This window comes from Rhopilema esculentum, chromosome 9, assembly GCF_057945365.1.
Source record: "Rhopilema esculentum isolate cy_ngs chromosome 9, ASM5794536v1, whole genome shotgun sequence".
Taxonomy (NCBI): domain Eukaryota; kingdom Metazoa; phylum Cnidaria; class Scyphozoa; order Rhizostomeae; family Rhizostomatidae; genus Rhopilema; species Rhopilema esculentum.
This window is the reverse complement of record NC_142823.1, coordinates 10038581-10110669: the sequence shown is the minus strand read 5'-3', so window position 1 is coordinate 10110669 and position 72089 is coordinate 10038581. Positions and strand designations below refer to the sequence as shown.

General features: G+C 30.6%; 1 protein-coding gene and 1 long non-coding RNA gene across 2 annotated transcripts; one reads left to right on the top strand and one right to left on the bottom strand.

The window, feature by feature from the left end:
• Window positions 1–23239: 23239 nt before the first annotated feature.
• On the bottom strand, window positions 23240–33911 carry LOC148959597 (uncharacterized). The gene is made up of 3 exons (XR_016144096.1): window positions 33863–33911; window positions 29178–29224; window positions 23240–23312 (listed from the first exon to the last, which is right to left on the bottom strand). It is a non-coding gene; the product is annotated as an uncharacterized LOC148959597 (long non-coding RNA).
• A 10516-nt stretch (window positions 33912–44427) lies between these two features.
• LOC135693565 (uncharacterized) lies at window positions 44428–47421 on the top strand. Its single transcript, XM_065212096.2, has one exon. The coding sequence runs from the start codon at window positions 44428–44430 to the stop codon at window positions 47419–47421; it is 2994 nt and encodes a 997-aa protein (XP_065068168.2).
• The last annotated feature ends 24668 nt before the right edge of the window (window positions 47422–72089 follow it).

Sequence of the window (72089 nt, the reverse complement as noted above, 5' to 3'; positions counted from 1 at the left end):
AGGCTCTTATTTTGAAAATAAGGTTCTAACCATTTTATAAAAAGTTCATGACACCGGACCTGCAAAAAAGTTCAAAAAATTTGAAATTTTTCAAAAAACTTTTTATACTTAAAACAACCAAGAAAGTCCTAATACACGTTCCGAACAACATTTCAGGGAGTTTATGTGAATTTTAGGCTCTTATTTTGAAAATAAGGACTTAGCAATTTTTTGAAAAGGTTTATGACCCCGGACCTCCAAAGAAGTTCAAAGAATTTGAAATTTCTCAAAAAACTTTTTTTACCTAAAAAAACCAGGAAAGTCTCAATACACGTTCCGAACAAAATTCGGGGAGTTTCGCTGAATTTTAGGCTCTTATTTCGAAAAAAAGGACTTAGCAATTTTTGAAAAAGTTCATGACCTAAAACCTGCGAGAAAGTTCAAAAAAATTTTGACTTTTCTAAAAACTTTTTTTACTTAAAACAACCATAAAAGTCTTAATTACACGTTCCGAACAACATTTCAGGAAATTTTGGTGAATTTGAGGTTCTTATTTTGAAAATAAGGTATTAACCATTTTTGAAAAATTTCATGACCCCGGGCCTGCAAAAAAGTTCAAAAAATTTGAAATTTTTAAAAAAACTTTTTTACTCAAAACAACCAAGAAAGTCCTAACACACGTTGCGAAGAACATTTCAGGGAGTTTCTGTGAATTTTAGGCTCTTTTCTGAAAATAAGTTATCAACAATTTTTGAAAAAGTTCATGACCCCGGACCTTCAAAGAAGTTCAAAGAATTTGAAATTTCTCAAAAAACTTTTTTTACTCAAAACAACCAAGAAAGTCTTGGTACACGTTTCTGACAACATTTCCTGTAGGTTCGGTAAATTTTAGGCTCTTATTTTGAAAAAAAGGACTTAGCAATTTTTTAAATTAGTTCATGACCACGGACCTGCAAAAAAGTTCAAAAAATTTCAAATTTTTCAAAAAACTTTTTATACTCAAAACAACCAAGAAAGTCTTAATTACACGTTCCGAACAACATTTCAGGGAGTTTATGTGAATTTTAGGCTCTTATTTTGAAAATATGGACTCAGCAATTTTTGAAAAAGTTCATGACCCTGGACCTTCAGAAAGGTTCAAAAAATTTGAAATTTTTCAAAAAACTTTTTACTCAAAACAATCAAGAAAGTCTCAATACACGTTCCAAACAACATTTCAGGGAGTTTTGCTGAATTTTAGGCTTTTATTTTGAAAATAAGGACTCAGCAATTTTTGAAAAAGTTCATGACCCTGGACCTTCAGAAAGGTTCAAAAAATTTGAAATTTTTAAAAAAACTTTTTTACTCAAAACAACCAAGAAAGTCCTAATACACGTTGCGAAGAACATTTCAGGGAGTTTCTGTGAATTTTAGGCTCTTATTTTGAAAATAAGGACTTAGCAATTTTTTGAAAAGGTTTATGACCCCGGACCTCCAAAGAAGTTCAAAGAATTTGAAATTTCTCAAAAAACTTTTTTTACTTAAAAAAACCAGGAAAGTCTCAATACACGTTCCGAACAAAATTCGGGGAGTTTCGCTGAATTTTAGGCTCTTATTTCGAAAAAAAGGACTTAGCAATTTTTGAAAAAGTTCATGACCTAAAACCTGCGAGAAAGTTCAAAAAAATTTTGACTTTTCCAAAAACTTTTTTTACTTAAAACAACCATAAAAGTCTTAATTACACGTTCCGAACAACATTTCAGGAAATTTTGGTGAATTTGAGGTTCTTATTTTGAAAATAAGGTATTAACCATTTTTGAAAAATTTCATGACCCCGGGCCTGCAAAAAAGTTCAAAAAATTTGAAATTTTTAAAAAAACTTTTTTACTCAAAACAACCAAGAAAGTCCTAACACACGTTGCGAAGAACATTTCAGGGAGTTTCTGTGAATTTTAGGCTCTTTTCTGAAAATAAGTTATCAACAATTTTTGAAAAAGTTCATGACCCCGGACCTTCAAAGAAGTTCAAAGAATTTGAAATTTCTCAAAAAACTTTTTTTACTCAAAACAACCAAGAAAGTCTTGGTACACGTTTCTGACAACATTTCCTGTAGGTTCGGTAAATTTTAGGCTCTTATTTTGAAAAAAAGGACTTAGCAATTTTTTAAATTAGTTCATGACCACGGACCTGCAAAAAAGTTCAAAAAATTTCAAATTTTTCAAAAAACTTTTTATACTCAAAACAACCAAGAAAGTCTTAATTACACGTTCCGAACAACATTTCAGGGAGTTTATGTGAATTTTAGGCTCTTATTTTGAAAATATGGACTCAGCAATTTTTGAAAAAGTTCATGACCCTGGACCTTCAGAAAGGTTCAAAAAATTTGAAATTTTTCAAAAAACTTTTTACTCAAAACAATCAAGAAAGTCTCAATACACGTTCCAAACAACATTTCAGGGAGTTTTGCTGAATTTTAGGCTTTTATTTTGAAAATAAGGACTCAGCAATTTTTGAAAAAGTTCATGACCCTGGACCTTCAGAAAGGTTCAAAAAATTTGAAATTTTTAAAAAAACTTTTTTACTCAAAACAACCAAGAAAGTCCTAATACACGTTGCGAAGAACATTTCAGGGAGTTTCTGTGAATTTTAGGCTCTTATTTTGAAAATAAGGACTTAGCAATTTTTTGAAAAGGTTTATGACCCCGGACCTCCAAAGAAGTTCAAAGAATTTGAAATTTCTCAAAAAACTTTTTTTACTTAAAAAAACCAGGAAAGTCTCAATACACGTTCCGAACAAAATTCGGGGAGTTTCGCTGAATTTTAGGCTCTTATTTCGAAAAAAAGGACTTAGCAATTTTTGAAAAAGTTCATGACCTAAAACCTGCGAGAAAGTTCAAAAAAATTTTGACTTTTCCAAAAACTTTTTTTACTTAAAACAACCATAAAAGTCTTAATTACACGTTCCGAACAACATTTCAGGAAATTTTGGTGAATTTGAGGTTCTTATTTTGAAAATAAGGTATTAACCATTTTTGAAAAATTTCATGACCCCGGGCCTGCAAAAAAGTTCAAAAAATTTGAAATTTTTAAAAAAACTTTTTTACTCAAAACAACCAAGAAAGTCCTAACACACGTTGCGAAGAACATTTCAGGGAGTTTCTGTGAATTTTAGGCTCTTTTCTGAAAATAAGTTATCAACAATTTTTGAAAAAGTTCATGACCCCGGACCTTCAAAGAAGTTCAAAGAATTTGAAATTTCTCAAAAAACTTTTTTTACTCAAAACAACCAAGAAAGTCTTGGTACACGTTTCTGACAACATTTCCTGTAGGTTCGGTAAATTTTAGGCTCTTATTTTGAAAAAAAGGACTTAGCAATTTTTTAAATTAGTTCATGACCACGGACCTGCAAAAAAGTTCAAAAAATTTCAAATTTTTCAAAAAACTTTTTATACTCAAAACAACCAAGAAAGTCTTAATTACACGTTCCGAACAACATTTCAGGGAGTTTATGTGAATTTTAGGCTCTTATTTTGGAAATATGGACTCAGCAATTTTTGAAAAAGTTCATGACCCTGGACCTTCAGAAAGGTTCAAAAAATTTGAAATTTTTCAAAAAACTTTTTACTCAAAACAATCAAGAAAGTCTCAATACACGTTCCAAACAACATTTCAGGGAGTTTTGCTGAATTTTAGGCTTTTATTTTGAAAATAAGGACTCAGCAATTTTTGAAAAAGTTCATGACCCTGGACCCTCAGAAAGGTTCAAAAAATTTGAAATTTTTAAAAAAACTTTTTTACTCAAAACAACCAAGAAAGTCCTAATACACGTTCCGAAGAACATTTCAGGGAGTTTCTGTGAATTTTAGGCTCTTTTCTGAAAATAAGTTATCAACAATTTTTGAAAAGTTCATGACCCCGGACCTTCAAAGAAGTTCAAAGAATTTGAAATTTCTCAAAAAACTTTTTTTACTCAAAACAACCAAGAAAGTCTTGGTACACGTTTCTGACAACATTTCCTGTAGGTTCGGTAAATTTTAGGCTTTTATTTTGAAAAAAAGGACTTAGCAATTTTTTAAATTAGTTCATGACCACGGACCTGCAAAAAAGTTCAAAAAATTTCAAATTTTTCAAGAAACTTTTTATACTCAAAACAACCAAGAAAGTCCTAATACACGTTCCGAACAACATTTCAGGGAGTTTATGTGAATTTTAGGCTCTTATTTTGAAAATATGGACTCAGCAATTTTTGAAAAAGTTCATGACCCTGGACCTTCAGAAAGGTTCAAAAAATTTGAAATTTTTCAAAAAACTTTTTACTCAAAACAATCAAGAAAGTCTCAATACACGTTCCAAACAACATTTCAGCGAGTTTTGCTGAATTTTAGGCTTTTATTTTGAAAATAAGGACTTAGCAATTTTTTGAAAAGGTTTATGACCCCGGACCTCCAAAGAAGTTCAAAGAATTTGAAATTTCTCAAAAAACTTTTTTTACTTAAAAAAACCAGGAAAGTCTCAATACACGTTCCGAACAAAATTCGGGGAGTTTCGCTGAATTTTAGGCTCTTATTTCGAAAAAAAGGACTTAGCAATTTTTGAAAAAGTTCATGCCCTAAAACCTGCGAGAAAGTTCAAAAAAATTTTGACTTTTCCAAAAACTTTTTTTACTTAAAACAACCATAAAAGTCTTAATTACACGTTCCGAGCAACATTTCAGGAAATTTTGGTGAATTTGAGGCTCTTATTTCGAAAATAAGGACTTAGCAATTTTTGAAAAAGTTCATGACCCCGGACCTGCAAAAAAGTTCAAAAAATTTCAAATTTTTCAAAAAACTTTTTCTACTCAAAACAACCAAGAAAGTCCTAATACACGTTCCGAACAACATTTCAGGGAGTTTATGTGAATTTTAGGCTCTTATTTTGAAAATATGGACTCAGCAATTTTTGAAAAAGTTCATGACCCTGGACCTTCAGAAAGGTTCAAAAAATTTGAAATTTTTCAAAAAACTTTTTACTCAAAACAATCAAGAAAGTCTCAATACACGTTTCAAAGAACATTTCAGGGAGTTTTGCTGAATTTTAGGCTTTTATTTTGAAAATAAGGACTTAGCAATTTTTTGAAAAGGTTTATGACCCCGGACCTCCAAAGAAGTTCAAAGAATTTGAAATTTCTCAAAAAACTTTTTTTACTTAAAAAAACCAGGAAAGTCTCAATACACGTTCCGAACATAATTCAGGGAGTTTCGCTGAATTTTAGGCTCTTATTTCGAAAAAAAAGACTTAGCAATTTTTGAAAAAGTTCATGACCTAAAACCTGCGAAAAAGTTCAAAAAAATTTTGACTTTTCCAAAAACTTTTTTTACTTAAAACAACCATAAAAGTCTTAATTACACGTTCCGAACAACATTTCAGGAAATTTTGGTGAATTTGAGGCTCTTATTTCGAAAATAAGGACTTAGCAATTTTTGAAAATGTTCATGACCCCGGACCTGCAAAAAAGTTAAAAAAATTTGAAATTTTTAAAAAAACTTTTTTACTCAAAACAACCAAGAAAGTCCTAATACACGTTCCGAAGAACATTTCAGGGAGTTTCTGTGAATTTTAGGCTCTTTTCTGAAAATAAGTTATCAACAATTTTTGAAAAAGTTCATCACCCCACCCCGGACCTTCAAAGAAGTTCAAAGAATTTGAAATTTCTCAAAAAACTTTGTTTACTCAAAACAACCAAGAAAGTCTTGGTACACGTTTCTGACAACATTTCCTGTAGGTTCGGTAAATGTTAGGCTCTTATTTTGAAAAAAAGGACTTAGCAATTTTTTAAATTAGTTCATGACCACGGACCTGCAAAAAAGTTCAAAAAATTTCAAATTTTTCAAAAAACTTTTTATACTCAAAACAACCAAGAAAGTCCCATTACACGTTCCAAATAACACTTCAGGGAGTTTTGGTGAATTCTAGGCTCTTATTTTGAAAATAAGGTTCTAACCATTTTATAAAAAGTTCATGACACCGGACCTGCAAAAAAGTTCAAAAAATTTGAAATTTTTCAAAAAACTTTTTATACTTAAAACAACCAAGAAAGTCCTAATACACGTTCCGAACAACATTTCAGGGAGTTTATGTGAATTTTAGGCTCTTATTTTGAAAATAAGGACTTAGCAATTTTTTGAAAAGGTTTATGACCCCGGACCTCCAAAGAAGTTCAAAGAATTTGAAATTTCTAAAAAAACTTTTTTTACTTAAAAAAACCAGGAAAGTCTCAATACACGTTCCGAACAAAATTCGGGGAGTTTCGCTGAATTTTAGGCTCTTATTTCGAAAAAAAGGACTTAGCAATTTTTGAAAAAGTTCATGACCTAAAACCTGCGAGAAAGTTCAAAAAAATTTTGACTTTTCCAAAAACTTTTTTTACTTAAAACAACCATAAAAGTCTTAATTACACGTTCCGAACAACATTTCAGGAAATTTTGGTGAATTTGAGGTTCTTATTTTGAAAATAAGGTATTAACCATTTTTGAAAAATTTCATGACCCCGGGCCTGCAAAAAAGTTGAAAAAATTTGAAATTTTTAAAAAAACTTTTTTACTCAAAACAACCAAGAAAGTCCTAACACACGTTCCGAAGAACATTTCAGGGAGTTTCTGTGAATTTTAGGCTCTTTTCTGAAAATAAGTTATCAACAATTTTTGAAAAAGTTCATGACCCCGGACCTTCAAAGAAGTTCAAAGAATTTGAAATTTCTCAAAAAACTTTGTTTACTCAAAACAACCAAGAAAGTCTTGGTACACGTTTCTGACAACATTTCCTGTAGGTTCGGTAAATTTTAGGCTCTTATTTTGAAAAAAAGGACTTAGCAATTTTTTAAATTAGTTCATGACCACGGACCTGCAAAAAAGTTCAAAAAATTTCAAATTTTTCAAAAAACTTTTTATACTCAAAACAACCAAGAAAGTCTTAATTACACGTTCCGAACAACATTTCAGGGAGTTTATGTGAATTTTAGGCTCTTATTTTGAAAATATGGACTCAGCAATTTTTGAAAAAGTTCATGACCCTGGACCTTCAGAAAGGTTGAAAAAATTTGAAATTTTTCAAAAAACTTTTTACTCAAAACAATCAAGAAAGTCTCAATACACGTTCCAAACAACATTTCAGGGAGTTTTGCTGAATTTTAGGCTCTTATTTTGAAAATAAGGACTTAGCAATTTTTTGAAAAGGTTTATGACCCCGGACCTCCAAAGAAGTTCAAAGAATTTGAAATTTCTAAAAAAACTTTTTTTACTTAAAAAAACCAGGAAAGTCTCAATACACGTTCCGAACAAAATTCGGGGAGTTTCGCTGAATTTTAGGCTCTTATTTCGAAAAAAAGGACTTAGCAATTTTTGAAAAAGTTCATGACCTAAAACCTGCGAGAAAGTTCAAAAAAATTTTGACTTTTCCAAAAACTTTTTTTACTTAAAACAACCATAAAAGTCTTAATTACACGTTCCGAACAACATTTCAGGAAATTTTGGTGAATTTGAGGTTCTTATTTTGAAAATAAGGTATTAACCATTTTTGAAAAATTTCATGACCCCGGGCCTGCAAAAAAGTTGAAAAAATTTGAAATTTTTAAAAAAACTTTTTTACTCAAAACAACCAAGAAAGTCCTAACACACGTTCCGAAGAACATTTCAGGGAGTTTCTGTGAATTTTAGGCTCTTTTCTGAAAATAAGTTATCAACAATTTTTGAAAAAGTTCATGACCCCGGACCTTCAAAGAAGTTCAAAGAATTTGAAATTTCTCAAAAAACTTTGTTTACTCAAAACAACCAAGAAAGTCTTGGTACACGTTTCTGACAACATTTCCTGTAGGTTCGGTAAATTTTAGGCTCTTATTTTGAAAAAAAGGACTTAGCAATTTTTTAAATTAGTTCATGACCACGGACCTGCAAAAAAGTTCAAAAAATTTCAAATTTTTCAAAAAACTTTTTATACTCAAAACAACCAAGAAAGTCTTAATTACACGTTCCGAACAACATTTCAGGGAGTTTATGTGAATTTTAGGCTCTTATTTTGAAAATATGGACTCAGCAATTTTTGAAAAAGTTCATGACCCTGGACCTTCAGAAAGGTTGAAAAAATTTGAAATTTTTCAAAAAACTTTTTACTCAAAACAATCAAGAAAGTCTCAATACACGTTCCAAACAACATTTCAGGGAGTTTTGCTGAATTTTAGGCTTTTATTTTGAAAATAAGGACTTAGCAATTTTTTGAAAAGGTTTATGACCCCGGACCTCCAAAGAAGTTCAAAGAATTTGAAATTTCTCAAAAAACTTTTTTTACTTAAAAAAACCAGGAAAGTCTCAATACACGTTCCGAACATAATTCAGGGAGTTTTGCTGAATTTTAGGCTCTTATTTCGAAAAAAAAGACTTAGCAATTTTTGAAAAAGTTCATGACCTAAAACCTGCGAAAAAGTTCAAAAAAATTTTGACTTTTCCAAAAACTTTTTTTACTTAAAACAACCATAAAAGTCTTAATTACACGTTCCGAACAACATTTCAGGAAATTTTGGTGAATTTGAGGCTCTTTTTTCGAAAATAAGGACTTAGCAATTTTTGAAAATGTTCATGACCCCGGACCTGCAAAAAAGTTAAAAAAATTTGAAATTTTTAAAAAAACTTTTTTACTCAAAACATCCAAGAAAGTCCTAATACACGTTCCGAAGAACATTTCAGGGAGTTTCTGTGAATTTTAGGCTCTTTTCTGAAAATAAGTTATCAACAATTTTTGAAAAAGTTCATGACCCCGGACCTTCAAAGAAGTTCAAAGAATTTGAAATTTCTCAAAAAACTTTTTTTACTCAAAACAACCAAAAAAGTCTCAATACACATTCCGAACAAAATTCGGGGAGTTTCGCTGAATTTTAGGCTCTTATTTCGAAAAAAAGGACTTAGCAATTTTTGAAAAAGTTCATGACCCCGGACCTGGAGAAAAGTTCAAAAAATTTGAAATTTTTCAAAAAACGTTTTTTACTCAAAACAACCAAGAAAGTCCCATTACACGTTCCAAATAACACTTCAGGGAGTTTTGGTGAATTCTAGGCTCTTATTTGGAAAATAAGGTTCTAACCATTTTATAAAAAGTTCATGACAACGGACCTGCAAAAAAGTTCAAAAAATTTGAAATTTTTAAAAAAACTTTTTTACTCAAAACAACCAAGAAAGTCCTAATACACGTTCCGAAGAACATTTCAGGGAGTTTCTGTGAATTTTAGGCTCTTTTCTGAAAATAAGTTATCAACAATTTTTGAAAAGTTCATGACCCCGGACCTTCAAAGAAGTTCAAAGAATTTGAAATTTCTCAAAAAACTTTTTTTACTCAAAACAACCAAGAAAGTCTTGGTACACGTTTCTGACAACATTTCCTGTAGGTTCGGTAAATTTTAGGCTCTTATTTTGAAAAAAAGGACTTAGCAATTTTTTAAATTAGTTCATGACCACAGACCTGCAAAAAAGTTCAAAAAATTTCAAATTTTTCAAAAAACTTTTTATACTCAAAACAACCAAGAAAGTCCTAATACACGTTCCGAACAACATTTCAGGGAGTTTATGTGAATTTTAGGCTCTTATTTTGAAAATATGGACTCAGCAATTTTTGAAAAAGTTCATGACCCTGGACCTTCAGAAAGGTTCAAAAAATTTGAAATTTTTCAAAAAACTTTTTACTCAAAACAATCAAGAAAGTCTCAATACACGTTCCAAACAACATTTCAGCGAGTTTTGCTGAATTTTAGGCTTTTATTTTGAAAATAAGGACTTAGCAATTTTTTGAAAAGGTTTATGACCCCGGACCTCCAAAGAAGTTCAAAGAATTTGAAATTTCTCAAAAAACTTTTTTTACTTAAAAAAACCAGGAAAGTCTCAATACACGTTCCGAACAAAATTCGGGGAGTTTCGCTGAATTTTAGGCTCTTATTTCGAAAAAAAGGACTTAGCAATTTTTGAAAAAGTTCATGCCCTAAAACCTGCGAGAAAGTTCAAAAAAATTTTGACTTTTCCAAAAACTTTTTTTACTTAAAACAACCATAAAAGTCTTAATTACACGTTCCGAACAACATTTCAGGAAATTTTGGTGAATTTGAGGCTCTTATTTCGAAAATAAGGACTTAGCAATTTTTGAAAAAGTTCATGACCCCGGACCTGCAAAAAAGTTCAAAAAATTTCAAATTTTTCAAAAAACTTTTTATACTCAAAACAACCAAGAAAGTCCTAATAAACGTTCCGAACAACATTTCAGGGAGTTTATGTGAATTTTAGGCTCTTATTTTGAAAATATGGACTCAGCAATTTTTGAAAAAGTTCATGACCCTGGACCTTCAGAAAGGTTCAAAAAATTTGAAATTTTTCAAAAAACTTTTTACTCAAAACAATCAAGAAAGTCTCAATACACGTTCCAAACAACATTTCAGGGAGTTTTGCTGAATTTTAGGCTTTTATTTTGAAAATAAGGACTTAGCAATTTTTTGAAAAGGTTTATGACCCCGGACCTCCAAAGAAGATCAAAGAATTTGAAATTTCTCAAAAAACTTTTTTTACTTAAAAAAACCAGGAAAGTTTCAATACACGTTCCGAACATAATTCAGGGAGTTTCGCTGAATTTTAGGCTCTTATTTCGAAAAAAAAGACTTAGCAATTTTTGAAAAAGTTCATGACCTAAAACCTGCGAAAAAGTTCAAAAAAATTTTGACTTTTCCAAAAACTTTTTTTACTTAAAACAACCATAAAAGTCTTAATTACACGTTCCGAACAACATTTCAGGAAATTTTGGTGAATTTGAGGCTCTTATTTCGAAAATAAGGACTTAGCAATTTTTGAAAATGTTCATGACCCTGGACCTGCAAAAAAGTTAAAAAAATTTGAAATTTTTAAAAAAACTTTTTTACTCAAAACAACCAAGAAAGTCCTAATACACGTTCCGAAGAACATTTCAGGGAGTTTCTGTGAATTTTAGGCTCTTTTCTGAAAATAAGTTATCAACAATTTTTGAAAAAGTTCATCACCCCACCCCGGACCTACAAAGAAGTTCAAAGAATTTGAAATTTCTCAAAAAACTTTTTTTACTCAAAACAACCAAAAAAGTCTCAATACACGTTCCGAACAACATTTCAGGGAGTTTATGTGAATTTTAGGCTCTTATTTTGAAAATATGGACTCAGCAATTTTTGAAAAAGTTCATGACCCTGGACCTTCAGAAAGGTTCAAAAAATTTGAAATTTTTCAAAAAACTTTTTACTCAAAACAATCAAGAAAGTCTCAATACACGTTCCAAACAACATTTCAGCGAGTTTTGCTGAATTTTAGGCTTTTATTTTGAAAATAAGGACTTAGCAATTTTTTGAAAAGGTTTATGACCCCGGACCTCCAAAGAAGTTCAAAGAATTTGAAATTTCTCAAAAAACTTTTTTTACTTAAAAAAACCAGGAAAGTCTCAATACACGTTCCGAACAAAATTCGGGGAGTTTCGCTGAATTTTAGGCTCTTATTTCGAAAAAAAGGACTTAGCAATTTTTGAAAAAGTTCATGACCTAAAACCTGCGAGAAAGTTCAAAAAAATTTTGACTTTACCAAAAACTTTTTTTACTTAAAACAACCATAAAAGTCTTAATTACACGTTCCGAACAACATTTCAGGAAATTTTGGTGAATTTGAGGTTCTTATTTTGAAAATAAGGTATTAACCATTTTTGAAAAATTTCATGACCCCGGGCCTGCAAAAAAGTTCAAAAAATTTGAAATTTTTAAAAAAACTTTTTTACTCAAAACAACCAAGAAAGTCCTAACACACGTTCCGAAGAACATTTCAGGGAGTTTCTGTGAATTTTAGGCTCTTTTCTGAAAATAAGTTATCAACAATTTTTTAAAAAGTTCATGACCCCGGACCTTCAAAGAAGTTCAAAGAATTTGAAATTTCTCAAAAAACTTTTTTTACTCAAAACAACCAAGAAAGTCTTGGTACACGTTTCTGACAACATTTCCTGTAGGTTCGGTAAATTTTAGGCTCTTATTTTGAAAAAAAGGACTTAGCAATTTTTGAAAAAGTTCATGCCCTAAAACCTGCGAGAAAGTTCAAAAAAATTTTGACTTTTCCAAAAACTTTTTTTACTTAAAACAACCATAAAAGTCTTAATTACACGTTCCGAACAACATTTCAGGAAATTTTGGTGAATTTGAGGCTCTTATTTCGAAAATAAGGACTTAGCAATTTTTGAAAAAGTTCATGACCCCGGACCTGCAAAAAAGTTCAAAAAATTTCAAATTTTTCAAAAAACTTTTTATACTCAAAACAACCAAGAAAGTCCTAATACACGTTCCGAACAACATTTCAGGGAGTTTATGTGAATTTTAGGCTCTTATTTTGAAAATATGGACTCAGCAATTTTTGAAAAAGTTCATGACCCTGGACCTTCAGAAAGGTTCAAAAAATTTGAAATTTTTAAAAAAACTTTTTTACTCAAAACAACCAAGAAAGTCCTAATACACGTTCCGAAGAACATTTCAGGGAGTTTCTGTGAATTTTAGGCTCTTTTCTGAAAATAAGTTATCAACAATTTTTGAAAAAGTTCATCACCCCACCCCGGACCTTCAAAGAAGTTCAAAGAATTTGAAATTTCTCAAAAAACTTTTTTTACTCAAAACAACCAAAAAAGTCTCGATACACATTCCGAACAAAATTCGGGGAGTTTCGCTGAATTTTAGGCTCTTATTTCGAAAAAAAGGACTCAGCAATTTTTGAAAAAGTTCATGACCCTGGACCTTCAGAAAGGTTCAAAAAATTTGAAATTTTTCAAAAAACTTTTTACTCAAAACAATCAAGAAAGTCTCAATACACGTTCCAAACAACATTTCAGGGAGTTTTGCTGAATTTTAGGCTTTTATTTTGAAAATAAGGACTCAGCAATTTTTGAAAAAGTTCATGACCCTGGACCTTCAGAAAGGTTCAAAAAATTTGAAATTTTTAAAAAAACTTTTTTACTCAAAACAACCAAGAAAGTCCTAATACACGTTGCGAAGAACATTTCAGGGAGTTTCTGTGAATTTTAGGCTCTTATTTTGAAAATAAGGACTTAGCAATTTTTTGAAAAGGTTTATGACCCCGGACCTCCAAAGAAGTTCAAAGAATTTGAAATTTCTCAAAAAACTTTTTTTACTTAAAAAAACCAGGAAAGTCTCAATACACGTTCCGAACAAAATTCGGGGAGTTTCGCTGAATTTTAGGCTCTTATTTCGAAAAAAAGGACTTAGCAATTTTTGAAAAAGTTCATGACCTAAAACCTGCGAGAAAGTTCAAAAAAATTTTGACTTTTCCAAAAACTTTTTTTACTTAAAACAACCATAAAAGTCTTAATTACACGTTCCGAACAACATTTCAGGAAATTTTGGTGAATTTGAGGTTCTTATTTTGAAAATAAGGTATTAACCATTTTTGAAAAATTTCATGACCCCGGGCCTGCAAAAAAGTTCAAAAAATTTGAAATTTTTAAAAAAACTTTTTTACTCAAAACAACCAAGAAAGTCCTAACACACGTTGCGAAGAACATTTCAGGGAGTTTCTGTGAATTTTAGGCTCTTTTCTGAAAATAAGTTATCAACAATTTTTGAAAAAGTTCATGACCCCGGACCTTCAAAGAAGTTCAAAGAATTTGAAATTTCTCAAAAAACTTTTTTTACTCAAAACAACCAAGAAAGTCTTGGTACACGTTTCTGACAACATTTCCTGTAGGTTCGGTAAATTTTAGGCTCTTATTTTGAAAAAAAGGACTTAGCAATTTTTTAAATTAGTTCATGACCACGGACCTGCAAAAAAGTTCAAAAAATTTCAAATTTTTCAAAAAACTTTTTATACTCAAAACAACCAAGAAAGTCTTAATTACACGTTCCGAACAACATTTCAGGGAGTTTATGTGAATTTTAGGCTCTTATTTTGAAAATATGGACTCAGCAATTTTTGAAAAAGTTCATGACCCTGGACCTTCAGAAAGGTTCAAAAAATTTGAAATTTTTCAAAAAACTTTTTACTCAAAACAATCAAGAAAGTCTCAATACACGTTCCAAACAACATTTCAGGGAGTTTTGCTGAATTTTAGGCTTTTATTTTGAAAATAAGGACTCAGCAATTTTTGAAAAAGTTCATGACCCTGGACCTTCAGAAAGGTTCAAAAAATTTGAAATTTTTAAAAAAACTTTTTTACTCAAAACAACCAAGAAAGTCCTAATACACGTTGCGAAGAACATTTCAGGGAGTTTCTGTGAATTTTAGGCTCTTTTCTGAAAATAAGTTATCAACAATTTTTGAAAAAGTTCATCACCCCACCCCGGACCTTCAAAGAAGTTCAAAGAATTTGAAATTTCTCAAAAAACTTTTTTTACTCAAAACAACCAAAAAAGTCTTAATACACATTCCGAACAAAATTCGGGGAGTTTCGCTGAATTTTAGGCTCTTATTTCGAAAAAAAGGACTTAGCAATTTTTGAAAAAGTTCATGACCCCGGACCTGGAGAAAAGTTCAAAAAATTTAAAATTTTTCAAAAAACGTTTTTTACTCAAAACAACCAAGAAAGTCCCATTACACGTTCCAAATAACACTTCAGGGAGTTTTGGTGAATTCTAGGCTCTTATTTTGAAAATAAGGTTCTAACCATTTTATAAAAAGTTCATGACACCGGACCTGCAAAAAAGTTCAAAAAATTTGAAATTTTTCAAAAAACTTTTTATACTTAAAACAACCAAGAAAGTCCTAATACACGTTCCGAACAACATTTCAGGGAGTTTATGTGAATTTTAGGCTCTTATTTTGAAAATAAGGACTTAGCAATTTTTTGAAAAGGTTTATGACCCCGGACCTCCAAAGAAGTTCAAAGAATTTGAAATTTCTCAAAAAACTTTTTTTACTCAAAACAACCAAGAAAGTCTTGGTACACGTTTCTGACAACATTTCCTGTAGGTTCGGTAAATTTTAGGCTCTTATTTTGAAAAAAAGGACTTAGCAATTTTTTAAATTAGTTCATGACCACGGACCTGCAAAAAAGTTCAAAAAATTTCAAATTTTTCAAAAAACTTTTTATACTCAAAACAACCAAGAAAGTCTTAATTACACGTTCCGAACAACATTTCAGGGAGTTTATGTGAATTTTAGGCTCTTATTTTGAAAATATGGACTCAGCAATTTTTGAAAAAGTTCATGACCCTGGACCTTCAGAAAGGTTCAAAAAATTTGAAATTTTTCAAAAAACTTTTTACTCAAAACAATCAAGAAAGTCTCAATACACGTTCCAAACAACATTTCAGGGAGTTTTGCTGAATTTTAGGCTTTTATTTTGAAAATAAGGACTCAGCAATTTTTGAAAAAGTTCATCACCCCACCCCGGACCTTCAAAGAAGTTCAAAGAATTTGAAATTTCTCAAAAAACTTTTTTTACTCAAAACAACCAAAAAAGTCTTAATACACATTCCGAACAAAATTCGGGGAGTTTCGCTGAATTTTAGGCTCTTATTTCGAAAAAAAGGACTTAGCAATTTTTGAAAAAGTTCATGACCCCGGACCTGGAGAAAAGTTCAAAAAATTTAAAATTTTTCAAAAAACGTTTTTTACTCAAAACAACCAAGAAAGTCCCATTACACGTTCCAAATAACACTTCAGGGAGTTTTGGTGAATTCTAGGCTCTTATTTTGAAAATAAGGTTCTAACCATTTTATAAAAAGTTCATGACACCGGACCTGCAAAAAAGTTCAAAAAATTTGAAATTTTTCAAAAAACTTTTTATACTTAAAACAACCAAGAAAGTCCTAATACACGTTCCGAACAACATTTCAGGGAGTTTATGTGAATTTTAGGCTCTTATTTTGAAAATAAGGACTTAGCAATTTTTTGAAAAGGTTTATGACCCCGGACCTCCAAAGAAGTTCAAAGAATTTGAAATTTCTCAAAAAACTTTTTTTACTTAAAAAAACCAGGAAAGTCTCAATACACGTTCCGAACAAAATTCGGGGAGTTTCGCTGAATTTTAGGCTCTTATTTCGAAAAAAAGGACTTAGCAATTTTTGAAAAAGTTCATGACCTAAAACCTGCGAGAAAGTTCAAAAAAATTTTGACTTTACCAAAAACTTTTTTTACTTAAAACAACCATAAAAGTCTTAATTACACGTTCCGAACAACATTTCAGGAAATTTTGGTGAATTTGAGGTTCTTATTTTGAAAATAAGGTATTAACCATTTTTGAAAAATTTCATGACCCCGGGCCTGCAAAAAAGTTCAAAAAATTTGAAATTTTTAAAAAAACTTTTTTACTCAAAACAACCAAGAAAGTCCTAACACACGTTCCGAAGAACATTTCAGGGAGTTTCTGTGAATTTTAGGCTCTTTTCTGAAAATAAGTTATCAACAATTTTTTAAAAAGTTCATGACCCCGGACCTTCAAAGAAGTTCAAAGAATTTGAAATTTCTCAAAAAACTTTTTTTACTCAAAACAACCAAGAAAGTCTTGGTACACGTTTCTGACAACATTTCCTGTAGGTTCGGTAAATTTTAGGCTCTTATTTTGAAAAAAAGGACTTAGCAATTTTTTAAATTAGTTCATGACCACGGACCTGCAAAAAAGTTCAAAAAATTTCAAATTTTTCAAAAAACTTTTTATACTCAAAACAACCAAGAAAGTCTTAATTACACGTTCCGAACAACATTTCAGGGAGTTTATGTGAATTTTAGGGTCTTATTTTGAAAATATGGACTCAGCAATTTTTGAAAAAGTTCATGACCCTGGACCTTCAGAAAGGTTCAAAAAATTTGAAATTTTTCAAAAAACTTTTTACTCAAAACAATCAAGAAAGTCTCAATACACGTTCCAAACAACATTTCAGGGAGTTTTGCTGAATTTTAGGCTTTTATTTTGAAAATAAGGACTTAGCAATTTTTTGAAAAGGTTTATGACCCCGGATCTCCAAAGAAGTTCAAAAAATTTGAAATTTCTCAAAAAACTTTTTTTACTTAAAAAAACCAGGAAAGTCTCAATACACGTTCCGAACATAATTCAGGGAGTTTTGCTGAATTTTAGGCTCTTATTTCGAAAAAAAAGACTTAGCAATTTTTGAAAAAGTTCATGACCTAAAACCTGCGAAAAAGTTCAAAAAAATTTTGACTTTTCCAAAAACTTGTTTTACTTAAAACAACCATAAAAGTCTTAATTACACGTTCCGAACAACATTTCAGGAAATTTTGGTGAATTTGAGGCTCTTATTTCGAAAATAAGGACTTAGCAATTTTTGAAAATGTTCATGACCCCGGACCTGCAAAAAAGTTAAAAAAATTTGAAATTTTTAAAAAAACTTTTTTACTCAAAACAACCAAGAAAGTCCTAATACACGTTCCGAAGAACATTTCAGGGAGTTTCTGTGAATTTTAGGCTCTTTTCTGAAAATAAGTTATCAACAATTTTTGAAAAAGTTCATGACCCCGGACCTTCAAAGAAGTTCAAAGAATTTGAAATTTCTCAAAAAACTTTTTTTACTCAAAACAACCAAAAAAGTCTCAATACACATTCCGAACAAAATTCGGGGAGTTTCGCTGAATTTTAGGCTCTTATTTCGAAAAAAAGGACTTAGCAATTTTTGAAAAAGTTCATGACCCCGGACCTGGAGAAAAGTTCAAAAAATTTAAAATTTTTCAAAAAACGTTTTTTACTCAAAACAACCAAGAAAGTCCCATTACACGTTCCAAATAACACTTCAGGGAGTTTTGGTGAATTCTAGGCTCTTATTTGGAAAATAAGGTTCTAACCATTTTATAAAAAGTTCATGACACCGGACCTGCAAAAAAGTTCAAAAAATTTGAAATTTTTCAAAAAACTTTTTATACTTAAAACAACCAAGAAAGTCCTAATACACGTTCCGAACAACATTTCAGGGAGTTTATGTGAATTTTAGGCTCTTATTTTGAAAATATGGACTCAGCAATTTTTGAAAAAGTTCATGACCCTGGACCTTCAGAAAGGTTCATAAAATTTGAAATTTTTTCAAAAAACTTTTTAATCAAAACAATCAAGAAAGTCTCAATACACGTTCCAAACAACATTTCAGGGAGTTTTGCTGAATTTTAGGCTTTTATTTTGAAAATAAGGACTTAGCAATTTTTTGAAAAGGTTTATGACCCCGGACCTCCAAAGAAGTTCAAAGAATTTGAAATTTCTCAAAAAACTTTTTTTACTTAAAAAAACCAGGAAAGTCTCAATACACGTTCCGAACATAATTCAGGGAGTTTCGCTGAATTTTAGGCTCTTATTTCGAAAAAAAAGACTTGGCAATTTTTGAAAAAGTTCATGACCTAAAACCTGCGAAAAAGTTCAAAAAAATTTTGACTTTTCCAAAAACTTTTTTTACTTAAAACAACCATAAAAGTCTTAATTACACGTTCCGAACAACATTTCAGGAAATTTTGGTGAATTTGAGGCTCTTATTTCGAAAATAAGGACTTAGCAATTTTTGAAAATGTTCATGACCCCGGACCTGCAAAAAAGTTAAAAAAATTTGAAATTTTTAAAAAAACTTTTTTACTCAAAACAACCAAGAAAGTCCTAATACACGTTCCGAAGAACATTTCAGGGAGTTTCTGTGAATTTTAGGCTCTTTTCTGAAAATAAGTTATCAACAATTTTTGAAAAAGTTCATGACCCCGGATCTTCAAAGAAGTTCAAAGAATTTGAAATTTCTCAAAAAACTTTTTTTACTCAAAACAACCAAAAAAGTCTCAATACACATTCCGAACAAAATTCGGGGAGTTTCGCTGAATTTTAGGCTCTTATTTCGAAAAAAAGGACTTAGCAATTTTTGAACAAGTTCATGACCCCGGACCTGGAGAAAAGTTCAAAAAATTTAAAATTTTTCAAAAAACGTTTTTTACTCAAAACAACCAAGAAAGTCCCATTACACGTTCCAAATAACACTTCAGGGAGTTTTGGTGAATTCTAGGCTCTTATTTTGAAAAAAAGGTTCTAACAATTTTATAAAAAGTTCATGACACCGGACCTGCAAAAAAGTTCAAAAAATTTGAAATTTTTCAAAAAACTTTTTATACTTAAAACAACCAAGAAAGTCCTAATACACGTTCCGAACAACATTTCAGGGAGTTTATGTGAATTTTAGGCTCTTATTTTGAAAATATGGACTCAGCAATTTTTGAAAAAGTTCATGACCCTGGACCTTCAGAAAGGTTCAAAAAATTTCAAATTTTTTCAAAAAACTTTTTACTCAAAACAATAAAGAAAGTCTCAATACACGTTCCAAACAACATTTCATGGAGTTTCGCTGAATTTTAGGCTTTTATTTTGAAAATAAGGACTTGGCAATTTTTTGAAAAGGTTTATGACCCCGGACCTCCAAAGAAGTTCAAAGAATTTGAAATTTCTCAAAAAACTTTTTTTACTCAAAACAACCAAGAAAGTCTTGGTACACGTTTCTGACAACATTTCTTGTAGGTTCGGTAAATTTTAGGCTCTTATTTTGAAAAAAAGGACTTAACAATTTTTTAAACTAGTTCATGACCCCGGACCTGCAAAAAAGTTCAAAAAATTTCAAATTTTTCAAAAAACTTTTTATACTCAAAACAACCAAGAAAGTCCTAATACACGTTCCGAACAACATTTCAGGGAGTTTATGTGAATTCTAGGCTCTTATTTTGAAAATATGGACTCAGCAATTTTTGAAAAAGATCATGACCCCGGACCTGCAAAAAAGTTCAAAAAATTTCAAATTTTTCAAAAAACTTTTTATACTCAAAACAACCAGGAAAGTCTCAATACACATTCCGAACAAAATTCGGGGAGTTTCGCTGAATTTTAGGCTCTTATTTCGAAAAAAAGGACTTGGCAATTTTTGAAAAAGTTCATGACCCCGGACCTGGAGAAAAGTTCAAAAAATTTAAAATTTTTCAAAAAACGTTATTTACTCAAAACAACCAAGAAAGTCCCATTACACGTTCCAAATAACACTTCAGGGAGTTTTGGTGAATTCTAGGCTCTTATTTGGAAAATAAGGTTCTAACCATTTTATAAAAAGTTCATGACACCGGACCTGCAAAAAAGTTCAAAAAATTTGAAATTTTTCAAAAAACTTTTTATACTCAAAACAACCAAGAAAGTCCTAAAACACGTTCCGAACAACATTTCAGGGAGTTTATGTGAATTTTAGGCTCTTATTTTGAAAATATGGACTCAGCAATTTTTGAAAAAGTTCATGACCCTGGACCTTCAGAAAGGTTCAAAAAATTTGAAATTTTTTCAAAAAACTTTTTACTCAAAACAATCAAGAAAGTCTCAATACACGTTCCAAACAACATTTCATGGAGTTTCGCTGAATTTTAGGCTTTTATTTTGAAAATAAGGACTTGGCAATTTTTTGAAAAGGTTTATGACCCCGGACCTCCAAAGAAGTTCAAAGAATTTGAAATTTCTCAAAAAACTTTTTTTACTCAAAACAACCAAGAAAGTCTTGGTACACGTTTCTGACAACCTTTCCTGTAGGTTCGGTAAATTTTAGGCTCTTATTTTGAAAAAAAGGACTTAACAATTTTTTAAATTAGTTCATGACCCCGGACCTGCAAAAAAGTTCAAAAAATTTCAAATTTTTCAAAAAACTTTTTATACTCAAAACAACCAAGAAAGTCCTAATACACGTTCCGAACAACATTTCAGGGAGTTTATGTGAATTCTAGGCTCTTATTTTGAAAATATGGACTCAGCAATTTTTGAAAAAGATCATGACCCCGGACCTGCAAAAAAGTTCAAAAAATTTCAAATTTTTCAAAAAACTTTTTTTACTCAAAACAACCAGGAAAGTCTCAATACACATTCCGAACAAAATTCGGGGAGTTTCGCTGAATTTTAGGCTCTTATTACGAAAAAAAGGACTTGGCATTTTTTGAAAAAGTTCATGACCCCGGACCTGGAGAAAAGTTCAAAAAATTTAAAATTTTTCAAAAAACGTTATTTACTCAAAACAACCAAGAAAGTCCCATTACACGTTCCAAATAACACTTCAGGGAGTTTTGGTGAATTCTAGGCTCTTATTTGGAAAATAAGGTTCTAACCATTTTATAAAAAGTTCATGACACCGGACCTGCAAAAAAGTTCAAAAAATTTGAAATTTTTCAAAAAACTTTTTATACTCAAAACAACCAAGAAAGTCCTAAAACACGTTCCGAACAACATTTCAGGGAGTTTATGTGAATTTTAGGCTCTTATTTTGAAAATATGGACTCAGCAATTTTTGAAAAAGTTCATGACCCTGGACCTTCAGAAAGGTTCAAAAAATTTGAAATTTTTCAAAAAACTTTTTACTCAAAACAATCAAGAAAGTCTCAATACACGCTTCAAACAACATTTCATGGAGTTTCGCTGAATTTTTGGCTTTTATTTTGAAAATAAGGACTTGGCAATTTTTTGAAAAGGTTTATGACCCCGGACCTCCAAAGAAGTTCAAAGAATTTGAAATTTCTCAAAAAACTTTTTTTACTCAAAACAACCAAGAAAGTCTTGGTACACGTTTCTGACAACATTTCCTGTAGGTTCGGTAAATTTTAGGCTCTTATTTTGAAAAAAAGGACTTAGCAATTTTTTAAATTAGTTCATGACCCCGGACCTGCAAAAAAGTTAAAAAAATTTCAAATTTTTCAAAAAACTTTTTATACTCAAAACAACCAGGAAAGTCTCAATACACATTCCGAACAAAATTCTGGGAGTTTCGCTGAATTTTAGGCTCTTATTTCGAAAAAAAGGACTTGGCAATTTTTGAAAAAATTCATGACCCCGGACCTGGAGAAAAGTTCAAAAAATTTAAAATTTTTAAAAAACGTTTTTTACTCAAAACAACCAAGAAAGTCTCATTACACGTTCCAAATAACACTTCAGGGAGTTTTGGTGAATTCTAGGCTCTTATTTTGAAAATAAGGTTCTAACCATTTTATAAAAAGTTCATGACACCGGACCTGCAAAAAAGTTCAAAAAATTTGAAATTTTTCAAAAAACTTTTTTTACTCAAAACAACCATAAAAGTCCTAATACACGTTCCGAACAACATTTCAGAGAGTTTTGCTGAATTTTAGGCTCTTATTTTGAAAATAAGGTTCTAACCATTTTTGAAAAAGTTCATGACCCCGGACCTGCGAAAAAGTTCAAAAAAATTATAACTTTTTCAAAAAACTTTTTTTACTCAAAACAACCATAAAGTCTTAATCACACGTTCCGAAAAACATTTCAGGGAGTTTTGCTGAATTTTAGGCTCTTATTTTGAAAATAAGGTTCTAACCATTTTTGAAAAAGTTCATGACCCCGGACCTGCGAAAAAGTTCAAAAAAATTATAACTTTTTCAAAAAACTTTTTTTACTCAAAACAACCATAAAGTCTTAATTACACGTTCCGAACAACATTTCAGGGAGTTTTGCTGAATTTTAGGCTCTTATTTTGAAAATAAGGTTCTAACCATTTTTGAAAAAGTTCATGACCCCGGACCTGCGAAAAAGTTCAAAAAAATTATAACTTTTTCAAAAAACTTTTTTTACTCAAAACAACCATAAAGTCTTAATTACACGTTCCGAACAACATTTCAGGGAGTTTTGGTGAATTTTAGGCTCTTATTTTGAAAATAAGGTCTTAGCAATCTTTGAAAAAGTTCATGACCCCGGGCCTGCAAAAAAGTTCAAAAAAATTTAAATATTTTTGAAAATTTTTTTGTGACAAAGAACAAAATATGCTATAAATTACCTTTCTAAAAGATTTTGATGACATTTGGTTGAACCTCCAAGTAACATCTGGAAACAAGAAACAAATAATATACCTAGAATGTTTAAGACTAAAGCTTCGAAAAATACGGAAAAATTTGAAATTTTTCAAAAATGTTGTTGCCTCGAAACAACCAAGAAAGTCTTGGTACATGTTTCTGACACACATTTCCTGTAGGTTCGGTGAATTTTAGGCTCTTATTTTGAAAATAAGGACTTAGCAATTTTTGAAAGAGTTCATGACCCCGGACCTGCAAAAAAGTTAAAAAAAAATTAAAATTTTTCAAAAAACTTGTTTTAATCAAAACAACCATAAAAGTCTTAAGTACACGTTCCGAACAACATTTCAGGAAGTTTCGGTGAATTTGAGGCTCTTATTTTGAAAGTAAGGTATTAACCATTTTTAAAAATTTCATGATCCCGGGCCTGTAAAAAAGTTCAAAATTATTGAAATATTTTTGAATATTTTTTTTGTGACAAGGAACAAAATATGCTATAAAATACCTTTCTAAAAAGTTTTGATGACATTTGGTTGAGCCTCCAAGTGATATCTGGAAAAAAGAAACAAATAATATACCTAGAATGTTTAAGACTAAAGCTTCGGGAAATACGAAAAAATTTGAAATTTTTCACAAATATTTTTCACTCGAAACAACCATAAAAAGTCTTGGTACACGTTTCTGACAACAGTTCCTGTAGGTTCGGCAAATTTTAGGCTCTTATTTTGAAAAAAAGGACTTGGCAATTTTTGAAAAAGTTCATGACCCCGGAAGTGGAGAAAAGTTTAAAAAATTTGAAATTTTTCAAAAAACATTTTTACTCAAAACAACCAAGAAAGTCCTAATACACGTTCCGAACAACATTTCAGGGAGTTTCTGTGAATTTTAGGCTCTTATTTTGAAAATATGGACTTAGCAATTTTTGAAAAATTTCATGACCCCGGGCCTGCAAAAAAGTTCAAAAAAATTTAAACATTTTTGAGAATTTTTTTGTGACAAAGAACAAAATATGCTATAAATTACCTTTCTAAAAGATTTTGATGACATTTGGTTGAACCTCCATTTGATATCTGGAAACAAGAAACAAATAATATACCTAGAAAGTTTAAGACTAAAGCTTCGAAAAATACGGAAAAATTTGAAATTTTTCAAAAATTTTGTTGCTTTGAAACAACCAAGAAAGTCTTGGTACATGTTTCCGACACACATTTCCTGTAGGTTCGGTGAATTTTAGGCTCTTATTTTGAAAATAAGGACTTAACGATTTTTGAAAGAGTTCATGACCCCGGACCTGCAAAAAAGTTCAAAAAAATTGAAATTTTTCAAAAAACCTTTTTTACTCATATCAACAAAGAAAGTCCTAATTCACGTTCCAAACAACATTTCAGGGAGTTTCGCTGAATTTCAGGCTCTTATTTCGAAAAAAAAGGACTTAGCAATTTTTGAAAAAGTTCATGATCTAAAACCTGCGAAAAAGTTCAAAAAAATTTTAAATATTTGAAAAAACTTTTTTTACTCAAAACAACCATAAAAGTCTCAATACATGTTCCGTACAACATTTCAGGGAGCTTCGCTGGATTTTAGACTCTTATTTTGAAAATAAGGACTTAGCAATCTTTGAAAAAGTTCATGACCCCGGACCTCCAAAGAAGTTCAAAGAATTTGAAATTTTTCAAAAAAATTTTTTTACTCAAAACAACAAAGAAAGTCCTAATACACGTTCCAAACAACATTTCAGGGAGTTTCGCTGAATTTTAGGCTCTTATTTTGAAAATAAGGACTTAGCAATTTTTTAAATTAGTTAATGACCCCGGACCTGCAAAAAAGTTCAAAAAATTTCAAATTTTTCAAAAAACTTTTTATACTCAAAACAACCAAGAAAGTCCTAATACACGTTCCGAACAACATTTCAGGGAGTTTATGTGAATTCTAGGCTCTTATTTTGAAAATATGGACTCAGCAATTTTTGAAAAAGATCATGACCCCGGACCTGCAAAAAAGTTCAAAAAATTTCAAATTTTTCAAAAAACTTTTTATACTCAAAACAACCAGGAAAGTCTCAATACACATTCCGAACAAAATTCGGGGAGTTTCGCTGAATTTTAGGCTCTTATTTCGAAAAAAAGGACTTGGCAATTTTTGAAAAAGTTCATGACCCCGGACCTGGAGAAAAGTTCAAAAAATTTAAAATTTTTCAAAAAACGTTATTTACTCAAAACAACCAAGAAAGTCCCATTACACGTTCCAAATAACACTTCAGGGAGTTTTGGTGAATTCTAGGCTCTTATTTGGAAAATAAGGTTCTAACCATTTTATAAAAAGTTCATGACACCGGACCTGCAAAAAAGTTCAAAAAATTTGAAATTTTTCAAAAAACTTTTTATACTCAAAACAACCAAGAAAGTCCTAAAACACGTTCCGAACAACATTTCAGGGAGTTTATGTGAATTTTAGGCTCTTATTTTGAAAATATGGACTCAGCAATTTTTGAAAAAGTTCATGACCCTGGACCTTCAGAAAGGTACAAAAAATTTGAAATTTTTCAAAAAACTTTTTACTCAAAACAATCAAGAAAGTCTCAATACACGTTCCAAACAACATTTCATGGAGTTTCGCTGAATTTTTGGCTTTTATTTTGAAAATAAGGACTTGGCAATTTTTTGAAAAGGTTTATGACCCCGGACCTCCAAAGAAGTTCAAAGAATTTGAAATTTCTCAAAAAACTTTTTTTACTCAAAACAACCAAGAAAGTCTTGGTACACGTTTCTGACAACATTTCCTGTAGGTTCGGTAAATTTTAGGCTCTTATTTTGAAAAAAAGGACTTAGCAATTTTTTAAATTAGTTCATGACCCCGGACCTGCAAAAAAGTTCAAAAAAATTTAAACATTTTTGAGAATTTTTTTGTGACAAAGAACAAAATATGCTATAAGTTACCTTTCTAAAAGATTTTGATGACATTTGGTTGAACCTCCATTTGATATCTGGAAACAAGAAACAAATAATATACCTAGAAAGTTTAAGACTAAAGCTTCGAAAAATACGGAAAAATTTGAAATTTTTCAAAAATTTTGTTGCTTTGAAACAACCAAGAAAGTCTTGGTACATGTTTCCGACACACATTTCCTGTAGGTTCGGTGAATTTTAGGCTCTTATTTTGAAAATAAGGACTTAACGATTTTTGAAAGAGTTCATGACCCCGGACCTGCAAAAAAGTTCAAAAAAATTGAAATTTTTCAAAAAACCTTTTTTACTCATATCAACAAAGAAAGTCCTAATTCACGTTCCAAACAACATTTCAGGGAGTTTCGCTGAATTTCAGGCTCTTATTTCGAAAAAAAAGGACTTAGCAATTTTTGAAAAAGTTCATGATCTAAAACCTGCGAAAAAGTTCAAAAAAATTTTAAATATTTGAAAAAACTTTTTTTACTCAAAACAACCATAAAAGTCTCAATACATGTTCCGTACAACATTTCAGGGAGCTTCGCTGGATTTTAGACTCTTATTTTGAAAATAAGGACTTAGCAATCTTTGAAAAAGTTCATGACCCCGGACCTCCAAAGAAGTTCAAAGAATTTGAAATTTTTCAAAAAAATTTTTTTACTCAAAACAACAAAGAAAGTCCTAATACACGTTCCAAACAACATTTCAGGGAGTTTCGCTGAATTTTAGGCTCTTATTTTGAAAATAAGGACTTAGCAATTTTTTAAATTAGTTAATGACCCCGGACCTGCAAAAAAGTTCAAAAAATTTCAAATTTTTCAAAAAACTTTTTATACTCAAAACAACCAAGAAAGTCCTAATACACGTTCCGAACAACATTTCAGGGAGTTTATGTGAATTCTAGGCTCTTATTTTGAAAATATGGACTCAGCAATTTTTGAAAAAGATCATGACCCCGGACCTGCAAAAAAGTTCAAAAAATTTCAAATTTTTCAAAAAACTTTTTATACTCAAAACAACCAGGAAAGTCTCAATACACATTCCGAACAAAATTCGGGGAGTTTCGCTGAATTTTAGGCTCTTAGGGTCGAAAAAAAGGACTTGGCAATTTTTGAAAAAGTTCATGACCCCGGACCTGGAGAAAAGTTCAAAAAATTTAAAATTTTTCAAAAAACGTTATTTACTCAAAACAACCAAGAAAGTCCCATTACACGTTCCAAATAACACTTCAGGGAGTTTTGGTGAATTCTAGGCTCTTATTTGGAAAATAAGGTTCTAACCATTTTATAAAAAGTTCATGACACCGGACCTGCAAAAAAGTTCAAAAAATTTGAAATTTTTCAAAAAACTTTTTATACTCAAAACAACCAAGAAAGTCCTAAAACACGTTCCGAACAACATTTCAGGGTGTTTATGTGAATTTTAGGCTCTTATTTTGAAAATATGGACTCAGCAATTTTTGAAAAAGTTCATGACCCTGGACCTTCAGAAAGGTACAAAAAATTTGAAATTTTTCAAAAAACTTTTTACTCAAAACAATCAAGAAAGTCTCAATACACGTTCCAAACAACATTTCATGGAGTTTCGCTGAATTTTTGGCTTTTATTTTGAAAATAAGGACTTGGCAATTTTTTGAAAAGGTTTATGACCCCGGACCTCCAAAGAAGTTCAAAGAATTTGAAATTTCTCAAAAAACTTTTTTTACTCAAAACAACCAAGAAAGTCTTGGTACACGTTTCTGACAACATTTCCTGTAGGTTCGGTAAATTTTAGGCTCTTATTTTGAAAAAAAGGACTTAGCAATTTTTTAAATTAGTTCATGACCCCGGACCTGCAAAAAAGTTCAAAAAATTTCAAATTTTTCAAAAAACTTTTTATACTCAAAACAACCAGGAAAGTCTCAATACACATTCCGAACAAAATTCTGGGAGTTTCGCTGAATTTTAGGCTCTTATTTCGAAAAAAAGGACTTGGCAATTTTTGAAAAAATTCATGACCCCGGACCTGGAGAAAAGTTCAAAAAATTTAAAATTTTTCAAAAAACGTTTTTTACTCAAAACAACCAAGAAAGTCTCATTACACGTTCCAAATAACACTTCAGGGAGTTTTGGTGAATTCTAGGCTCTTATTTTGAAAATAAGGTTCTAACCATTTTATAAAAAGTTCATGACACCGGATCTGCAAAAAAGTTCAAAAAATTTGAAATTTTTCAAAAAACTTTTTTTACTCAAAACAACCATAAAAGTCCTAATACACGTTCCGAACAACATTTCAGGGAGTTTTGCTGAATTTTAGGCTCTTATTTTGAAAATAAGGTTCTAACCATTTTTGAAAAAGTTCATGACCCCGGACCTGCGAAAAAGTTCAAAAAAATTATAACTTTTTCAAAAAACTTTTTTTACTCAAAACAACCATAAAGTCTTAATCACACGTTCCGAAAAACATTTCAGGGAGTTTTGCTGAATTTTAGGCTCTTATTTTGAAAATAAGGTTCTAACCATTTTTGAAAAAGTTCATGACCCCGGACCTGCGAAAAAGTTCAAAAAATATATAACTTTTTCAAAAAACTTTTTTTACTCAAAACAACCATAAAGTCTTAATTACACGTTCCGAACAACATTTCAGGGAGTTTTGCTGAATTTTAGGCTCTTATTTTGAAAATAAGGTTCTAACCATTTTTGAAAAAGTTCATGACCCCGGACCTGCGAAAAAGTTCAAAAAAATTATAACTTTTTCAAAAAACTTTTTTTACTCAAAACAACCATAAAGTCTTAATTACACGTTCCGAACAACATTTCAGGGAGTTTTGGTGAATTTTAGGCTCTTATTTTGAAAATAAGGTCTTAGCAATTTTTGAAAAAGTTCATGACCCCGGGCCTGCAAAAAAGTTCAAAAAAATTTAAATATTTTTGAAAATTTTTTTGTGACAAAGAACAAAATATGCTATAAATTACCTTTCTAAAAGATTTTGATGACATTTGGTTGAACCTCCAAGTGATATCTGGAAACAAGAAACAAATAATATACCTAGAATGTTTAAGACTAAAGCTTCGAAAAATACGGAAAAATTTGAAATTTTTCAAAAATGTTGTTGCCTCGAAACAACCAAGAAAGTCTTGGTACATGTTTCTGACACACATTTCCTGTAGGTTCGGTGAATTTTAGGCTCTTATTTTGAAAATAAGGACTTAGCATTTCTTGAAAGAGTTCATGACCCCGGACCTGCAAAAAAGTTAAAAAAAAATTAAAATTTTTCAAAAAACTTGTTTTAATCAAAACAACCATAAAAGTCTTAAGTACACGTTCCGAACAACATTTCAGGAAGTTTCGGTGAATTTGAGGCTCTTATTTTGAAAGTAAGGTATTAACCATTTTTAAAAATTTCATGATCCCGGGCCTGTAAAAAAGTTCAAAATTATTGAAATATTTTTGAACATTTTTTTTGTGACAAGGAACAAAATATGCTATAAAATACCTTTCTAAAAAGTTTTGATGACATTTGGTTGAGCCTCCAAGTGATATCTGGAAAAAAGAAACAAATAATATACCTAGAATGTTTAAGACTAAAGCTTCGGGAAATACGAAAAAATTTGAAATTTTTCACAAATATTTTTCACTCGAAACAACCATAAAAAGTCTTGGTACACGTTTCTGACAACAGTTCCTGTAGGTTCGGTAAATTTTAGGCTCTTATTTTGAAAAAAAGGACTTGGCAATTTTTGAAAAAGTTCATGACCCCGGAAGTGGAGAAAAGTTTAAAAAATTTGAAATTTTTCAAAAAACATTTTTACACAAAACAACCAAGAAAGTCCTAATACACGTTCCGAACAACATTTCAGGGAGTTTCTGTGAATTTTAGGCTCTTATTTTGAAAATATGGACTTAGCAATTTTTGAAAAATTTCATGACCCCGGGCCTGCAAAAAAGTTCAAAAAAATTTAAACATTTTTGAGAATTTTTTTGTGACAAAGAACAAAATATGCTATAAGTTACCTTTCTAAAAGATTTTGATGACATTTGGTTGAACCTCCATTTGATATCTGGAAACAAGAAACAAATAATATACCTAGAAAGTTTAAGACTAAAGCTTCGAAAAATACGCAAAAATTTGAAATTTTTCAAAAATTTTGTTGCTTTGAAACAACCAAGAAAGTCTTGGTACATGTTTCTGACACACATTTCCTGTAGGTTCGGTGAATTTTAGGCTCTTATTTTGAAAATAAGGACTTAACGATTTTTGAAAGAGTTCATGACCCCGGACCTGCAAAAAAGTTCAAAAAAATTGAAATTTTTCAAAAAACCTTTTTTACTCATATCAACAAAGAAAGTCCTAATTCACGTTCCAAACAACATTTCAGGGAGTTTCGCTGAATTTCAGGCTCTTATTTTGAAAATATGGACTTAGCAATTTTTGAAAGAGTTTATGACCCCGGACCTGCAAAAAAGTTCAAAAAATTTGAAATTTTTCAAAAAACTTTTTTTACTCAAAACAACAAAGAAAGTCCTATTACACGTTCCGAACAACATTTCAGGGAGTTTCGCTGAATTTTAGGCTCTTTTTTTGAAAATAAGGACTTAGCAATCTTTGAAAAAGTTCATGACCCCGGACCTCCAAAGAAGTTCAAAGAATTTGAAATTTCTCAAAAAACTTTTTTTAATCAAAACAACCAGGAAAGTCTTAATTACACGTTCCGAACAACATTTCAGGAAGTTTCGGTGAATTTGAGGTTCTTATTTTGAAAATAAGGTATTAACCATTTTTGAAAAATTTCATGACCCCGGGCCTGCAAAAAAGTTCAAAAAAGTTTAAATATTTTTGAAAATTTTTTTGTGACAAAGAACAAAATATGCTATAAATTACCTTTCTAAAAGATTTTGATGAAATTTGGTTGAACCTCCAAGTGATATCTGGAAACAAGAAACAAATAATATACCTAGAATGTTTAAGACTAAAGCTTCGAAAAATACGGAAAAATTTGAAATTTTTCAAAAATTTTGTTGCCTCGAAACAACCAAGAAAGTCTTGGTACATGTTTCTGACACACATTTCCTGTAGGTTCGGTGAATTTTAGGCTCTTATTTTGAAAATAAGGACTTAGCAATTTTTGAAAGAGTTCATGACCCCGGACCTGCAAAAAAGTTGAAAAAAATTAAAATTTTTCAAAAAACTTTTTGTAATCAAAACAACCATAAAAGTCTTAAGTACACGTTCCGAACAACATTTCAGGACGTTTCGGTGAATTTGAGGCTCTTATTTTGAAAGTAAGGTATTAACCATTTTTAAAAATTTCATGATCCCGGGCCTGTAAAAAAGTTCAAAAAATTGGAAATTTTTCAAAAAACTTTTTTTACTCAAAACAACCAAGAAAGTCTCAATACACGTTCCAAATAACACTTCAGGCAGTTTCGGTGAATTCTAGGCTCTTATTTTGAAAATAAGGTTCTAACCATTTTATAAAAAGTTCATGACACCGGACCTGCAAAAAAGTTCAAAAATGTGAAATTTTTAAAAAAACTATTTTACTCAAAACAACCAAGAAAGTCCTAATACACGTTCCGAAGAACATTTCAGGGAGCTTCTGTCAATTTTAGGCTCTTTTTTTAAAATAAGGTATCAACAATTTTTGAAAAAGTTCATGACCCCGGACCTTCAAAGAAGTTCAAAAAATTTGAAATTTCTCAAAAAACTTTTTTTACTCAAAACAACCAAGAAAGTCTTGGTACACGTTTCTGACAACATTTCCTGTAGGTTCGGTAAATTTTAGGCTTTTATTTTGAAAAAAAGGACTTAGCAATTTTTTAAATTAGTTCATGACCCCGGACCTCCAAAAAAGTTCAAAAAATTTCAAATTTTTCAAAAAACTTTTTATACTCAAAACAACCAAGAAAGTCCTAATACACGTTCCGAACAACATTTCAGGGAGTTTCTGTGAATTCTAGGCTCTTATTTTGAAAATTTGGACTGAGCATTTTTTGAAAAAGTTCATGACCCTGGACCGTCAGAAAGGTTCAAAAAATTTGAAATTTTTCGAAAAACTTTTTACTCAAAACAATAAAGAAAGTCTCACTACACGTTCCAAACAACATTTCAGGGAGTTTCGCTGAATTTTAGGCTTTTATTTTGAAAAAAAGGACTTAGCAATTTTTGAAAAAGTTCATGACCCAGGACCTGCAAAAAAGTTCAAAAAATTTGAAATTTTTCAATAAACTTTTTTTACTCAAACAACAAAGAAAGTCCTAATACACGTTCCAAACAACATTTCAGGGAGTTTTGCTGAATCCTAGGCTCTTATTTTGAAAATAAGGTTCTAAACATTTTTGAAAAAGTTTTTGACCCCGGAACTGGAGAAAAGTTCAAAAAATTTGAAATTTTTCAAGAAACTTTTTTTACTCATATCAACAAAGAAAGTCCTAATACACGTTCCAAACAACATTAAAGGGAGTTTCGCTGAATTTTAGGCTCTTATTTCGAAAAAAAGGACTTAGCAATTTTTGAAAAAGTTCATGACCCAGGACCTGCAAAAAAGTTCAAAAAATTTGAAATTTTTCAAAAAACTTTTTTTACTCAAACAACAAAGAAAGTCCTAATACACGTTCCGAACAACATTTCAGGGAGTTTCGCTGAATTTTAGGCTCTTATTTCGAAAAAAGGACTTAGCAATTTTTGAAAAGGTTCATGACCTAAAACCTGCGAAAAAGTTCAAAAAATTATAAATTTTTCAAAAAAATTTTTTTACTCAAAACAACCATAAACGTCTTAATTACACGTTCCGAACAACATTTCAGGGCGTTTTGCTGAATTCTAGGCTCTTATTTTGACAATAAGGTTCTAACCATTTTTGAAAAAGTTCATGACCCCGGACCTGCAAAAAAGTTCAAAAAATTTGAAATTTTTCAAGAAACTTTTTTTACACAAAACAACCAAGAAAGTCCTAATACACGTTCCAAACAACATTAAAGGGAGTTTCGCTGAATTTTAGGCTCTTATTTCGAAAAAAAGGACTTAGCAATTTTTGAAAAAGTTCATGACCTAAAACCTGCGAAAAAGTTCAAAAAAATTATAAATTTTTCAAAAACTTTTTTTTACTCAAAACAACCATAAAAGTCTTAATTACACGTTCCGAACAACATTTCAGGGAGTTTTGCTGAATTTTAGGATCTTTTTTGGAAAATAAGGACTTAGCAATCTTTAAAAAAGTTCATGACCCCGGACCTCCAAAGAAGTTCAAAGAATTTGAAATTTCTCAAAAAACTTTTTTTACTCAAAACAACCAAGAAAGTCTTGGTACACGTTTCTGACAACATTTCCTGTAGGTTCGGTAATTTTTAGGCTCTTATTTTGAAAAAAAGGACTTAGCAATTTTTTAAATGAGTTCATTAGCCCGGACCTGCAAAAAAGTTCAAAAAATTTCAAATTTTTCAAAAAACTTTTTATACTCAAAACAACCAAGAAAGTCCTAATACACGTTCCGAACAACATTTCAGGGAGTTTCTCTGAATTTTAGGTTCTTATTTTGAAAATATGGACTTAGCAATTTTTGAAAAATTTCATGACCCCGGGCCTGCAAAAAAGTTCAAAAAAATTTAAACATTTTTGAGAATTTTTTTGTGACAAAGAACAAAATATGCTATAAATTACCTTTCTAAAAGATTTTGATGACATTTGGTTGAACCTCCATTTGATATCTGGAAACAAGAAACAAATAATATACCTAGAAAGTTTAAGAGTAAAGCTTCGAAAAATACGGAAAAATTTGAAATTTTTCAAAAATTTTGTTGCCTCGAAACAACCAAGAAAGTTTTGGTACATGTTTCTGACACACATTTCCTGTAGGTTCGGTGAATTTTAGGCTCTTATTTTGAAAATAAGGACTTAGCAATTTTTGAAAGAGTTCATGACCCCAGACCTGCAAAAAAGTTGAAAAAAAATTAAAATTTTTCAAAAAACTTTTTTTAATCAAAACAACCATAAAAATCTTAAGTACACGTTCCAGAAAACATTTCAGGAAGTTTCGGTGAATTTGAGGCTCTTATTTTGAAAGTAAGGTATTAACCACTTTTAAAAATTTCATGATCCTGGGCCTGTAAAGAAGTTCCAAATTATTGAAATATTTTTGAACATTTTTTTTGTGACAAGGAACAAAATATGCTATAAAATACCTTTCTAAAAAGTTTTGATGACATTTGGTTGAGCCTCCAAGTGATATCTGGAAAAAAGAAACAAATAATATACCTAGAATGTTTAAAACTAAAGCTTCGGGAAATACGAAAAATTTGAAATTTTTCACAAATATTTTTCACTCGAAACAACCATAAAAAGTCTTGGTACACGTTTCTGACAACATTTCCTGTAGGTTCGGTAAATTTTAGGCTCTTATTTTGAAAAAAAAGGACTTGGCAATTTTTGAAAAAGTTCATGACCCCGGAACTGGAGAAAAGTTCAAAAAATTTGAAATTTTTCATAAAACTTTTTCTACTCAAAACAACCAAGAAAGTCCTAATACACGTTCCGAACAACATTTCAGGGAGTTTCTGTGAATTTTAGGCTCTTATATTAAAAATATGGCCTTAGCAATTTTTGAAAGAGTTTATGACCCCGGACCTGCAAAAAAGTTCAAAAAATTTGAAATTTCTCAAAAAACTTTTTTTAATCAAAACAACCAGGAAAGTCTTAATTACACGTTCCGAACAACATTTCAGGAAGTTTCGGTGAATTTGAGGTTCTTATTTTGAAAATAAGGTATTAACCATTTTTGAAAAATTTCATGACCCCGGGCCTGCAAAAAAGTTCAAAAAAGTTTAAATATTTTTGAAAATTTTTTTGTGACAAAGAACAAAATATGCTATAAATTACCTTTCTAAAAGATTTTGATGACATTTGGTTGAACCTCCAAGTGATATCTGGAAACAAGAAACAAATAATATACCTAGAATGTTTAAGACTAAAGCTTCGAAAAATACGGAAAAATTTGAAATTTTTCAAAAATTTTGTTGCCTCGAAACAACCAAGAAAGTCTTGGTACATGTTTCTGACACACATTTCCTGTAGGTTCGGTGAATTTTAGGCTCTTATTTTGAAAATAAGGACTTAGCAATTTTTGAAAGAGTTCATGACCCCGGACCTGCAAAAAAGTTGAAAAAAATTAAAATTTTTCAAAAAATTTTTTGTAATCAAAACAACCATAAAAGTCTTAAGTACACGTTCCGAACAACATTTCAGGAAGTTTTGGTGAATTTGAGGCTCTTATTTTGAAAGTAAGGTATTAACCATTTTTAAAAATTTCATGATCCCGGGCCTGTAAAAAAGTTCAAAAAATTGGAAATTTTTCAAAAAACTTTTTTTACTCAAAACAACCAAGAAAGTCTCAATACAAATTCCAAATAACACTTCAGGCAGTTTCGGTGAATTCTAGGCTCTTATTTTGAAAATAAGGTTCTAACCATTTTATAAAAAGTTCATGACACCGGACCTGCAAAAAAGTTCAAAAATGTGAAATTTTTAAAAAAACTATTTTACTCAAAACAACCAAGAAAGTCCTAATACACGTTCCGAAGAACATTTCAGGGAGCTTCTGTCAATTTTAGGCTCTTTTTTGAAAATAAGGTATCAACAATTTTTGAAAAAGTTCATGACCCCGGACCTTCAAAGAAGTTCAAAAAATTTGAAATTTCTCAAAAAACTTTTTTTACTCAAAACAACCAAGAAAGTCTTGGTACACGTTTCTGACAACATTTCCTGTAGGTTCGGTAAATTTTAGGCTTTTATTTTGAAAAAAAGGACTTAGCAATTTTTTAAATTAGTTCATGACCCCGGACCTGCAAAAAAGTTCAAAAAATTTCAAATTTTTCAAAAAACTTTTTATACTCAAAACAACCAAGAAAGTCCTAGTACACGTTCCGAACAACATTTCAGGGAGTTTCTGTGAATTCTAGGCTCTTATTTTGAAAATTTGGACTGAGCAATTTTTGAGAAAGTTCATGACCCTGGACCGTCAGAAAGGTTCAAAAAATTTGAAATTTTCAAAAAAATTTTTACTCAAAACAATCAAGAAAGTCTCACTACACGTTCCAAACAACATTTCAGGGAGTTTCGCTGAATTTTAGGCTTTTATTTTGAAAAAAAGGACTTAGCAATTTTTGAAAAAGTTCATGACCCAGGACCTGCAAAAGAGTTCAAAAAATTTCAAATTTTTCAAAAAACTTTTTATACTCAAAACAACCAAGAAAGTCCTAATACACGTTCCGAACAACATTTCAGGGAGTTTCTGTGAATTTTAGGCTCTTATTTTGAAAATATGGACTTAGCAATTTTTGAAAAATTTCATGACCCCGGGCCTGCAAAAAAGTTCAAAAAAATTTAAACATTTTTGAGAATTTTTTTGTGACAAAGAACAAAATATGCTATAAATTACCTTTCTAAAAGATTTTGATGACATTTGGTTGAACCTCCATTTGATATCTGGAAACAAGAAACAAATAATATACCTAGAAAGTTTAAGACTAAAGCTTCGAAAAATACGGAAAAATTTGAAATTTTTCAAAAATTTTGTTGCCTCGAAACAACCAAGAAAGTCTTGGTACATGTTTCTGACACACATTTCCTGTAGGTTCGGTGAATTTTAGGCTCTTATTTTGAAAATAAGGACTTAGCAATTTTTGAAAGAGTTCATGACCCCAGACCTGCAAAAAAGTTAAAAAAAAATTAAAATTTTTCAAAAAACTTTTTTTAATCAAAACAACCATAAAAGTCTTAAGTACACGTTCCAGAAAACATTTCAGGAAGTTTCGGTGAATTTGAGGCTCTTATTTTGAAAGTAAGGTATTAACCATTTTTAAAAATTTCATGATCCTGGGCCTGTAAAGAAGTTCAAAATTATTGAAATATTTTTGAACATTTTTTTTGTGACAAGGAACAAAATATGCTATAAAATACCTTTCTAAAAAGTTTTGATGACATTTGGTTGAGCCTCCAAGTGATATCTGGAAAAAAGAAACAAATAATATACCTAGAATGTTTAAGACTAAAGCTTCGGGAAATACGAAAAATTTGAAAATTTTTCACAAATATTTTTCACTCGAAACAACCATAAAAAGTCTTGGTACACGTTTCTGACAACATTTCCTGTAGGTTCAGTAAATTTTAGGCTCTTATTTTGAAAAAAAAGGACTTGGCAATTTTTGAAAAAGTTCATGACCCCGGAACTGGAGAAAAGTTCAAAAAATTTGAAATTTTTCATAAAACTTTTTTTACTCAAAACAACCAAGAAAGTCCTATTACACGTTCCGAACAACATTTCAGGGAGTTTCGCTGAATTTTAGGCTCTTTTTTTGAAAATAAGGACTTAGCAATCTTTGAAAAAGTTCATGACCCCGGACCTCCAAAGAAGTTCAAAGAATTTGAAAATTCTCAAAAAACTTTTTTTAATCAAAACAACCAGGAAAGTCTTAATTACACGTTCCGAACAACATTTCAGGAAGTTTCGGTGAATTTGAGGTTCTTATTTTGAAAATAAGGTATTAACCATTTTTGAAAAATTTCATGACCCCGGGCCTGCAAAAAAGTTCAAAAAAGTTTAAATATTATTGAAAATTTTTTTGTGAAAAAAGAACAAAATATGCTATAAATTACCTTTCTAAAAGATTTTGATGACATCTGGTTGAACCTCCAAGTGATATCTGGAAACAAGAAACAAATAATATACCTAGAATGTTTAAGACTAAAGCTTCGAAAAATACGGAAAAATTTGAAATTTTTCAAAAATTTTGTTGCCTCGAAACAACCAAGAAAGTCTTGGTACATGTTTCTGACACACATTTCCTGTAGGTTCGGTGAATTTTAGGCTCTTATTTTGAAAATAAGGATTTAGCAATTTTTGAAAGAGTTCATGACCCCGGACCTGCAAAAAAGTTGAAAAAAATTAAAATTTTTCAAAAAACTTTTTGTAATCAAAACAACCATAAAAGTCTTAAGTACACGTTCCGAACAACATTTCAGGAAGTTTTGGTGAATTTGAGGCTCTTATTTTGAAAGTAAGGTATTAACCATTTTTAAAAATTTCATGATCCCGGGCCTGTAAAAAAGTTCAAAAAATTGGAAATTTTTCAAAAAACTTTTTTACTCAAAACAACCAAGAAAGTCTCAATACACGTTCCAAATAACACTTCAGGCAGTTTCGGTGAATTCTAGGCTCTTATTTTGAAAATAAGGTTCTAACCATTTTATAAAAAGTTCATGACACCGGACCTGCAAAAAAGTTCAAAAATGTGAAATTTTTAAAAAAACTATTTTACTCAAAACAACCAAGAAAGTCCTAATACACGTTCCGAAGAACATTTCAGGGAGCTTCTGTCTATTTTAGGCTCTTTTTTGAAAATAAGGTATCAACAATTTTTGAAAAAGTTCATGACCCCGGACCTCCAAAGAAGTTCAAAGAATTTGAAATTTCTCAAAAAACTTTTTTTAATCAAAACAACCAGGAAAGTCTTAATTACACGTTCCGAACAACATTTCAGGAAGTTTCGGTGAATTTGAGGTTCTTATTTTGAAAATAAGGTATTAACCATTTTTGAAAAATTTCATGACCCCGGGCCTGCAAAAAAGTTCAAAAAAGTTTAAATATTATTGAAAATTTTTTTGTGACAAAGAACAAAATATGCTATAAATTACCTTTCTAAAAGATTTTGATGACATCTGGTTGAACCTCCAAGTGATATCTGGAAACAAGAAACAAATAATATACCTAAAATGTTTAAGACTAAAGCTTCGAAAAATACGGAAAAATTTGAAATTTTTCAAAAATTTTGTTGCCTCGAAACAACCAAGAAAGTCTTGGTACATGTTTCTGACACACATTTCCTGTAGGTTCGGTGAATTTTAGGCTCTTATTTTGAAAATAAGGACTTAGCAATTTTTGAAAGAGTTCATGACCCCGGACCTGCAAAAAAGTTGAAAAAAATTAAAATTTTTCAAAAAACTTTTTGTAATCAAAACAACCATGAAAGTCTTAAGTACACGTTCCGAACAACATTTCAGGAAGTTTTGGTGAATTTGAGGCTCTTATTTTGAAAGTAAGGTATTAACCATTTTTAAAAATTTCATGATCCCGGGCCTGTAAAAAAGTTCAAAAAATTGGAAATTTTTCAAAAAACTTTTTTTACTCAAAACAACCAAGAAAGTCTCAATACACGTTCCAAATAACACTTCAGGCAGTTTCGGTGAATTCTAGGCTCTTATTTTGAAAATAAGGTTCTAACCATTTTATAAAAAGTTCATGACACCGGACCTGCAAAAAAGTTCAAAAATGTGAAATTTTTAAAAAAACTATTTTACTCAAAACAACCAAGAAAGTCCTAATACACGTTCCGAAGAACATTTCAGGGAGCTTCTGTCTATTTTAGGCTCTTTTTTGAAAATAAGGTATCAACAATTTTTGAAAAAGTTCATGACCCCGGACCTTCAAAGAAGTTCAAAAAATTTGAAATTTCTCAAAAAACTTTTTTTACTCAAAACAACCAAGAAAGTCTTGGTACACGTTTCTGACAACATTTCCTGTAGGTTCGGTAAATTTTAGGCTTTTATTTTGAAAAAAAGGACTTAGCAATTTTTTAAATTAGTTGATGACCCCGGACCTGCAAAAAAGTTCAAAAAATTTCAAATTTTTCAAAAAACTTTTTATACTCAAAACAACCAAGAAAGTCCTAGTACACGTTCCGAACAACATTTCAGGGAGTTTCTGTGAATTCTAGGCTCTTATTTTGAAAATTTGGACTGAGCAATTTTTGAAAAAGTTCATGACCCTGGACCGTCAGAAAGGTTCAAAAAATTTGAAATTTTTCAAAAAACTTTTTACTCAAAATAATCAAGAAAGTCTCACTACACGTTCCAAACAACATTTCAGGGAGTTTCGCTGAATTTTAGGCTTTTATTTTGAAAAAAAGGACTTAGCAATTTTTGAAAAAGTTCATGACCCAGGACCTGCAAAAAAGTTCAAAAAATTTGAAATTTTTCAAAAAACTTTTTTTACTCAAACAACAAAGAAAGTCCTAATACACGTTCCGAACAACATTTCAGGGAGTTTTGCTGAATTCTAGGCTCTTATTTTGAAAATAAGGTTCTAACCATTTTATAAAAAGTTCATCACACCGGACCTGCAAAAAAGTTCAAAAATGTGAAATTTTTAAAAAAACTATTTTACTCAAAACAACCAAGAAAGTCCTAATACACGTTCCGAAGAACATTTCAGGGAGCTTCTGTCTATTTTAGGCTCTTTTTTGAAAATAAGGTATCAACAATTTTTGAAAAAGTTCATGACCCCGGACCTTCAAAGAAGTTCAAAAAATTTGAAATTTCTCAAAAAACTTTTTTTACTCAAAACAACCAAGAAAGTCTTGGTACACGTTTCTGACAACATTTCCTGTAGGTTCGGTAAATTTTAGGCTTTTATTTTGAAAAAAAGGACTTAGCAATTTTTTAAATTAGTTCATGACCCCGGACCTGCAAAAAAGTTCAAAAAATTTCAAATTTTTCAAAAAACTTTTTATACTCAAAACAACCAAGAAAGTCCTAGTACACGTTCCGAACAACATTTCAGGGAGTTTCTGTGAATTCTAGGCTCTTATTTTGAAAATTTGGACTGAGCAATTTTTGAAAAAGTTCATGACCCTGGACCGTCAGAAAGGTTCAAAAAATTTGAAATTTTTCAAAAAACTTTTTACTCAAAACAATCAAGAAAGTCTCACTACACGTTCCAAACAACATTTCAGGGAGTTTCGCTGAATTTTAGGCTTTTATTTTGAAAAAAAGGACTTAGCAATTTTTGAAAAAGTTCATGACCCAGGACCTGCAAAAAAGTTCAAAAAATTTGAAATTTTTCAAAATACTTTTTTTACTCAAACAACAAAGAAAGTCCTAATACACGTTCCAAACAACATTAAAGGGAGTTTCGCTGAATTTTAGGCTCTTATTTCGAAAAAAAGGACTTAGCAATTTTTGAAAAAGTTCATGACCCAGGACCTGCAAAAAAGTTCAAAAAATTTGAAATTTTTCAAAATACTTTTTTTACTCAAACAACAAAGAAAGTCCTAATACACGTTCCGAACAACATTTCATGGAGTTTCGCTGAATTTTAGGCTCTTATTTCGAAAAAAGGACTTAGCAATTTTTGAAAAGGTTCATGACCTAAAACCTGCGAAGAAGTTCAAAAAAATTATAAATTTTTCAAAAAATTTTTTTTACTCAAAACAACCATAAACGTCTTAATTACACGTTCCGAACAACATTTCAGGGCGTTTTGCTGAATTCTAGGCTCTTATTTTGACAATAAGGTTCTAACCATTTTTGAAAAAGTTCATGACCCCGGACCTGCAAAAAAGTTCAAAAAATTTGAAATTTTTCAAGAAACTTTTTTTACACAAAACAACCAAGAAAGTCCTAATACACGTTCCAAACAACATTAAAGGGAGTTTTGCTGAATTTTAGGCTCTTATTTCGAAAAAAAGGACTTAGCAATTTTTGAAAAAGTTCATGACCTAAAACCTGCGAAAAAGTTCAAAAAAATTATAAATTTTTCAAAAAATTTTTTTTACTCAAAACAACCATAAAAGTCTTAATTACACGTTCCGAACAACATTTCAGGGAGTTTTGCTGAATTTTAGGATCTTTTTTGGAAAATAAGGACTTAGCAATCTTTAAAAAAGTTCATGACCCCGGACCTTCAAAGAAGTTCAAAGAATTTGAAATTTCTCAAAAAACTTTTTTTACTCAAAACAACCAAGAAAGTCTTGGTACACGTTTCTGACAACATTTCCTGTAGGTTCGGTAATTTTTAGGCTCTTATTTTGAAAAAAAGGACTTAGCAATTTTTTAAATGAGTTCATGAGCCCTGACCTGCAAAAAAGTTCAAAAAATTTCAAATTTTTCAAAAAACTTTTTATACTCAAAACAACCAAGAAAGTCCTAATACACGTTCCAAACAACATTAAAGGGAGTTTCGCTGAATTTTAGGCTCTTATTTTGAAAATATGGACTTAGCAATTTTTGAAAGAGTTCATGACCCCGGACCTGCAAAAAAGTTCAAAAAATTTCAAATTTTTCAAAAAACTTTTTATACTCAAAACTACCTAGAAAGTCCTAATACATGTTCCGAACAACATTTCAGGGAGTTTCTGTGAATTTTAGGCTTTTATTTTGAAAAAAAGGACTTAGCAATTTTTGAAAAAGTTCATGACCTAAAACCTGCGAAAAAGTTCAAAAAAATTATAAACTTTTCAAAAAATTTTTTTTACTCAAAACAACCATAAAAGTCTTAATTACACGTTCCGAACAACATTTCAGGGAGTTTTGCTGAATTTTAGGATCTTTTTTGGAAAATAAGGACTTAGCAATCTTTAAAAAAGTTCATGACCCCGGACCTTCAAAGAAGTTCAAAGAATTTGAAATTTCTCAAAAAACTTTTTTTACTCAAAACAACCAAGAAAGTCTTGGTACACGTTTCTGACAACATTTCCTGTAGGTTCGGTAATTTTTAGGCTCTTATTTTGAAAAAAAGGACTTAGCAATTTTTTAAATGAGTTCATGAGCCCTGACCTGCAAAAAAGTTCAAAAAATTTCAAATTTTTCAAAAAACTTTTTATACTCAAAACAACCAAGAAAGTCCTAATACACGTTCCAAACAACATTAAAGGGAGTTTCGCTGAATTTTAGGCTCTTATTTTGAAAATATGGACTTAGCAATTTTTGAAAGAGTTCATGACCCCGGACCTGCAAAAAAGTTCAAAAAATTTCAAATTTTTCAAAAAACTTTTTATACTCAAAACTACCTAGAAAGTCCTAATACATGTTCCGAACAACATTTCAGGGAGTTTCTGTGAATTTTAGGCTTTTATTTTGAAAAAAAGGACTTAGCAATTTTTGAAAAAGTTCATGACCTAAAACCTGCGAAAAAGTTCAAAAAAATTATAAACTTTTCAAAAAATTTTTATTACTCAAAACAACCATAAAAGTCTTAATTACACGTTCCGAACAACATTTCAGGGAGTTTCGCTGAATTTGAGGCTCTTGTTTTGAAAGTAAGGTATTAACCATTTTTAAAAATTTCATGACCCCGGGCCTGCAAAAAAGTTCAAAAAAATTTAAATAGTTTTAAAATTTTTTTTGTGACAAAGAACAATATATGCTATAAAATACCTTTCTAAAAAGTTTTGATGACATTTGGTTGAGCCTCCAAGTGATATCTGGAAAAAAGAAACAAATAATATACCTAGAATGTTTAAGACTACAGCTTCGGGAAAAACGAAAAAATTTGAAATTTTTCACAAATATTTTTCACTCGAAACAACCATAAAAAGTCTTGGTACACGTTTCTGACAACATTTCCTGTAGGTTCGGTGAATTTTAGGCTCTTATTTTGAAAATAAGGACTTAGCAATTTTTGAAAGAGTTCATGACCCCGGACCTGCAAAAAAGTTAAAAAAAAATTAAAATTTTTCAAAAAACTTTTTACTCAAAACAATCAAGAAAGTCGCAATACACGTTCCAAACAACATTTCAGGGAGTTTCGCTGAATTTTAGGCTCTTATTTTGAAAAATAAGGTATTAACCGTTTTTGAAAAATTTCATGATCCCGGACTTGAAAAAAAGTTCAAAAAATTCGAAATTTTTCAAAAAAAATTTTTTTACTCAAAACAACCAAGAAAGTCTCAATACCCTTTCCAAATAACACTTCAGGGAGTTTCGGTGAATTCTAGGCTCTTTTTTTGAAAATAAGGTATTAACCGTTTTTGAAAACTTTCATGATCCCGGACTTGAAAAAAAGTTCAAAAAATTCGAAATTTTTCAAAAAACTTTTTGCACTCAAAACAACCAAGAAAGTCTCAATACACCTTCCAAATAACACTTTAGGGAGTTTCGGTGAATTCTAGGCTCTTATTTTGAAAAGAATGGTATTAACCATTTTTGAAAAAGTTCATGACCCCGGACCTTCAAAAAAGTTAAAAAAATTGGAAGCTTTTCAAAAATTTTTTTTACTCAAAACAACCAAGAAAGTCTCAATGCACGTTCCAAAAAACACTTCAGAGAGTTTCGGTAAATTCTAGGCTCTTATTTTGAAAAGAAAGGTATTAACCATTTTGAAAAATTTTATGACCCCGGACTTGCAAAAAAGTCAAAAAAATCTAAAATTTTTCAAAAAACTTTTTTTAATCAAAACAACCAATTAAGTCTCAATGCACGTTCCAAAAAACACTTCAGGGAGTTTCGATGAATTCTAGGCTCTTATTTTGAAAAGAAAGGTATTAACCATTTTTGAAAAATTTCATGACCCCGGACTTGCAAAAAAGTTAAACAAATTTCAAATTTTTCAAAAAACTTTTTTTAATCAAAACAACCAAGAAAGTCTCAATGCACGTTCCAAAAAACACTTCAGGGAGTTTCGATGAATTCTAGGCTCTTATTGTAGGAAATTGTGAGCGCTCCTTCCTATCTCTCTCTCTCTCTCTCTCTCTCTGGGAAAACGCACTACTTGCCTCATCACCCTGTTGTAAGAAAGGACAAAACCACAACAAAGGTTCGCGTAGTATATGATGCTTCTGCTGCTAACAGTACAGGGATATCATTAAACAGCTGCTTGTATCCTGGTCCGTGTCTGCTAAAAACAGTTGCAGAGATATAAATAAGATTTCGCGCAAACCCAATCGCCCTTATTGCCGATATCGAAAAGGCATTCTTTATGATTGCAGTTCATAAGAATGATCGAGATGTCCTGAGATTCTTTTGGTATCAGGATGTGAATAAAACTGATCTAGAGCAAGTGACATACAGATTTTGCAGAGGGGTGTTCGGGGTTACTTGCAGTCCTTTTTTGTTGAACGTGACGTTAAAGCATCACATTGAAAAGTATGCCAATGAACACTCTGAAGTTTGCTCCAAACTAATCAGCTCTCTCTACGCCGATGACGTCAGTACGGGGGGCCATAGCATTGAAGAGAGTTTCAAGTTTTATGAAATTTCTAAAGAGATAATGAAACAAGGCGGTTTTAATCTTCGAAAATGGCACTCAAATTCAGAAGAACTCACAGAAAAAATCGCAGAATTAGAGAAACAGCAGCAATGTAAAGAAACAGATAAAGAAGTTGTTTTAGAAGAAGATGAGTCATTTGCGAAGACAACGATAAGTGAGCCATTTGCACAGAGAAATACACAACAAAAGATTTTAGGCCTAAACTGGGACAGTAAGGAAGACAACCTCATTTTCGACTTTTCACAGCTTGTCGCAGTCTCAAAAAATGTATCTGTAACAAAACGAAGCGTACTTAGCCTAATTGCCAAGATATTTGATCCATTGGGGCTCATATCTCCTATCACTTCCATGTTAAAGGTTTTCATACAAAAGCTATTCAGGCTAAAACTAAGTTGGGACGAAATTCTCCCAGAAAATCTATTCAACGAATGGATAGCTATGATGTCAGAGCTCACTAAAGTTCACCTGATAGCAGTACCACGATATTACTTCGGAATTATTCAAAGCAAGCCGACGAAAATAGAGCTCTTTGGGTTTTGTGATGCTTCATCAATCGCTTTTGCAGCACTTGTATATGCCAAAATCACATCTTGTGGACAGTCGTCTATACAACTGGTTTGTTCAAAGACGCGTGTTGCTCCCCTTGCTAAACATTCAATACCACGCCTCGAGCTTCTTTCTTGTTTGATATTAGCAAGGTTAATCAGCACTGTACAAAATTCATTCAGTCCACTTTTCAACGTCGATATCATGCAATGTTGGACAGACTCTCTCGCGGCGAAATACTGGATAAAGGGTGTGAGCAAATATTGGAAACTATTTGTAGAAAATCGCGTCCAAGAGATTCGAAAGTTGGTCGACCCTCAGCTGTGGTCACATTGTCCAGGCAGCCAGAATCCAGCTGACATTCCGACGCGTGAAATGAATGTGGAGCAGTTCAAGCAAAACACGATTTGGTGGAATGGACCAAAATGGCTTTTAGGTACTGAAAGAGAATGGCCTAATTCTTCAATATCGGACACGCTACCACAGGAGTGTTTGGATGAAATGAAACATCCGCAAAGGACCGAAAAAACAGCAGTTCTCAAGACTACGGTCAAAGCACCAAGTATTCGAAACTTCATTGACTACGATCGTTTCAGTGACTACCAAAAACTTCTCAGAGTTACTGCATACGTATTACGATTTATACGGAATTGCCGAAATAAAGTTCGCGGAAATCAAGAAGAGCTTTCAGTAGAGGAAATCAATGATGCAGAAATCATAATCATACGTGAAGCTCAAGGCTCTTTCGACGAAGCCCATCTCAAGAAAATTGAGAACACTCTTGGCACATTTGTAGACAGTAACATGCTTATTCGTTGTGAAGGTCGTTTAAAAAACTCAAGCTTACCCTTCGATAGCAGACATCCTATTTTGGTGCCGAGACATCACAAGATAACTAGTCTGCTCATTCTTAGTTGCCACGACAAGGTTATGCATAATGGCACAAAGGAAACTCTCGCCGAACTACGCTCACGTTTCTGGATAATCAAAGGTCGACAGGTAGTAAAAATGATCCTGAGGAAATGCGTTAATTGCAAAAGGATACAAGGGCTTTCGTATGGTGCTCCGAGTCAAAGTCAGCTACCAGAGTTTAGAGTTCAAGAGAAGCATGCATTTTCATCTGTGGGTATCGACTTCGCAGGTCCACTGTACATAAAGTCCAGCTCTTCACCATCAAGGAAGGTTTATTTAGCCCTTTTCACGTGCGGGATTTCACGAGCCGTGCATCTAGAAGTAGTTCCAGACCTTTCTACAAGCGCCTTTCTTCGTTGTTTCAAGAGATTTGTCAGCAGACGTGGAACGCCAAGTATTATCGTTACTGATAACGCCAAGACATTTAAGGCTGCTTCCAAACAATTACAGGCTATGTTAAAATCCACAGAAGTGCGAACATATTGCAATTCAAGAAGAATAAAGTGGTACTTCAATCTCGCTAAGGCACCGTGGTGTGGTGGGTTTTATGAACGGCTAATTAGAGGTTTCAAGTCATGTTTGAAAAAATGCATCGGACAAGCAAGGCTAACATACGACGAGCTTACCACAGTTGTGACGGAAATCGAGGCAATATTTAACTCAAGACCACTGACGTACCTTTACGAAAATGAGCTCGAGGAGGCTTTGACGCCATCACACCTACTCGTAGGACGAAGATTGTTAAGTCTATTAGAAACACCCCAAGAAGATGATGACGATGGTGGCTATGGCGAGCAAGAGGATGTAGCTAGGAGAAGACAGAGGTATCTGAACACGGTCTTAGATAACTACTGGAGACGATGGAAGCGTGAATATTTAGTAGATCTTAGAGAATATCACCGTCTAGAGATTAAAAAGAGTCACGTTCCCGAAATCAGTGAAGGCGACATAGTTTCGATAGAAGATGAAAATCGCAAAAATAGAGCTACCTGGAAACTAGGAAAGGTCGAGGCCGTCAAGAAAGGGCAAGACGAGGTGATTCGAGGAGCCCGCGTACGTTTAGCTAATGGTAATTTCATCGACCGTCCGATTAAAAAATTGTACCCTATAGAAGTAAATCAAAGACGCACAGTTACCGAAGTCGAGGACGTAGATCACAAAACAGATGAAAGACCAAAGCGAAAAGCCGCCATGATAGCGAAGGAGCGAATCGATATTATTGACCAGCTCGACTATCTTATGTGAACCTTGAATGAACGCTGGCCAAAGGGGGAGTGTAGGAAATTGTGAGCGCTCCTTCCTATCTCTCTCTCTCTCTCTCTCTCTCTCTCTCTCTCTCTCTTTCTCTCTTTCTTTTGTATATAGTTGTTGTGGTTGTTGATTGAATTCAGTTGAAAAGAAGATTTCTTGCTTACGAACGACGACGACGTGAACGACGTGAATTATATCTCAAAAAGAACTCGCGATAGATGCGAACGACAGTCACGATGAAGGAAGATAGATGCGAACGATTCACGTAAAGAACAATATTCAAAATAATACTAAATCAAGACCTTGATGGACCGAGGTGATTTCGTTAAAATTCTTACGTTATTTTCTTCTCTCTGGACGTTAATTCTTCTCTCTGATTAATAATTCGTGGTTGTTTATGTCATTATATTCGCTGATGTTTATACTTTATCTTGCATATAAATTCGAATAAGAAATTATACAGTCCTCTGACTTTGATATAGAATTGGATCTTCAAGACGAATGAACCTATATGGTAATTATAACCTGCCAAGTAAATAGATCTTAACTATTTACATCTTAGTAGTGATTCCTGGCAGGTAATTCTCTAAACTTATTTTGAAAAGAAAGGTATTAACCATTTTTGAAAAGTTTCATGACCCTGGACTTGCAAAAGTTAAAAAAATTTCAAATTTTTGCAAAAAACTTTTTTTAATCAAAACAACCAAGAAAGTCTTAATGGACGTTCCAAAAAACACTTCAGGGAGTTTTGATGAATTCTAGGCTCTTATTTCGAAAAGAAAGGTATTAACCATTTTTGAAACATTTCATGACCCCGGACTTGCAAAGAAGTTTGAAAAATTTCAAATTTTTCAAAAAACCTTTTTTTAATCAAAACAACCAAGAAAGTCTCAACGCACGTTCCAAAAAACACTTCAGGAAGTTTCAATGAATTCTAGGCACTTATTTTTAAAAGAAAGGTATTAACCATTTTTGAAAAGTTTCATGACCCTGGACTTCGAAAAAAGTTAAAAAAATTTCAAATTTTTCAAAAAACTTTTTTTAATCAAAACAACCAAGAAAGTCTCAATGCACGTTCCAAAAAACATTTCAGGAAGTTTCGATGAATTCTAGGCACTTATTTTTAAAAGAAAGGTATTAACCATTTTTGAAAAGTTTCATGACCCTGGACCTGCAAAAAAGTTAAAAAAATTTCAAATTTTTCAAAAACCTTTTTTTAATCAAAAGAACCAAGAAAGTCTCAATAAACGTTCCAAACAACATTTCAGGGAGTTTCGCTGAATTTTAGACTTTTATTTTGAAAATAAGGACTTAGCAATTTTTGAAAAATTTCAAAACCCCTAAGTTGCAAAGAAGTTCAGAAAATTTGAAATTTTTGTGAAAATTTTTTTTGTGACAAAGAACAAATATTGCTGAAAAAATACCTTTCTGAAATGTTTTGATGACATTTGGTTGAACCTCCAAGTGATATCTGGAAAAAAAGAAAAAATAATACACCTAGAATGTTTAAGACTAAAGCTTCGAAAAATACGAAAAAAATTGAAAATTTTTGGAAAATTTTTTTCACTCGAAACAATAAATGAAGTCTTGGTACACGTTTCTGACAACATTACCTGTAATTTCGGGAACTCTAGGTTTTTTTTTGAAAATATGGACTTGGCAATTTTTGAAAAAGTTCATGACCCTGGACCTGCAAAAAAGTTAAAAAAATTTCAAGTTTTTCAACAAACTTTTTTTAATCAAAACAACCAAGAAAGTCTCAATGCACGTTCCAAAAAACACTTCAGGAAGTTTCGATGAATTCTAGGCACTTATTTTTAAAAGAAAGGTATTAACCATTTTTGAAAAGTTTCATGACCCTGGATTTCGAAAAAAGTTAAAAAAATTTCAAATTTTTCAAAAAACTTTTTTTAATCAAAACAACCAAGAAAGTCTCAATGCACGTTCCAAAAAACATTTCAGGAAGTTTCGATGAATTCTAGGCACTTATTTTTAAAAGAAAGGTATTAACCATTTTTGAAAAGTTTCATGACCCTGGACTTGCAAAAAAGTTAAAAAAAATTCAAATTTTTCAAAAAACTTTTTTAATCAAAACAACCAAAAAAGTCTCAATACACGTTCCAAACAACACTTCAGGGAGTATCGGTGAATTCTAAGCTCTTTTTTTGAAAAGAAAGGTATTAACCATTTTTGAAAAATTTCATGACCCCGGACTTGCAAAAAAGTTAAAAAGATTTCAAATTTTTCAAAAAACTTTTTTTAATCAAAACGACGAAGAAAGTCTCATTGCACGTTCCAAAAAACACTTCAGGAAGTTTCGATGAATTCTAGGCACTTATTTTTAAAAGAAAGGTTATAACCATTTTTGAAAAATTTCATGACCCCGGACTTGCAAAAAAGTTAAAAAAGTTTCAAATTTTTCAAAAAACGTTTTTTATTCAAAACAACCAAGAAAGTCCTAATACCCGTTCCAAAAAACATTTCAGAGAGTTTCGGTGAATTCTAGGCTCTTATTTTGAAAAGAAAGGTATTAACCATTTTGAACAATTTCATGACCCCGGACTTGCAAAAAAGTTTAAAAAAAATTTCAAATTTTTCAAAAAACTTTTTTTAATCAAAACGACGAAGAAAGTATCATTGCACGTTCCAAAAAACACTTCAGGAAGTTTCGATGAATTCTAGGCACTTATTTTTAAAAGAAAGGTTATAACCATTTTTGAAAAATTTCATGACCCCGGACTTGCAAAAAAGTTAAAAAAGTTTCAAATTTTTCAAAAAACGTTTTTTATTCAAAACAACCAAGAAAGTCCTAATACCCGTTCCAAAAAACATTTCAGAGAGTTTCGGTGAATTCTAGGCTCTTATTTTGAAAAGAAAGGTATTAACCATTTTGAACAATTTCATGACCCCGGACTTGCAAAAAAGTTTAAAAAAAATTTCAAATTTTTCAAAAAACTTTTTTTAATCAAAACGACGAAGAAAGTATCATTGCACGTTCCAAAAAACACTTCAGGAAGTTTCGGTGAATTCTAGGCTCTTATTTTGAAAAGAAAGGTATTAACCATTTTTGAAAAATTTCATGACCCCGGACTTGCAAAAAAGTTAAAAAAAATTTCAATTTTTTCAAAAAACTTTTTTTAATCAAAACGACGAAGAAAGTCTCATTGCACGTTCCAAAAAACACTTCAGGAAGTTTCGATGAATTCTAGGCACTTATTTTTAAAAGAAAGGTTATAACCATTTTTGAAAAATTTCATGACCCCGGACTTGCAAAAAAGTTAAAAAAGTTTCAAATTTTTCAAAAAACGTTTTTTATTCAAAACAACCAAGAAAGTCCTAATACCCGTTCCAAAAAACATTTCAGAGAGTTTCGGTGAATTCTAGGCTCTTATTTTGAAAAGAAAGGTATTAACCATTTTGAAAAATTTCATGACCCCGGACTTGCAAAAAAGTTAAAAAAAATTTCAAATTTTTCAAAAAACTTTTTTTAAACAAAACGACGAAGAAAGTATCATTGCACGTTCCAAAAAACACTTCAGGAAGTTTCGGTGAATTCTAGGCTCTTATTTTGAAAAGAAAGGTATTAACCATTTTTGAAAAATTTCATGACCCCGGACTTGCAAAAAAGTTAAAAAAAATTTCAAATTTTTCAAAAAACTTTTTTTAATCAAAACAACCAAGAAAGTATCATTACACGTTCCAAAAAACACTTCAGGAAGTTTCGATGAATTCTAGGCACTTTTTTTTAAAAGAAAGGTATTAACCATTTTTGAAAAATTTCATGACCCCGGACTTGCAAAAAGTTAAAAAAATTTCAAATTTTTCAAAAAACTTTTTTTAAACAAAACAACCAAGAAAGTCTCAATGCACGTTCCAAAAAACACTTCAGGAAGTTTCGATGAATTCTAGGCACTTATTTTTAAAAGAAAGGTATTAACCATTTTTGAAAAATTTCATGACCCTGGACTTGCAAAAAAGTTAAAAAAATTTCAAATTTTTCAAAAAACTTTTTTTAATCAAAAGAACCAAGAAAGTATCATTGCACGTTCCAAAAAACACTTCAGGAAGTTTCGGTGAATTCTAGGCTCTTATTTTGAAAAGAAAGGTATTAACCATTTTTGAAAAATTTCATGACCCCGGACTTGCAAAAAAGTTAAAAAAAATTTCAAATTTTTCAAAAAACTTTTTTAATCAAAACAACCAAGAAAGTATCATTACACGTTCCAAAAAACACTTCAGGAAGTTTCGATGAATTCTAGGCACTTTTTTTTAAAAGAAAGGTATTAACCATTTTTGAAAAATTTCATGACCCCGGACTTGCAAAAAGTTAAAAAAATTTCAAATTTTTCAAAAAACTTTTTTTAAACAAAACAACCAAGAAAGTCTCAATGCACGTTCCAAAAAACACTTCAGGAAGTTTCGATGAATTCTAGGCACTTATTTTTAAAAGAAAGGTATTAACCATTTTTGAAAAATTTCATGACCCTGGACTTGCAAAAAAGTTAAAAAAATTTCAAATTTTTCAAAAAACTTTTTTTAATCAAAAGAACCAAGAAAGTCTCAATACACGTTCCAAACAACATTTCAGGGAGTTTCGCTGAATTTTAGACTTTTATTTTGAAAATAAGGACTTAGCAATTTTTGAAAAATTTTAAAACCCCTAACTTGCAAAGAAGTTCAGAAAATTTGAAATTTTTGTGAAAATTTTTTTGTGACAAAGAACAAATATTGCTGAAAAAATACCTTTTTGAAATGTTTTGATGACATTTGGCTGAAACTCCAAGTGATATCTGGAAAAATGAAAAAAATAATACACCTAGAATGTTTAAGAATAAAGCTCCGAAAAATACGAAAAAAATTGAAAATTTATGAAAATTTTTTTTCACTCGAAACAACAAATTAAGTCTTGGTACACGTTTCTGACAACATTTCCTGTAGGTTCGGTGAATTTTAGGATCTTATTTTGAAAAGAAAGGTATTAACCATTTTTGAAAAATTTCATGACCCCGGACTTGCAAAAAAGTTTAAAAAATCTCAAATTTTTCAAAAAACCTTTTTTTAATCAAAACAACCAAGAAAGTCTCAACGCACGTTCCAAAAAACACTTCAGGGAGTTTCGATGAATTCTAGGCTCTTATTTTGAAAAGAAAGGTATTAACCATTTTGAAAAATTTCATGACCCTGGACTTGCGAAAAAGTTAAAAAAATTTCAAATTTTTCAAAAAACTTTTTTTAATCAAAACAACCAATTAAGTCTCAATGCACGTTCCAAAAAACACTTCAGGGAGTTTCGCTGAATTCTAGGCTCTTATTTTGAAAAGAAAGGTATTAACAATTTTTGAAAAATTTCATGACCCCGGACTTGCAAAAAAGTTAAAAAGATTTCAAATTTTTCAAAAAACTTTTTTTAATCAAAACAACCAAGAAAGTCTCAATGCACGTTCCAAAAAACACTTCAGGAAGTTTCGATGAATTCTAGGCACTTATTTTTAAAAGAAAGGTTATAACCATTTTTGAAAAATTTCATGACCCCGGACTTGCAAAAAAGTTCAGAATATTTGAAATTTTTGTGAAAATTTTTTTGTGACAAAGAACAAATATTGCTGAAAAAATACCTTTCTGAAATGTTTTGATGACATTTGGTTGAAACTCCAAATGATATCTGGAAAAATGAAAAAAATAACACACCTAGAATGTTTAAGACTAAAGCTTCGAAAAATACGAAAAAAATTGAAAATTTATGGAAAATTTTTTTCACTTGAAACAACAAATAAAGTCTTGGTACACGTTTCTGACAACATTACCTGTAATTTCGGTGAATTTTAGGCTTTTTTTTGAAAAAATGAACATAGCAATTTTTGAAAAATTTTATAACCACTAACTTGCAAAGAAGTTCAAAATATTTGAAATTTTTGTGAAATTTTTTTTGTTACAAAGAACAAAAAATGCTGAGAAGATACCTTTCTGAAATGTTTTGATGACATTTGGTTGAACCTCCAAGTGATATCTGGAAAAATGAAAAAAATAATACACCTAGAATGTTTAAGACTAAAGCTTCGGGAAATACGAAAAAAATTGAAATTTTTCAATAAACTTTTTTTAATCAAAACAACTAATTAAGTCTCAATGCACGTTCCAAAAAACACTTCAGGGAGTTTCGATGAATTCTAGGCTTTTTTTTAAAATAAGGACTTAGCAGTTTTTGAAAAAGTTCATGACCCTGGACCTGCAAGAAAGTTCAAAAATTTGAAATTTTTCAAAACTTTTTTTTACTCAAAACAACCAAGAAAGTCCTAATACCCGTTCCAAACAACATTTCAGAGAGTTTCGGTGAATTCTAGGCTCTTATTTTGAAAAGAAAGGTATTAACCATTTTTGAAAAGTTTCATGACCCTGGACTTGCAAAAAAGTTAAAAAAATTTAAAATTTTTCAAAAAACTTTTTTTAATCAAAACAACCAAAAAAGTCTCAATACACGTTCCAAAAAACACTTCAGGAAGTTTCGATGAATTCTAGGCACTTATTTTGAAAAGAAAGGTATTAATCATTTTTGAAAAGTTTCATGACCCTGGACTTGCAAAAAAGTTAAAAAAATTTCAAATTTTTCAAAAAACTTTTTTTAATCAAAACAACCAATTAAGTCTCAATGCACGTTCCAAAAAACACTTCAGGGAGTTTCGCTGAATTCTAGGCTCTTATTTTGAAAAGAAAGGTATTAACAATTTTTGAAAAATTTCATGACCCCGGACTTGCAAAAAAGTTAAAAAGATTTCAAATTTTTCAAAAAACTTTTTTTAATCAAAACAACCAAGAAAGTCTCAATGCACGTTCCAAAAAACACTTCAGGAAGTTTCGATGAATTCTAGGCACTTATTTTTAAAAGAAAGGTTATAACCATTTTTGAAAAATTTCATGACCCCGGACTTGCAAAAAAGTTAAAAAAAATTTCAAATTTTTCAAAAAACTTTTTTTAATCAAAACAGCCAAGAAAGTCTCAATACACGTTCCAAACAACATTTCAGGGAGTTTCGCTGAATTTTAGACTTTTATTTTGAAAATAAGGACTTAGCAATTTTTGAAAAATTTTAAAACCCCTAACTTGCAAAGAAGTTCAGAATATTTGAAATTTTTGTGAAAATTTTTTTGTGACAAAGAACAAATATTGCTGAAAAAATACCTTTCTGAAATGTTTTGATGACATTTGGTTGAAACTCCAAATGATATCTGGAAAAATGAAAAAAATAATACACCTAGAATGTTTAAGACTAAAGCTTCGAAAAATACGAAAAAAATTGAAAATTTATGGAAAATTTTTTTCACTTGAAACAACAAATAAAGTCTTGGTACACGTTTCTGACAACATTACCTGTAATTTCGGTGAATTTTAGGCTTTTTTTTGAAAAAATGAACATAGCAATTTTTGAAAAATTTTATAACCACCAACTTGCAAAGAAGTTCAAAATATTTGAAATTTTTGTGAAATTTTTTTTGTTACAAAGAACAAAAAATGCTGAGAAGATACCTTTCTGAAATGTTTTGATGACATTTGGTTGAACCTCCAAGTGATATCTGGAAAAATGAAAAAAATAATACACCTAGAATGTTTAAGACTAAAGCTTCGGGAAATACGAAAAAAATTGAAATTTTTCAATAAACTTTTTTTAATCAAAACAACTAATTAAGTCTCAATGCACGTTCCAAAAAACACTTCAGGGAGTTTCGATGAATTCTAGGCTTTTTTTTTAAAATAAGGACTTAGCAGTTTTTGAAAAAGTTCATGACCCTGGACCTGCAAGAAAGTTCAAAAATTTGAAATTTTTCAAAACTTTTTTTTACTCAAAACAACCAAGAAAGTCCTAATACCCGTTCCAAACAACATTTCAGAGAGTTTCGGTGAATTCTAGGCTCTTATTTTGAAAAGAAAGGTATTAACCATTTTTGAAAAGTTTCATGACCCTGGACTTGCAAAAAAGTTAAAAAAATTTAAAATTTTTCAAAAAACTTTTTTTAATCAAAACAACCAAAAAAGTCTCAATACACGTTCCAAAAAACACTTCAGGAAGTTTCGATGAATTCTAGGCACTTATTTTGAAAAGAAAGGTATTAATCATTTTTGAAAAGTTTCATGACCCTGGACTTGCAAAAAAGTTAAAAAAATTTCAAATTTTTCAAAAAACTTTTTGTAATCAAAACAACCAAAAAAGTCTCAATACACGTTCCAAAAAACACTTCAGGGAGTTTCGATTAATTCTAGGCTCTTATTTTGAAAAGAAAGGTATTAACCATTTTTGAAAAGTTTCATGACCCTGGACTTGCAAAAAAGTTAAAAAAATTTCAAATTTTTCAAAAAACTTTTTGTAATCAAAACAACCAAGAAAGTCTCAATACACGTTCCAAAAAACACTTCAGGAAGTTTCGATGAATTCTAGGCACTTATTTTGAAAAGAAAGGTATTAACCATTTTTGAAAAGTTTCATGACCCTGGACTTGCAAAAAAGTTAAAAAAATTTCAAATTTTTCAAAAAACTTTTTGTAATCAAAACAACCAAAAAAGTCTCAATACACGTTCCAAAAAACACTTCAGGGAGTTTCGATTAATTCTAGGCTCTTATTTTGAAAAGAAAGGTATTAACCATTTTTGAAAAGTTTCATGACCCTGGACTTGCAAAAAAGTTAAAAAAATTTCAAATTTTTCAAAAAACTTTTTGTAATCAAAACAACCAAGAAAGTCTCAATACACGTTCCAAAAAACACTTCAGGAAGTTTCGATGAATTCTAGGCACTTATTTTGAAAAGAAAGGTATTAACCATTTTTGAAAAGTTTCATGACCCTGGACTTGCAAAAAAGTTAAAAAAATTTCAAATTTTTCAAAAAACTTTTTGTAATCAAAACAACCAAGAAAGTCTCAATACACGTTCCAAAAAACACTTCAGGGAGTTTCGATTAATTCTAGGCTCTTATTTTGAAAAGAAAGGTATTAACCATTTTTGAAAAGTTTCATGACCCTGGACTTGCAAAAAAGTTAAAAAAATTTCAAATTTTTCAAAAAACTTTTTGTAATCAAAACAACCAAGAAAGTCTCAATACACGTTCCAAAGAACATTTCAGGGAGTTTCGCTGAATTTTAGACTTTTATTTTGAAAATAAGGACTTAGCAATTTTTGAAAAATTTTACAACCCCTAACTTGCAAAGAAGTTCAGAAAATTTGAAATTTTTGTGAAAATTTTTTTGTGACAAAGAACAAATCTTGCTGAAAAAATACCCTTTTGAAATGTTTTGATGACATTTGGTTGAACCTCCAAGTGATATCTGGAAAAATGAAAAAAATAATACACCTAGAATGTTTAAGAATAAAGCTCCGAAAAATACGAAAAAAATTGAAAATTTATGAAAATTTTTTTTCACTCGAAACAACAAATTAAGTCTTGGTACACGTTTCTGACAACATTTCCTGTAGGTTCGGTGAATTTTAGGCTCTTATTTTGAAAAGAAAGGTATTAACCATTTTTGAAAAATTTCATGACCCCGGACTTGCAAAAAAGTTTAAAAAATCTCAAATTTTTCAAAAAACCTTTTTTTAATCAAAACAACCAAGAAAGTCTCAACGCACGTTCCAAAAAACACTTCAGGGAGTTTCGATGAATTCTAGGCTCTTATTTTGAAAAGAAAGGTATTAACCATTTTGAAAAATTTCATGACCCTGGACTTGCGAAAAAGTTAAAAAAATTTCAAATTTTTCAAAAAACTTTTTTTAATCAAAACAACCAATTAAGTCTCAATGCACGTTCCAAAAAACACTTCAGGGAGTTTCGCTGAATTCTAGGCTCTTATTTTGAAAAGAAAGGTATTAACAATTTTTGAAAAATTTCATGACCCCGGACTTGCAAAAAAGTTAAAAAGATTTCAAATTTTTCAAAAAACTTTTTTTAATCAAAACAACCAAGAAAGTCTCAATGCACGTTCCAAAAAACACTTCAGGAAGTTTCGATGAATTCTAGGCACTTATTTTTAAAAGAAAGGTTATAACCATTTTTGAAAAATTTCATGACCCCGGACTTGCAAAAAAGTTCAGAATATTTGAAATTTTTGTGAAAATTTTTTTGTGACAAAGAACAAATATTGCTGAAAAAATACCTTTCTGAAATGTTTTGATGACATTTGGTTGAAACTCCAAATGATATCTGGAAAAATGAAAAAAATAACACACCTAGAATGTTTAAGACTAAAGCTTCGAAAAATACGAAAAAAATTGAAAATTTATGGAAAATTTTTTTCACTTGAAACAACAAATAAAGTCTTGGTACACGTTTCTGACAACATTACCTGTAATTTCGGTGAATTTTAGGCTTTTTTTTGAAAAAATGAACATAGCAATTTTTGAAAAATTTTATAACCACTAACTTGCAAAGAAGTTCAAAATATTTGAAATTTTTGTGAAATTTTTTTTGTTACAAAGAACAAAAAATGCTGAGAAGATACCTTTCTGAAATGTTTTGATGACATTTGGTTGAACCTCCAAGTGATATCTGGAAAAATGAAAAAAATAATACACCTAGAATGTTTAAGACTAAAGCTTCGGGAAATACGAAAAAAATTGAAATTTTTCAATAAACTTTTTTTAATCAAAACAACTAATTAAGTCTCAATGCACGTTCCAAAAAACACTTCAGGGAGTTTCGATGAATTCTAGGCTTTTTTTTAAAATAAGGACTTAGCAGTTTTTGAAAAAGTTCATGACCCTGGACCTGCAAGAAAGTTCAAAAATTTGAAATTTTTCAAAACTTTTTTTTACTCAAAACAACCAAGAAAGTCCTAATACCCGTTCCAAACAACATTTCAGAGAGTTTCGGTGAATTCTAGGCTCTTATTTTGAAAAGAAAGGTATTAACCATTTTTGAAAAGTTTCATGACCCTGGACTTGCAAAAAAGTTAAAAAAATTTAAAATTTTTCAAAAAACTTTTTTTAATCAAAACAACCAAAAAAGTCTCAATACACGTTCCAAAAAACACTTCAGGAAGTTTCGATGAATTCTAGGCACTTATTTTGAAAAGAAAGGTATTAATCATTTTTGAAAAGTTTCATGACCCTGGACTTGCAAAAAAGTTAAAAAAATTTCAAATTTTTCAAAAAACTTTTTTTAATCAAAACAACCAATTAAGTCTCAATGCACGTTCCAAAAAACACTTCAGGGAGTTTCGCTGAATTCTAGGCTCTTATTTTGAAAAGAAAGGTATTAACAATTTTTGAAAAATTTCATGACCCCGGACTTGCAAAAAAGTTAAAAAGATTTCAAATTTTTCAAAAAACTTTTTTTAATCAAAACAACCAAGAAAGTCTCAATGCACGTTCCAAAAAACACTTCAGGAAGTTTCGATGAATTCTAGGCACTTATTTTTAAAAGAAAGGTTATAACCATTTTTGAAAAATTTCATGACCCCGGACTTGCAAAAAAGTTAAAAAAAATTTCAAATTTTTCAAAAAACTTTTTTTAATCAAAACAGCCAAGAAAGTCTCAATACACGTTCCAAACAACATTTCAGGGAGTTTCGCTGAATTTTAGACTTTTATTTTGAAAATAAGGACTTAGCAATTTTTGAAAAATTTTAAAACCCCTAACTTGCAAAGAAGTTCAGAATATTTGAAATTTTTGTGAAAATTTTTTTGTGACAAAGAACAAATATTGCTGAAAAAATACCTTTCTGAAATGTTTTGATGACATTTGGTTGAAACTCCAAATGATATCTGGAAAAATGAAAAAAATAATACACCTAGAATGTTTAAGACTAAAGCTTCGAAAAATACGAAAAAAATTGAAAATTTATGGAAAATTTTTTTCACTTGAAACAACAAATAAAGTTTTGGTACACGTTTCTGACAACATTACCTGTAATTTCGGTGAATTTTAGGCTTTTTTTTGAAAAAATGAACATAGCAATTTTTGAAAAATTTTATAACCACCAACTTGCAAAGAAGTTCAAAATATTTGAAATTTTTGTGAATTTTTTTTTGTTACAAAGAACAAAAAATGCTGAGAAGATACCTTTCTGAAATGTTTTGATGACATTTGGTTGAACCTCCAAGTGATATCTGGAAAAATGAAAAAAATAATACACCTAGAATGTTTAAGACTAAAGCTTCGGGAAATACGAAAAAAATTGAAATTTTTCAATAAACTTTTTTTAATCAAAACAACTAATTAAGTCTCAATGCACGTTCCAAAAAACACTTCAGGGAGTTTCGATGAATTCTAGGCTTTTTTTTTAAAATAAGGACTTAGCAGTTTTTGAAAAAGTTCATGACCCTGGACCTGCAAGAAAGTTCAAAAATTTGAAATTTTTCAAAACTTTTTTTTACTCAAAACAACCAAGAAAGTCCTAATACCCGTTCCAAACAACATTTCAGAGAGTTTCGGTGAATTCTAGGCTCTTATTTTGAAAAGAAAGGTATTAACCATTTTTGAAAAGTTTCATGACCCTGGACTTGCAAAAAAGTTAAAAAAATTTAAAATTTTTCAAAAAACTTTTTTTAATCAAAACAACCAAAAAAGTCTCAATACACGTTCCAAAAAACACTTCAGGAAGTTTCGATGAATTCTAGGCACTTATTTTGAAAAGAAAGGTATTAATCATTTTTGAAAAGTTTCATGACCCTGGACTTGCAAAAAAGTTAAAAAAATTTCAAATTTTTCAAAAAACTTTTTGTAATCAAAACAACCAAAAAAGTCTCAATACACGTTCCAAAAAACACTTCAGGGAGTTTCGATTAATTCTAGGCTCTTATTTTGAAAAGAAAGGTATTAACCATTTTTGAAAAGTTTCATGACCCTGGACTTGCAAAAAAGTTAAAAAAATTTCAAATTTTTCAAAAAACTTTTTGTAATCAAAACAACCAAGAAAGTCTCAATACACGTTCCAAAAAACACTTCAGGAAGTTTCGATGAATTCTAGGCACTTATTTTGAAAAGAAAGGTATTAACCATTTTTGAAAAGTTTCATGACCCTGGACTTGCAAAAAAGTTAAAAAAATTTCAAATTTTTCAAAAAACTTTTTGTAATCAAAACAACCAAAAAAGTCTCAATACACGTTCCAAAAAACACTTCAGGGAGTTTCGATTAATTCTAGGCTCTTATTTTGAAAAGAAAGGTATTAACCATTTTTGAAAAGTTTCATGACCCTGGACTTGCAAAAAAGTTAAAAAAATTTCAAATTTTTCAAAAAACTTTTTGTAATCAAAACAACCAAGAAAGTCTCAATACACGTTCCAAAAAACACTTCAGGGAGTTTCGATTAATTCTAGGCTCTTATTTTGAAAAGAAAGGTATTAACCATTTTTGAAAAGTTTCATGACCCTGGACTTGCAAAAAAGTTAAAAAAATTTCAAATTTTTCAAAAAACTTTTTGTAATCAAAACAACCAAGAAAGTCTCAATACACGTTCCAAAGAACATTTCAGGGAGTTTCGCTGAATTTTAGACTTTTATTTTGAAAATAAGGACTTAGCAATTTTTGAAAAATTTTACAACCCCTAACTTGCAAAGAAGTTCAGAAAATTTGAAATTTTTGTGAAAATTTTTTTGTGAGAAAGAACAAATCTTGCTGAAAAAATACCCTTTTGAAATGTTTTGATGACATTTGGTTGAACCTGCAAGTGATATCTGGAAAAATGAAAAAAATAATACACCTAGAATGTTTAAGAATAAAGCTTCGAAAAATACGAAAAAAATTGAAAATTTATGAAAATCTTTTTTCACTCGAAACAACAAATAAAGTCTTGGTACACGTTTCTGACAACATTTCCTGTAGGTTAGGTGAATTTTAGTCTCTTATTTTGAAAAGAAGGGTATTAACCCTTTTTGAAAAATTTCATGACCCCGGACTTGCAAAAAAGTTAAAAAAAATTCAAATTTTTCAAAAAACTTTTTTAATCAAAACAACCAAAAAAGTCTCAATGCACGTTCCAAATAACACTTCAGGGAGTTTCGGTGAATTCTAAGCTCTTTTTTTGAAAAATAAGGTATCAACCTTTTTTTAAAAAGTTAATCATCCCGGACCTTCCAAAAAGTTAAAAAAATTTGAAGTTTTTCAAAAATTTTTTTACTCAAAACCACCAAGAAAGTCCTAATACCCGTTCCGAACAACATTTCAGAGAGTTTCGGTGAATTCTAGGCTCTTATTTTGAAAAGAAAGGTATTAACCATTTTTGAAAAATTTCATGACCCCGGACTTGCAAAAAAGTTAAAAAAAATTTAAATTTTTCAAAAAATTTTTTTACTCAAAACAAGCAAGAAAGTCCTAATACACGTTTCAAAAAACACTTTAGGGAGTTTCGGTGAATTCTAGGCCCTTGTTTTGAAAAGAAAGGTATTAACTATTTTTGAAAAATTTCATGACCCCGGACTTGCGAAAAAGTTTAAAAAGTTTCAAATTTTTCAAAAAACTGTTTTTAATCAAAACAACCAAGAAAGTCTCGATGCACGTTCCAAAAAACACTTCAGGGAGTTTCGGTGAATTCTAGGCTCTTATTTTGAAAAGAAAGGTATTAACCATTTTTGAAAAATTTCATAACCCCGAACTTGCAAAAAAGTTCAAACTATTTGAAATTTTTGTGAAAATTTTTTTGTGACAAAGAACAAATATTGCTGAAAAAATACCTTTCTGAAATGTTTTGATGACATTGGGTTGAACCTCCAAGTGATATCTGGAAAAAGAAAAAAAAAATACACCTAGAATGTTTAAGACTAAAGCTTCGAAAAATACGAAAAATTTTAGGCTCTTATTTTGAAAAAAGGACTTAGCAATTTGTGAGAAAGTTTATGACCCCGGGCCTGAAAAAAAGTTCAAAAAATTTGAAATTTTTCAATAAACTTTTTTTTTCTCAAAACAACCAAGAAAGTCTTAATTACAAGTTCCGAACAACATTTCAGGGAGTTTCGATGAATTCTAGGCTCTTATTTTGAAAAGAAAGGTATTAACCATTTTTGAAAATTTTCATGACCCCGGACTTGCAAAAAAGTTAAAAAAATTTCAAATTTTTCAAAAAACTTTTTTAATCAAAACAACCAAAAAAGTCTCAATGCACGTTCCAAATAACACTTCAGGGAGTTTCGGTGACTTCTAAGCTCTTTTTTTGAAAAATAAGGTATCAACCATTTTTTAAAAAGTTAATCATCCCGGACGTGCAAAAAAGTTTAAAAAATTTCAAATTGTTTAAAAAACCTTTTTTACTGAAAACAACCAAGAAAGTCTCAATACACGTTCCAAATAACACTTGAGGGAGTTTCGGTTATTTTTCAAGCTCTCTTTTTGATTATAAGTTATCAACCATTTTTGAAAAAGTTCATGACCCCGGACCTTCAAAAAAGTTAAAAAAATTTGAAGTTTTTCAAAAAATTTTTTACTCAAAACAACCAAGAAAGTCCTAATACCCGTTCCGAACAACATTTCAGAGAGTTTCGGTGAATTCTAGGCTCTTATTTTGAAAAGAAAGGTATTAACCATTTTGAAAAATTTCATGACCCCGGACTTGCAAAAAAGTTTAAAAAATTTAAAATTTTTCAAAAAACTTTTTTTAATCAAAACAACCAATTAAGTCCCAATGCACGTTCCAAAAAACACTTCAGGGAGTTTCGCTGAAATTTGGGCTCTTATTTTGAAAATAAGGACGTAGCAATTTTTGAAAAAGTTCATGACCCCGGACCTGCAAAAAAGTTCAAAAAATTTGAAATTTTTCCAAAAGTTTTTCTACTCAAAACAACCAAGAAAGTCTTGGTACACGTTTCTGACAACATTTCCTGTAGGTTCGGTGAATTTTAGGCTCTTATTTTGAAAAAAGGACTTGGCAATTTTTGAAAAAGTTCATAAAATTTGAAATTTTTCAAAAAACTTTTTTTACTCAAAACGACCAAGAAAGTCTTAATTACACGTTCCAAATAACATTTCAGGGAGCTTCGGTGAATTCTGGGCTCTTATTTTGAAAATAAGGACTTAGCAATCTTTGAAAAAGATCATGACCCCGGACCTCCAAAGAAGTTCAAAGAATTTGAAATTTTTTAAAAAAACTTTTTTTTCTCAAAACAACCAGAAAAGTCTCAATAAATGTTCCGAACAACATTTCAGGGAGATTTGCTGAATTTTAAGCTCTTATTTTGAAAATAAGGACTTGGCAATTTTTGAAAAAGTTCATGACCCTGGACCTGCGAAAAAATTCAAAAAAATTTCAAATTTTACAAAAAACTTTTTTTAAGCAAAACAACCAAGAAAGTCTCAATACACGTTCCGAACAACAATTCAGGGAGCTTCGCTGAATTTTCGGCTCTTATTTTGAAAACAAGGACTTAGCAATTTCTGAAAAAGTTCATGACTCCGGACCTGCAAAAAAATTCAAAGAATTTGAAATTTTTCAAAAACCTTTTTTTACACAAAACAACCAGGAAAATTTCAATACATGTTCCGAACAACATTTCAGGAAGTTTCGCTGAATTTTAGGCTCTTATTTTGAAAACGAGGACTTAGCAATTTTTAAAAAAGTTCATGACCCCGGACCTGCGCAAAAAATTCAAAAAAATTTCAAATTTTACAAAAAACTTTTTTTAAGCAAAACAACCAAGAAAGTCTCAATACACGTTCCGAGCAACAATTCAGGGAGCTTCGCTGAATTTTAGGCTCTTATTTTGAAAATAAGGACTTAGCAATTTCTGAAAAAGTTCATGACTCCGGACCTGCAAAAAAATTCAAAGAAATTGAAATTTTTCAAAAAACCTTTTTTTACACAAAACAACCAGGAAAGTTTCAATACATGTTCCGAACAACATTTCAGGAAGTTTCGCTGAATTTTAGGCTCTAATTTTGAAAATAAGGACTTAGCAAATTTTGAAAAAGTTCATGACCCAGGACCTGCAAAAAAGTTCAGAGAATTTGAAATTTTTCAAAAAAACTTTTTTTACTCAAGACAACCAGGAAAGTCTCAATACATGTTCCGAACAGCATTTCAGGGAGTTTCGATAAATTTTAGGTTCTTATTTTGAAAATAAGGACTTAGCAATTTTTGAAAAAGTTCATGAACCCGGACCTGCAAAAAAGTTCAAAAAATTTTAAATTTTTCAAAAAATTTTTTTACTCAAAACAACCAGAAAAGTCTCATTACATGTTCCGAACAACATTTCAGGGAGTTTCGCTGAATTTTAAGCTCTTATTTTGAAAATAAGGACTTAGCAATTTTTGAAAAGGTTCATGACCCTGGACCTGCAAAAAAGTTAAAAAAATTTGAAATTTTCAAAAAGTTTTTTTACTCAAAACAACCAAGAAATTCTTGGTACACGTTTCTGACAACATTTCCTGTAGGTTCGGTGAATTTTAGGCTCTTATTTTGAAAAAAGAAAATGGCAATTTTTGAAAAAGTTCATAAAATTTGAAATTTTCCAATAAACTTTTTTTCTCAAAACAACCAAGAAAGTCCTAATTACACGTTTCGAACGACATTTCAGGGAGTTTCTGTAAATTCTAGGCCTTTTTTTTGAAAATAAGGACTGAGCAATTTTTGAAAAATTCATAACCCTGGACCTGCAAAAAAGATCAAAAAATTTGAAATTTTTCAAAAAGTTTTCTTTTACTCAAAAAAACCAAGAAAGTCTTGGTACACGTTTCTGACAACATTTCCTGTAGGTTCGGTGAATGTTAGGCTCTTATTTTGAAAAAAGGACTTTGCAATTTTTTAAAAAGGTTATAAAATTTGAAATTTTTCAAAAAACTTTTTTTACTCAAAACAACCAAGAAAGTCTTAATTACACGTTCCAAACAACATTTCAGGGAGTTTCGGTGAATTCTAGGCCTTTTTTTGAAAATAAGGACTTAGCAATCTTTGAAAAAGTTCATGACCCCGGACCTCCAAAGAAGTTCAAAGAATTTGAAATTTCTCAAAAAACTTTTTTTACTCAAAACAACCAGGAAAGTCTTAATTACACGTTCCGAACAACATTTCAGGAAGTTTCGGTGAATTTGAGGTTCTTAATTTGAAAAGAAAGGTATTAACCATTTTTTAAAAATTTCATAACCCCGGATTTGCAAAAAAGTTCAAAAAATTTGAAATTTTTGTGAAAAATTTTTTGTGACGAAGAACAAATATTGCTAAAAAATACCTTTCTGAAATGTTTTGATGACATTTGCTTGAACCTCCAAGTGATATCTGGAAAAAAGAAAAAAATAATACACCTAGAATGTTTAAGACTAAAGCTTCGAAAAATACGAAAAAATTGAAAATTTTTGGAAATTTTTTTCACTCGAAACAACAAAGAAAGTCTTGGTACATGTTTCTGACAACATTACCTGTAGTTTTGGTGAATTTTAGGCTATTATTTTGAAAAAAGGACTTAGCAATGTTTGAGAAAGTTTATGACCCCGGACCTGCAAAAAAGTTAAAAAAAAATTGAAATTTTATAAAAAACTTTTTTTTCTCAAAACAACCAAGAAAGTCTCAATACACGTTCCAAACAACATTTCAGGGAGTTTCGGTGAATTTTAGGCTTTTATTTTGAAAATAAGGACTTAGTAATTTTTGAAAAAGTTCGTGACCCTGGACCTGCAAAAAAGTTAAAAAAATTTGAAATTTTCAAAAAGTTTTTTTACTCAAAACAACCAAGAAATTCTTGGTACACGTTTCTGACAACATTTCCTGTAGGTTCGGTGAATTTTAGGCTCTTATTTTGAAAAAAGAAAATGGCAATTTTTGAAAAAGTTCATAAAATTTGAAATTTTCCAATAAACTTTTTTTCTCAAAACAACCAAGAAAGTCCTAATTACACGTTTCGAACGACATTTCAGGGAGTTTCGGTAAATTCTAGGCCTTTTTTTTGAAAATAAGGACTGAGCAATTTTTGAAAAATTCATAACCCTGGACCTGCAAAAAAGATCAAAAAATTTGAAATTTTTCAAAAAGTTTTCTTTTACTCAAAAAAACCAAGAAAGTCCTAATACACGTTCCAAACAACATTTCAGGGCGTTTCGGTGAATTTTAGGTTTCTATTTTGAAAATAAGGACTTAGCAATTTTTTAAAAATTTCATGACCCCGGACCTGCGAAAAAGTTAAAAAAATTTTGAATTTTTAAAAAAAACTTTTTTTTCTCAAAACAACCAGAAAAGTCTCAATACATGTTCCGTACAACATTTCAGGGAGTTTTGCTGAATTTTAAGCTCTTATTTTGAAAATAAGGACTTAGCAATTTTTGAAAAAGTTCATGACTCTGGACCTGCGAAAAAAATCAAAAAAATTTCAAATTTTACAAAAAACTTTTTTTACGCAAAACAACCAAGAAAGTCTCAATACACGTTCCGAACAACAATTCAGGGAGCTTCGCTGAATTTTAGGCTCTTATTTTGAAAATAAGGACTTAGCAATTTCTGAAAAGTTCATGACTCCGGACCTGCAAAAAAATTCAAAGATATTGAAATTTTTCAAAAAACCTTTTTGTACACAAAACAACCAGGAAAGTCTCAATACATGTTCCGAACAACATTTCAGGAAGTTTCGCTGAATTTTAGGCACTTATTTTGAAAATAAGGAATGAGCAAATTTTGAAAAAGTTCATGACCCGGACCAACGCAAAAAATTCAAAAAAATTTCAAATTTTCCAAAAAGCTTTTTTTACGCAAAACAACCAAGAAAGTCTCAATACACGTTCCAAACAACATTTCAGGGAGCTTTGCTGAATTTTAGGCCCTTATTTTGAAAATAAGGAATGAGCAAATTTTGAAAAAGTTCATGACCCCGGACCTGCAAAAAAGTTCAAAAATTTGAAATTTTTCAAAAAACTTTTTTACTCAAAACAACCAGAAAAGTCTCAATACATGTTCCGAACAACATTTCAGGGAGTTTCGCTGAATTTTAAGCTCTTTTTTTGAAAATAAGGACTTAGCAATTTTTGAAAAAGTTCATTACCCTGGACCTGCAAAAAAATTCAAAAAATTTGAAATTTTCAAAGAACTTTTTATCAAAACAACCAAGAAAGTCTCAATACACGTTCCAAATAACATTTCAGGGAGTTTCGGTGAATTCTAGGCTCTTATTTTGAAAAAAAGGTATTAACCATTTTTGAAAAATTTCATGACCCCGGACTTGCAAAAAAGTTCAAAGAATTTGAAATTTTTGTGAAAATTTTTTTGTGACAAAAAACAAAAAATGCTGAAAAGATACCTTTCTGAAATGTTTTGATGACATTTGGTTGAACCTCCAAGTGATATCTGGAAAAAGGAAACAAATAATATAGCTAGAATGTTTAAGACTAAAGGCTCGAAAAATACGAAAAAGATTGAAATTTTTCAAACTTTTCTTCACTCGCAACAACCAAGAAAGTCTTGGTACACGTTTCTGACAAAATTTCCGGTAGTTTAGCTGAGTTTTAGGCTCTTATTTTGAAAACAAGGACTTGGCAATTTTTTGACAAAGTTCATGACCGGACCTGCGAAAACGTTCAAAAAAATTTCAAATTTTTCAAAAAACTTTTTCTACCCAAAACAACCAAGAAAGTCTCAATACACGTTTCAAACAACATTTTAGGGAGCTTCGCTAAATTTTAGGCTCTTATTTCGAAAATAAGGACTCAGCAATTTTTGAAAAAGTTCATGACCTCGGACCTGCAAAAAAGTTTTAAAAATTTAAAATTTTTCAAAAAACTTATTTTTACTCAAAACAACCAAGAAGGTCTCAATACACGTTCCAAACAACATTTCAGGGATCTTCGCTGAATTTTAGGCTCTTTTTTTAAAAATGAGAACTTAGCAATTTTTGAAAAAGTTTATGACTCCGGACATGCAAAACAGTTCAAATATTTTGAAATTTTTCAAAAAACCTTTTTTCGCTCAAAACAACCAGGAAAGTCTCGATGCACGTTTCGAACAACATATCAGGGAGTTTCGCTGAATTTTAGGCTCTTATTTTGAAAATAAGGACTTAGCAATTTTTGAAAAAGTTCATGACACCGGACCTGCAAAAAAGTTCAAAAAATTTGAAATTTTTCAAAAAACTTTTTTACTCAAAACAACCAGAAAAGTCTCAATACATGTTCCAAACAACATTTCAGGGAGTTTCGCTGAATTTTAAGCTCTTATTTTGAAAATATGGACTTAGCAATTTTTGAAAAAGTTCATTACCCCGGACCTGCAAAAAAATTCAAAAAATTTGAAATTTTCAAAAAACTTTTTATCAAAACAACCAAGAAAGTCTTAATTACACGTTCCAAACAACATTTCAGGGAGTTTCGGTGAATTTTAGGCTTTTATTTTGAAAATAAGGACTTAGTAATTTTTGAAAAAGTTCGTGACCCTGGACCTGCAAAAAAGTTAAAAAAATTTGAAATTTTCAAAAAGTTTTTTTACTCAAAACAACCAAGAAATTCTTGGTACACGTTTCTGACAACATTTCCTGTAGGTTCGGTGAATTTTAGGCTCTTATTTTGAAAAAAGAAAATGGCAATTTTTGAAAAAGTTCATAAAATTTGAAATTTTCCAATAAACTTTTTTTCTCAAAACAACCAAGAAAGTCCTAATTACACGTTTCCAACGACATTTCAGGGAGTTTCGGTAAATTCTAGGCCTTTTTTTTGAAAATAAGGACTGAGCAATTTTTGAAAAATCCATAACCCTGGACCTGCAAAAAAGATCAAAAAATTTGAAATTTTTCAAAAAGTTTTCTTTTACTCAAAAAAACCAAGAAAGTCTTGGTACACGTTTCTGACAACATTTCCTGTAGGTTCGGTGAATTTTAGGCTCTTATTTTGAAAAAAGGACTTTGCAATTTTTTAAAAAGGTTATAAAATTTGAAATTTTTCAAAAAACTTTTTTTACTCAAAACAACCAAGAAAGTCTCAATACACGTTCCAAAAAACACTTCAGGGAGTTTCGGTGAATTCCAGGCTCTTTTTTTAAAAATGAGAACTTAGCAATTTTTGAAAAAGTTTATGACTCCGGACATGCAAAACAGTTCAAATATTTTGAAATTTTTCAAAAAACCTTTTTTCGCTCAAAACAACCAGGAAAGTCTCGATGCACGTTTCGAACAACATATCAGGGAGTTTCGCTGAATTTTAGGCTCTTATTTTGAAAATAAGGACTTAGCAATTTTTGAAAAAGTTCATGACCTCGGACCTGCAAAAAAGTTTTAAAAATTTAAAATTTTTCAAAAAACTTATTTTTACTCAAAACAACCAAGAAGGTCTCAATACACGTTCCAAACAACATTTCAGGGATCTTCGCTGAATTTTAGGCTCTTTTTTTAAAAATGAGAACTTAGCAATTTTTGAAAAAGTTTATGACTCCGGACATGCAAAACAGTTCAAATATTTTGAAATTTTTCAAAAAACCTTTTTTCGCTCAAAACAACCAGGAAAGTCTCGATGCACGTTTCGAACAACATATCAGGGAGTTTCGCTGAATTTTAGGCTCTTATTTTGAAAATAAGGACTTAGCAATTTTTGAAAAAGTTCATGACACCGGACCTGCAAAAAAGTTCAAAAAATTTGAAATTTTTCAAAAAACTTTTTTACTCAAAACAACCAGAAAAGTCTCAATACATGTTCCAAACAACATTTCAGGGAGTTTCGCTGAATTTTAAGCTCTTATTTTGAAAATATGGACTTAGCAATTTTTGAAAAAGTTCATTACCCCGGACCTGCAAAAAAATTCAAAAAATTTGAAATTTTCAAAAAACTTTTTATCAAAACAACCAAGAAAGTCTTAATTACACGTTCCAAACAACATTTCAGGGAGTTTCGGTGAATTTTAGGCTTTTATTTTGAAAATAAGGACTTAGTAATTTTTGAAAAAGTTCGTGACCCTGGACCTGCAAAAAAGTTAAAAAAATTTGAAATTTTCAAAAAGTTTTTTTACTCAAAACAACCAAGAAATTCTTGGTACACGTTTCTGACAACATTTCCTGTAGGTTCGGTGAATTTTAGGCTCTTATTTTGAAAAAAGAAAATGGCAATTTTTGAAAAAGTTCATAAAATTTGAAATTTTCCAATAAACTTTTTTTCTCAAAACAACCAAGAAAGTCCTAATTACACGTTTCCAACGACATTTCAGGGAGTTTCGGTAAATTCTAGGCCTTTTTTTTGAAAATAAGGACTGAGCAATTTTTGAAAAATCCATAACCCTGGACCTGCAAAAAAGATCAAAAAATTTGAAATTTTTCAAAAAGTTTTCTTTTACTCAAAAAAACCAAGAAAGTCTTGGTACACGTTTCTGACAACATTTCCTGTAGGTTCGGTGAATTTTAGGCTCTTATTTTGAAAAAAGGACTTTGCAATTTTTTAAAAAGGTTATAAAATTTGAAATTTTTCAAAAAACTTTTTTTACTCAAAACAACCAAGAAAGTCTCAATACACGTTCCAAAAAACACTTCAGGGAGTTTCGGTGAATTCCAGGCTCTTTTTTTGAAAAATAAGGTATTAACCTTTTTTTAAAAAGTTATTCATCCCGGAACTGCAAAAAAGTTAAAAAAATTTGAAATTTTTCAAAATTTTTGTTTACTCAAAACAGCCAAGAAAGTCCTAATACACGTTCCAAACAACATTTCAGGGCGTTTCGGTGAATTTTAGGCTTCTATTTTGAAAATAAGGACTTAGCAATTTTTTAAAAATTTCATGACCCCGGACCTGCGAAAAAGTTAAAAAAATTTTGAATTCTTAAAAAAAAACTTTTTTTTCTCAAAACAACCAGAAAAGTCTCAATACATGTTCCGTACAACATTTCAGGGAGTTTTGCTGAATTTTAAGCTCTTATTTTGAAAATAAGGACTTAGCAATTTTTGAAAAAGTTCATGACTCTGGACCTGCGAAAAAAATCAAAAAAATTTCAAATTTTACAAAAACTTTTTTTACGCAAAACAACCAAGAAAGTCTCAATACACGTTCCAAACAACATTTCAGGGCGTTTCGGTGAATTTTAGGCTTCTATTTTGAAAATAAGGACTTAGCAATTTTTTAAAAATTTCATGACCCCGGACCTGCGAAAAAGTTAAAAAAATTTTGAATTCTTAAAAAAAAACTTTTTTTTCTCAAAACAACCAGAAAAGTCTCAATACATGTTCCGTACAACATTTCAGGGAGTTTTGCTGAATTTTGAGCTCTTATTTTGAAAATAAGGACTTAGCAATTTTTGAAAAAGTTCATGACTCTGGACCTGCGAAAAAAATCAAAAAAATTTCAAATTTTACAAAAACTTTTTTTACGCAAAACAACCAAGAAAGTCCCAATACACGTTCCGAACAACAATTCAGGGAGCTTCGCTGAATTTCAGGCTCTTATTTTGAAAATAAGGACTTAGCAATTTCTGAAAAGTTCATGACTCCGGACCTGCAAAAAAATTCAAAGATATTGAAATTTTTCAAAAAACCTTTTTTTACACAAAACAACCAGGAAAGTCTCAATACATGTTCCAAACAACATTTCAGGAAGTTTCGCTGAATTTTAGGCACTTATTTTGAAAATAAGGAATGAGCAAATTTTGAAAAAGTTCATGACCCGGACTAACGCAAAAAATTCAAAAAAATTTCAAATTTTCCAAAAAGCTTTTTTTACGCAAAACAACCAAGAAAGTCTCAATACACGTTCCAAACAACATTTCAGGGAGCTTTGCTGAATTTTAGGCTCTTATTTTGAAAACAAGGACTT

Excerpts from the sequence above, each read along its gene's own strand:
- LOC135693565 (XM_065212096.2), top strand. The coding sequence starts at position 44,428 with ATGATTGCAGTTCATAAGAATGATCGAGATGTCCTGAGATTCTTTTGG.